At 47.1% G+C, this 60,948-nt stretch overlaps 2 protein-coding genes across 4 annotated transcripts in view; both read left to right on the top strand.

Moving 5' to 3' along the window:
* Positions 1-338: 338 nt before the first annotated feature.
* On the top strand, positions 339-35,045 carry LOC139060143 (pneumococcal serine-rich repeat protein-like). Its single transcript, XM_070539049.1, has 5 exons — positions 339-533; positions 22,387-22,555; positions 28,459-28,511; positions 29,733-32,612; positions 33,490-35,045. The coding sequence occupies exons 2-5, from the start codon at positions 22,528-22,530 to the stop codon at positions 33,724-33,726; spliced, it is 3,198 nt and encodes a 1,065-aa protein (XP_070395150.1). The 5' UTR covers positions 339-533; positions 22,387-22,527; the 3' UTR covers positions 33,727-35,045.
* Positions 35,046-47,473: 12,428 nt separating this feature from the next.
* Positions 47,474-60,948, top strand: part of LOC139060146 (c-Myc-binding protein) — a 15,510-nt gene continuing 2,035 nt past the window's right edge. The window contains exons 1-4 of one of the 3 annotated variants that reach the window (XM_070539054.1): positions 47,474-47,628; positions 48,676-48,757; positions 50,056-50,104; positions 54,832-54,958. In XM_070539054.1, the coding sequence (XP_070395155.1) occupies positions 47,611-47,628; positions 48,676-48,757; positions 50,056-50,104; positions 54,832-54,958 (276 nt within the window). In that variant the 5' untranslated portion in view covers positions 47,474-47,610. Of the gene's footprint in view, positions 47,629-48,154; positions 48,323-48,393; positions 48,577-48,675; positions 48,758-50,055; positions 50,105-54,831; positions 54,959-60,948 lie in introns of those variants that run through there. The other 2 variants (XM_070539056.1, XM_070539057.1) reach the window with 2 other exon arrangements.

Genomic DNA, 60,948 nt, shown 5'->3' with positions numbered 1-60,948 from the left:
GAGCCAAAGACGCAACTGTTTGAATGCGTTCCCGCGTGGAAAGCCGAAGGTGCCAACCAGACGGCATCCTGCAACGCCTCCGGCCAAGGACCCAGTGAGTGACCGTGCCGGACCCCGTGCCATGGGCCATGTGTACAGTGTGCGCGTATTGCGGGAGGGTGGATAGCGGGGATGTGCACGATTGTCGGGCGGCCGCTTCTTGGCGGATGGCGCGCGCGCCCACAAAGCGCAAGGGAAAGTACGCGCGCGAAACGCAGAAGAAGGGAAAGGGCTCGACAGTTCCTCCGGCGCGCGCCGTGCAAGAAAGGCGCGGGAAGAAGGTTCCCCCGGCGCGGCTGACGGCCGGCCCACCGACCTACATAGCGCGTCTTTCGCCGGCCTGCTCGTTATAAGAAACCAGTCTGCCGGTTGCGTCGGCGGACTCGAGCGAACGCGCACCACCGCTCCGCGGCCGACTCCTCTTCGTCATCTTCAGCGTCGCCCATCCCGGCTTTAAGCGAGTAACGGCGCGTCGCGGGCACTCCGAGCCACAGGTGAGTGTCGCGCGCGCTGCGCGACCGGGACGACGGGAACACGCCGATGGTGGACGCAGCAGTCGGAGGATATACGTAGAGGAGTGCGCGTTGGGCTATGCTATAGCGCGGCTCCATAGGATAAATGTCACCGGCTCACTCGTCGCTTCGAAAGATGCGGCTCCCAACCGTGTCCGGCGCAAAGAAGGACGCTTTGGACTCCGCCCTTATCATCCGAGGATACTGACACCACGTGGACAGCCGTTTTGAGTATACTTAGGTCAACGTGCAAGCGAGCCAGGCGCGAGAAAAGATGTTTAAAAAATATGTGAAGGGCGTCAGTGAAATTCGCGTTCAAACCAAGTGAAGACTGAAAGTGAAGGGAATGTTACTCGCCGCGATTTACCAAAAATATGAGTTTAAAAGCTTGAGGGTGGAGTTACACTATAGCTATATACGCGTTTACCATTAATCTTTCTTTGAGGTACACCTGAAACGTGGCGTCAGGTTCTAGCCTAAATGCCAGCCATCCGTCATAGCCTTTGCTGCAAATCTTGCTGCGACGACACTGGCGGTTTCAATTAATGGCCTGAACACGGAATTAAGGGGTTCGTGAACAAAGGTCCGCATCAAGCGTCGGAGCAAGGGTGTAGTTATCCTGGTGGAAGCCCAACGCAGAGCGGAGCACCAGCTTCCTTCCTCGGTCGTCGCCGGCTGCGGCTGTTCACCGTATTGTGTGTAAGTCCCGCTGCTGAGCACTATGACGCGGGTTCGACTCCTCGGCCGTGTTGGCCGCATTTCGATTAACGTTTTTATTGTGCAAATACCGCCATTTGTTGGTTGGTGATTGTGGTGTGCGTTTGATAAATCTAGATGTCTGTAGGGCCTTTCTCCCATATATACAAGACGTTTAGTAAAGCAATGAAGGGGGCTAGTTGGTGAACGTTCATGGTTATATTGCGCTCAGTTTTACAAAGACGATATTAAGAAAGGACAGGACGTGGACGGACGCTACGTCCGTCCACGTCCTGTCCTTTCTTAATATCGTCTTTGTAAAACTGAGCGCAATATAACCATGTACAAGACGTTACCAAGGGTTTCTTCGGAGCTATACTTGGTGCATGACTTAGATACAAAACAGAGCAGAGATGACGCAAAGAGACCTTCAGGACGTTAGGAGACAGCAGGACTTGCCCTTCCACTGCGTTCCGCCAGTGCTCCGAACGCTGCACGCTGCAGTGATCCAAGTGTCGCTTGGGAAGCCAACCGTATCGGTCTGCGGTGATCAGCGTCTCAACCGTAGCGTTCTAACTGCTCTGGCTTCTTTTTACATTACGGTAAGCGACACCACCCTATTCTACAGCACCGCATCCCAAAGAAAGCGAGGGAGAGATGAGTTAAGGATTTCGTGAACCCGGTTAGGCAGCCAACCTTACTCGTGTCCCGCCGGCGGCGGGCGCATCGCGTTGACGCGAAATGAGGGGGGGGGGGAGGGGGTGCTCTCTGCAGGATCCAATGCGAGCACCTGGGCGGCCTTGCCTTGCTTTCCGAAGCGCGACGGTATGCGATGCGCGACGGTCATCTTCCAATCGCCTAGCTGGACGCGACACGGCGCGGGCAATGAGCAGGCTTCCCACGCGTCGGACGTGCGTGGCGTGGAACCAATTGATCGCTCCGCGCACGCAGCGAGCGATAACCCTCGGGGTCACTGTTACGCAATCAGCACATTGATCGGCGACCTAAAGCGCGCGGTGAAGCCACTGAACGCGGAACTGAGGTTCGCGAACTGCTAACGGTGCCAAAGTGGTATAGCGCCATTAGGGCTGGTTTTACCGCTCTTCCGTCGATTATTTTTGCTTCTCCAACCTTCACTGGAGTCACGGCTGAAGTATGTGAAATAAACAAGCAACAGACACGTTTCTTGCCATGCTTGCGCGCTTGTAATATTGCCATGCGGCAATCTACGCAGCCGTCTCGTTTCGCTGCCTGTAATTACCGGTTACGCAAAGGTCCAAATATAGTTGGCTACGTGGTCTTGGCATTCGCGCTGTCTTTGCAGCATTGCCTCTATAGGCTTCTCACGGGAAATTTCCGGGTGAATCTCCATGCTGACCGGCTAGCCATTTTCACAGACGGAAGCGGGAGTACGGTTCATCGATAAGCGCCCCAAACTTGCGAAATCCGTATACGCACATGCGCTTGAACGGTGTTTCACTGTGAGTTAGGCTAAAAAGCTTCCAGCGGTCCATTTCACAATCATGTTCACTGCCGCAGATAGGAGCAGTGATGCAAGTGATGCTTTGCGTGGGTTTTGATATCTGAAATCAAGATCTGCGTTGATAGATGAAGAAAACCTTTTATCAAGGGCACTTCTATATATACGCCTAGAGAGGAGGCGCATTGTACGCGAAAATAGTTCCAAAGGTAACAAGCAATCCGCTGAGATTACATTGAGTTCAAGCAGACTAACACATTGACGACGACAACAACAAAAAAAGAAACAAGCGAATGAACAAAGGGACGACGCAGGTTCGGCGGTCGAGCAAAGAGGAAAGTGCACCGCCAACAAAAACGAGTTCGCTTGACCCTAGCGATCCGGCGAAAACAGCCTTGCAGTGCTACAACCGGTACTACGAGAGTCTGCGGCGTACAACCAAGGGAAGAGAATAGGAGCATCGGCTGCGCGAATTACCTTTCAGGGCGCGAAAATCCTTCGTGCCGTTATGCTGTTCCGCAGTATACGTACGTGCGGGAATGCATACGCGTTCACAGGCATTTCGCTACGCAGTTCAAGGAAGTTACATGCGAGCGTTCACGGAGAAAAGAGGCAGCGTGGAATAGCGCGCCATTTTTGATCCAAGCGCTAGCGAGAACTATACGTATTGGTACAGAGAGATGATAATTAATGAAAGAACTCGTACACATAACGGCACGCCACTTTTAAAGGTTAAAGCGACACTAAATATCAATAGAACGTAATATAATGTAATAGTAAGATAAAAACTATATAAGATAGTGTAGAGTAAAGCAGGAGAGAGATACAAAGAGAGAGGTTTAATCATAAGAAAGGCAGAGAGGTCGTCTTGAGGTACATTCCTTCAGCCAGGCATACTGAACGCTGGACTAAGGGAAATAGAGAACAGAAAGAGGAACAAGATGGGTGACGATCTTGTCATTCGTAAATTACGAGGGTGATACCAAAGCTATCGGTGTCGCAGTTAGTGGTAATTTGGTAAGCCGGAAAACATCAAAAAAAGAAAACGAAAAAGAAAACCGCCATGGCTTCTTCAACGCCACTTTGATGTTTTCATATGGGCTCTATATACGCATGACGTCGCCGGGGGAAATGTTGCACCGGAAACCGGACATAGTTGCGCGAGAAAATTTGCCGCCACACCTTTTCACCAAGAACAAAGCCGCTCTCACTCTGGCATAATTGTTACTACATGCCCAGCACTTCGCTCACTTATTTATCATTATTTGGTTTAATTAGGAATTTTGAATTCTCAGGACACAATTGCACTTGAGAAGACATCCGCCGCTCTCTTATCTATAGGATGTTGGCAATTTATCACGCTTTTCTCTTTTCTGGTATTGTGGGACTCCGAGGTTGAGCGTGTGAAAGTGCAAAACATTACTTTAGCGCCTGAGGAAGTGTTTAAAAAGAGAGAATCATTACGCTGAATTGCACTACCCCTATACCGGCGTTGTTCCTTACGTGTTAAGGAGAAAACCGAACACACATTTCTCGCTTTTTGGCATCCACGTATCAATAATTATGGATCGGCGCTCACAAAATTCAAGCTATACCACACTTATACTATAACTATAGAAAGACGGGTTTTGTTATTTCTGCTTTGTTTATAATTTACCACTGCCTCTTGCATTCAGGTTATTCAGCGATGGTGCATAAAGTAGAAGTTCTTAAGCGTGTGGGTTTCGCTTTATTCTCAAACAATGCGGTGACGTTATTGCTGACTAATATGTAAGAAAAAAAAGAAAAACGGTCAAGCTGGCTAAACAGGATCGGCGCAGGAGTTGAAGGTCGGTACCATGCAGAAAGCTTGCACTTTTCGCAACCTCGTGGACGTTCACGAACGACACGCCCCCAGCGTGTAACCGCTCGACCTGCGCGTAGTTTATCTCGAGTAAAAACAATCTCGGGTCGCATAAAAAAATCTCGCCATCTCAGATTTTTTTTTTCTTTCATGTTTTCCCCCCCTGTTCGCTCTGCAAACGCCGCAACTCCCTCACGTTTTTCCGCATGCCTGCGATGTGTCTCCTATCCCGCATATTATACGCAGTACAGTATACACGCATTCTCATCGTGCAGTGCTTTTGGAGCCGCGGACTCTTTTTTTTCTTTCTTCTTGTTTCTGTTCGTATAGCCGAGCTTGAAGATTCCACGAAGCGAGCGCAAGTCGCATGCGACACATCGTGCACGCGGTACATAGTGCAGCGCGCGCTCAAACCACACGACTTTCGTGTCTTACCTGAAAAAACGTGACCCGGGGGAGATCAGATAGACGGCGCACTGCGCGCGATTTCGATCGCGAGCACGGTGTACTACGGGAGGGGGGGTGGCCACCGGCAACGAAGCATAACAGCCGGCTCCCTATCTTGAAACCTGAACTCGCAGCGGTGCTCGAACAATGCTGCAGAACCCAAAGCTGCGCTGTGTTGGAGGCTTTCCCTGTGGACCCGCCGTGGTTGCTCAGTGGCTATGGTGTTGGGCTGCTAAGCACGAGGTCGTGGGATCGAACCCCGGCCACGGCGGCCGCATTTCGATGGGGGCGAAATGCGAAAACACCCGTTTGCTTAGATTTAGGTGCACGTTAAAGAACTCCAGGTGGTCGAAATTTCCGGAGTCCTCCACTACGGCGTGCCTCATAATCAGAAAGTGGTTTTGGCACGTAAAACCCCACAATTTAATTTTTTTCCCCTGTGGCTTACTATTCGCCTTACAAGTCGCCAGCGGCTGCAGTTTCGCGTAAGAAGTGCGAAGCATGACTGCGATCAAAATTTGACAAAACTGCGAAGACAGCGCAAACTTGACGTCTGACGAAGAGGTCCAATAAATCAAGCACACACTGCGGTATACCTCGGCGGCTATACAGAGTGCCCAACTATCGTGCACCGATTGATTTAAAGATGTGCAAATGGCATGTAGATGGACAGAACCGAGGTAATGTTGTTTGCCGTCGCTTGGAGGTAACCAGAGTATATTTTGCATTCCAGCTAATTAGATAATTAGTCTTAGCAAATTAACCAACTTCTCAATTATTATAATTAGATGAAAAGTGCAAATGAGAAAATCGTAGAGCAACACGACAAACTCCCGATACAGCTTTCTTTTGCTCAGTACGTGCTACATAGTAGTGTTTTTCCGAGCATAAAAGAAACCCGCAAATACACGCAGTGCCTCGAGCGGCCAGTTGCACGGCAATTTTGCTTGTATTGGCAGGCTTCTATCACGCTCGGGAAAAGCACCTTTATGTGGCACGTATTGAGCAACAGAAAGCTGTATCGTGAGTTTTTCATGTTGCCCTACGATTTTCTCATTGACACTTTTGGTCTAATCATAATAATTGAGAAGTTCATTAATTTAGTAAGACTAATGAGCTAATTAGCTAGAATGCAAAAAATTCTCTGAGTACCTTCAAGCGACGGCAAACAACATTACCTCGGTTCTGTCCGTCTACATGGCATGCGCATATTTTTAAATCTTGGTGCATGATAGTTGGGACACCCTGTATATACGCGCCTTGCCGTCTACTATACGAGGTAGCGAGTTTGACTTCCGACTGCTGTCATTGCAAACTTGTTGAAGGGGAATGCGAAAGTGCCTTTGTGCTAAGATTTCTGTACAGTTTAAAGACTTTATGTATAGTTAACATTAATTCCGGAGTATATGTTATGGTGTTACTTCTCTTCAGTTCCTGGTGTTTGTTCCTTAGGTTCCTGGTGTTCCCTAAATTCGGCGTACACGTTATTTCCCGCTTGGAAGATCCCGAAAATGGTGTCAAACTGCTCTAAGTATAGAAGACTATGTATGCGTCGGTCTTGAAAGCGTTACGTTGAGAGGGGCCGAGTCGCGAAGAAGACCACTCCCAGGTCTGAAAACGCTGCATTCAACGTCATATATACAGGAAGGAACAACCTTGTCACTGTTGATATAAACTTTAGTGAGATCTGTATATAACGTTCTGCGTTCTTGAACTTTGTCGGCAGTGACATTAGCCAGGTTGGTGAAACCGCGATATAGAAATTAGGGCGCAGGCATACTTCATTCTGCCAGCCGGCGTTGTCATAGCTGAATTAATTGGGCTCTTGGCCATCGCGATCCACGAGACCGACGTCATAGAGAGGCCAACACATTGTGCCGTCTCTGTACCATCTTCTGTGAACCTTCACTTTTGATTTGCTGTGAAACTCCTGACAAAGATACGGCATACAGCTGACGTGCCCTTGGGATCAGAAGTATGCGAACCAGGGGTTCTGCGGAAAAAAATAAAAATCCAATTTGCTCAATGCCTTGGCATGTACGTAACGTGAAATTGAAACCCACCGTGGTTGCTCAGTGGCTATGGTGTTAGGCTGCTGAGCACGAGGTCGCGTGATCGAATCCCGGCCACGGCGGCCGCATTTCGACGGGGATGAAATGCGAAAACACCCGCGTACTTAGATTTAGGTGCACGTTAAAGAATCCCAGATGGTCGAAATTTTCGGAGTACCCCACTACGGCGTGTCTCATTATCAGATCGTGGTGGAGGCACGTAAAACCCCATAGTTTAACTTAATTTTTGAATTTGAAGATTGCGGTTCGGATTCGGCATCACAAACACCGCGATCCCTTTCAGCTTGTCAGTCTAAATTGCCGAACAATTTGGTTCTTTCTTAACAAAAAGAAAGAAAACTTATTGCGATGAAACTGTTCGCAATAGCAGATGTCATATAATTGTGGCGTCGGACACGTCGTTAGCGAAGGCGGCCGGGCGATTACGAACAAAAAACTTCGTTACCTATTCGGTCCCTGGTCCGCAAACTTCTGATGACGGTTGCGTGTATAGAGCCTCGACTTTTCCGAAACAAGCAATTCGTAACGGAGGGGAGCTACATACACTCCCCGCACTGCAACGCCCGGCGTAAAATACGAAAGCGTTTGCAGGGAAACCATACAAGCAGGTCAGACAAGCAACACATCAACTCGACCATCACTCCTCCGTGAACGGCGCAATGTGCCTTTCAAACGCCAGGATCGCAGGCAGCTGGTTTCGAGAAAGGCTTGCGTGGATAAGCGCGTGTACGCGGTCGCGCATAATTTCTTCCACATCACGAAGGACCCTCGCGCGGACGCTGGAATTTATGGCAACCGCAGTGGGCACGCGTTCGCCCGACCCGAGTGACCACGCGTATATACGTTTCGGAGAAGCCGCACATACAGCACGCTCTTATAACGATTGTGTACAGTTTGCCCGGCGCCCGGGAGGTTAATGGATGGGGAAAAGCGAAAGCGTGCTTGTTTGTCTTCCGTCATGCGGTCGACTAACTCTACGCGTGCCTCTGTGCTGTTTGCTAAGTGGCGTGCGCGGTGCGTAACGGCGGGGATCCGGCGCACCAACGACGGACTCCTCGCGCGAATCGCAAGTGGCGCGGTCAAGGAGAAAGAACTTGCGCGTCTTTTATCACGTTCACGTCGCCTTCTCCGGTGGAGGAGAAGGGTGGGGGAGGGGGGACGTGGCGGGAGAGGGCAGCGCTTATCGTTACATAAGCCTATAGCTTTCGCTGGACGTTGACTCCCGAGATCTTTCGGCGGCACTTTAGGTTGCATTTAAATGCCACAAGCGATTTGTCCCCGTCTGAAGTGCGAGTCGCGTCTGCTATGTAAGTGATTAACGTAGCTAAATTACCGACTTGTGCAAGATAGAATTAAAATAAATGAAAGAAAAGCGTTAGACTTTGTTTCTAGCGCTTCTTTTCCTTTAAACGTTATGCCTCCGAGTTACGGAGAGATAAGCAGCGTTTACAGTAACGACGGGAAAGGTGTTTGTATTCTCATGGCGTCTCGATGCGACGCCGCATTCGATGCTAGAAATATATTTTGTCGCGAGCAGGGATTTCATTGCAGAAACACCTCTGCGAGTATGTCTTTTGTCGTTGTGCTTATATGTGCTTATGACGGGTCATCGAAACTGCGTGCCACATGGGGAGCAAAATAACCTCGGGGGATTCTTGGCACGTTTCTTGGAACGAAGAAAGCTACCAAGAAGCGTGAAGCCAGCTTTTTATATCCTAGGACTAGACCTGGAGAAAGCATTCGACAACGTCGCTCACGAGTCGATCCTTAAACAAGTGTCTAATCTGAACCTGGGGGAAAGGTCCTACAACTACGTGAGGGACTTTCTGAACGATCGCAAAGCCACCCTTACGGTTGGCGACCTCGAGTCCGAAGAACGAGCCCAGGGAAGTGCAGGTACCCCCCCAGGGCTCAGTTATATCTCCGCTCCTTTTCAACTTAGTCATGCTGGGTCTCCTCAGCAAACTACGCGAAATCGAAGGAATCCACCACGCTATATATGCAGACGATATAACGATATGGGCAGACCGCGGCAGTGATGGGCAAATTGAACACGCACTACAAACGGCCATTAACAAGGTGGAAGAGTACCTCCAAGGAACGGGCCTCAAATGCTCCCCGAGCAAGTCCGAACTACTCCTTTACCGGCCCACGCGCAGAGGCATGCCACCAAAGAGCTACACAGGACCCCGGGAGTACGAGGAAATCCGCCTGTACACCCAAGACGGAAACACAATCCCCAAAGTGAACAAGATCAAAATCCTCGGAATGATCATTGAGGCCAACGGAGCTAACGGTGAAACCGTGAGGAAGATCGAAGGCAAAGTCATCAGCGCCACGAGACTCATAAAGAGAATAACCAATAGACACGCGGGCATGAAGGAAGACAACGTCATTCGACTGATCCACTCATTCGTTGTCAGCCACATCGCCTATGTAGCCGCCTACCACAACTGGTACGTCGCGGAAAAGAACAAGATTAACACGCTCATAAGGAAAACGTACAAGATAGCCCTGGGCCTACCGGAATCGACGAGCACCGAGCTCCTGACTCAGCTGGGCATATACAACACCATAAAAGAAATAGCCGAAGCACAACGCATCTCGCAGCTCGAACGCCTGTCGACCACCACGACGGGAAGAGACATTATGAACACGCTCGGCATAACGTACCACAACCAGCACGGCCAGAAAATGCAAATCCCCAACAAAATCAGAGAGACCATTACGGTGGCAACCATCCCAAGAAACGTGCACCCCGATTACAACCGAGGTAGACGAAAGGCAAGAGCCGAGGCTCTGCTCCGTTCATTCGGCAGGGACAGAAACGCGCGCTTTGTCGACGCAGCCGAATATGCGAACGGCCAAACATACGCCGCCGTAGTCATAGACGCAGAATCAAAAATCAGAACCACATGTAGTGTATACACCAAACACTCAGAAATAGCGGAGGAAGTAGCGATTGCGCTAGCCCTCACAGAACAGGAATGCGAAGTCGTACTAAGTGACTCGCAAACGGCAGTAAAGAATTATGCCAAAGGTCGAATTTCCAAGGAAGCCATGTCCATTCTGGCCAATGCGGGCAGATCCAAAACCGCGAGCTCGAGGATCATATGGTTCCCCGCGCACGTCACCACGGAAGGCGACGCGCTCCCGAACCTAAACGAGACGGCGCACCGGACGGCGCGAGACATGACCCGCCGCGCCGAACAGGGAAACGCCTCTCGCACGATAGCGAACGCTTCTCGAGCAGAACGGGACAGGCTCACAAGATACAACGACATCACCAGTGCATATTTGAACGCCAGAAGGATATACCCCCCGCCGAGCCCCAAATTGAACAGGAGGCAGGCCGTCGCCTGGCGACAACTCCAGACAAACACGTTCCCTAATCCATTCCGTCTCAAACGCATCTTCCCAGATAAGCATCAGGACGACACGTGCAAATTGTGCCAGGAAGGACCAGCAACACTCCAACACATGCTGTGGGAGTGCAATGTAGTTATAGGAGGGATGGCAGTTACTCCGGAGACCCTGTCGTCGAGGTGGGCCGCCGCTCTGCGCAGCTCAGACCTCGGAATCCAGACGTGGGCAGTCCAGCAAGCCCGTGAGGCGGCGTTGAGGCAGGGCCTTGACGTTCCTCCATGGGAGACCTGAGCCCGGGTCGCGTTAAACCTTGCCGGACGTACAAGAAAGTTGTATCCATCCATCCATCCATCCATGCTATTACTGCGTTGTTCTTACTTTTGTGCTTTCAACATGTTGGGCAGGCAACTGCACAACAAGAACAGCGCAGAACCAGCACATTCATCGATGCTTAACGATGAAGAGCTATGGTGCTTTACAGAAAAGTAAACTTCACAAGATTAGAAAGAACGTATTGTGGTCAGTTGTGGCTAATGACCACTTGGGATTTCTATAGTGTTAGCTCTGCTCAGTTACCGCCAGTTGCTCTCTATTGTGCGACAAAAACTGCGCGTTGCCTCTCGCGCAGCTGGCAGCAGAACGCGCCTTGTTGTTCTCACGGCCACAGCAATCGAAAACACAGAGAAAAAATACCTCAGGGAACGTATAAGCTTGCGTGTGGTTTCGTTCCTGCAACGCACAGCGCATGCGCTGTCCTTGCCACTTTCCATCCCAAACGAGGCAGTCGGTGTTACTTCGCAGGAAAAAAAGTTGCTCGGCGCTTACTCCACTCACGCGCCTCGCACGGAGATCTTCATTCGTGCCTCACCGAGTCGGGCTCCTCGGCTTCGAATTAAGTACCGCTGGAGGACGGACACTCGGCGAAGTCGTTATATATATCCTTAATGAAGCAAGCACGCGCATCGCGTCGGCTATAGCTGAAGCAAGTGAGAGAGTTGGCCACCGGTTTCGAGTGAAAGGGTCGCTAGTTAACAAATGACCGGACAATGGTGCGGCGCCCATTAGAGCGCGGCGCGCCAGGATCGCGCGGGAATAAGCGCTCGGAGATGAGAGGACGGGTCCGGGAGCGCCCGCCGGCGCCGGACCTTGTCCCACATCGCTGTCCGAACGAGTGCAGCAGCAACAGAAGCAGCGAGCCACGACGATCGAGCGTGTGCTTGATCCCAAGACGAGAAGAGGCGGCGATGCTTCCACGTGGATGGCACGGCGTCGGGGAGGTCATGTCTGCGGAGGCGTCACGAGCCGGCCGGGGCGACGGCGACCTCAGAATGCCGCGCGGCCGGATCACATCCTTGACGCCCCCCCGCCCCCCCTGCCCGAGGGTCGACCAGATCACGTGCACGCACGAATATGCCGGTCTGGCGTAGCGCATAATGTGCTGCTATACGAGGCACCTTGCGACCGCAGCCGCCAGACGTACCTATGCACATATTGTCCACGGCCACGAACTCGAAGGACATCCAGCGGTCAGGACGTGCTGCGTGCGGGGTCTCTTAATGTTTCCCGCGGCTCTTCTTCTTTCTGGTCTTGACTGATGCGTGGCTATTGTTGGGTACGGCGTAGGCGAGGACGATGGGAGCTGAGTGCCTTGCCCCGAAGATGAGGTCGAGTTTAACGTACACCTATACGGTTGGATAGCCTGCATCGAATCATTTTTTAACATGTAGTAATGACTGTGTTACCATTTCAAACTGCGCGTAGTTGCGATGTGCACCTCCAGGCGAAGCAACACCCTCAGCGTTCTCTCTTTTCTTTCTTTTCATCTTCTACCTTTCCCCTGCGTAGGGTAGCAAACTGGGCGTGCGTCTGGTTGACCTCACTGCCCTGCTCTAAATTTCTATCTCTACTTCTATTTCTATCTCTAAACCACGCAATGTAGCCGGGAAGGAGGAGAATAATGGGAGAAAGGGTACCGCGCAAAGCCAGAAAAGCAGACACGTACGTATAAAACTTACTAGGCAGGCACAGTGAAACGCAGAAGTCACTTCGTCTAGCTGACGAGCCGTCCCTACACGAGCTGTCCTCGAACGCGGAAACGGCCAAGCTATTATGATATCCGAGCACCGCGACATAGCCGAAACACACAAAAGACTTTTGATCTAAGCTTTCCTAAATGCAATTTGCGTAAATAAAACTCTCACGCACTATAATTTGTAAAAGCTCATCGTGAAAGGTTATCTTGCCTGTCACCTTTCTTGTGTTATTAACGCAAGACGTTATTAGCCAATAACGCTACGATTATTGCTTTATGCATGAGCCGACCAGCTTAAGAACAAGGTCCGTCAACCGTTTTGCGTGCACTCAGTCACTTTCGCTCATGCATTTGCTGATTACATCGAAAGTTTTACGCCTGGAAGGATTGCCGAAACAAGACAAAGTAAAACCACTTTCACTTTTCATAAACTTAAGTCTCGTGTCTTACAGAGCGATGGGGGAAAAAACCGGTACAGGAACGGTGGCGCCGACGTGCATGCCTTTGCTTTTCACAAAGTTTTCACGTATACAGCTAGGTTCTCCATCTTGTTTAAAGTGGTAGAATGTAGTCACCCGTGTTTCCTCGGTGTTCTTGCTAATCCTCTTGCGTAACTTAATCCAGTCGCGAATGCGCGTCTTCCCATGCAGTCGACCAACGTGTCTGACCACATAATGTGACCTCGGTGGAACGTTCGGGTCTGCGGACACGTGCGTGGAGCTTTAAGCGCTAAAACTGGAACCGTTCGCGCATGAATCCAACCTTTAGTGGGTCGAGGGCTTCTACCCAGTCCGATAGACGCAGTCGACGTTGTGGTATACACGTCTCAACCTCTCTTCTCCATGAGACCTCAAAATTCACCCCGTTTGGAGAGCAGAAGCGTTACATGCAACGAAATTTGTACCGCGTTGGAAAATGAAACTCGACTGTCTAAAGCCATCGTTGATGATTCTGAGCCGCGCTAGTTAACTTTTAGTTCGTCCTTGGTTAACCTGCCTAACTTTATTTTCGTTTCTCTCTCTCTCTCTCTCTTTCTGCCGACTGAATCATGGATGAGCGATCGATTTATGCCAGAGTGATGGAAAATCTTTGCCAGTTTGATGCTACTGACCTCATCACAACGATAAATTGCTGAACGACTGTTTCCACGAAAATTACACGAAGCGAACGAAGCTGGCAGAGAAACATAACGGAGAAGCCGCGCCGATCGAATTGAATTCGACATAATAATTTATCTAGCACTGCAGAACAGCAGTGGTTTGAAATGAAATGTGAGTAACAAGTTGGTCGATGCACGGAAAACAACTTTTGTTTTGAAAGAGGACAGTCTGAAGGAAAAAAAGAAAAAAGAAATAACAGCGACTTTGATTTGAACTAATACGAAAATCCTCGTCCCAACTTTACAATATCTTGTGTTCGTTATACATCTTGCTACCTTTATATTCCGCCATAGTGTGTCTGTGCCGCGACCCGAAAGCCACTGAAATGGCCTTGGTCAAGCGCCACGGCTTCGGCTAAAAACAGAATCCAAGACGTTTGTCGGTGTTTCCATGGTACAGTATACCTGCGCAAAACTAAATAGCGCACAGCTTACGCGTTAAATGTGTAAATAGACAACATCTGTATACACCGTCACGCAGCGTTTGCTCATGGAAAGCTTTCGAAGCTCAAGAACTCTTCACCTATTCATTCCAGGACTTTACCTTGACAGGGGTGCTATCAAAACGCCATGGCAAACAGTTTCCTCATTTCACGGACACGCGCGGACTTTTTTTTTCTCCCGGAATTGACGCCGTTAATGCGATGCCACGAACAAGGCGCGCATACCCAGTATTGTCTTTTGTAGCGTGCAGTGCACGTGAGATCGTCAGCTGTATAAGTGAACGTCTGCCCTCAGCCCCTACTCATCCCAAGAAAACGCAACATTAGATGGAAAAGCTGTCGATTCGATGGATGTACATGAAGCTTCACGTGAGTTTGCTCCAAAAGAAAGAAAGGAAGGAGATAACTATAACACAAAGAAAAACATGCTCGTATACTTGTCCTGGATTAAAAATAAGTCCTCAAAGATGTAAATTTGAAGAAAGAAAACCATACTATAGCAAAAAAATTGACAAAGCAGTAATAACGTAACTATCGAGCTGGCTTTAAACGTATGACGTTAGGTCTGTTCCACGTTAAGTGGCGGTATATTCATGCGTGTCATTCGTTCCCTAACGGCATTTATTATATCCCATATATGCGCATCGAAGAGCGAAGGAAAGTGCACTCGGTTGTTTCCCAGCAAGAGCTTCCCATTCTAATGATATGCCGGAAAGAAAATGTAAATTATGGGCCAAATAAATGAAGTCTAGGTGGCTCACTGCAGAAATGCCGAAACGCTGGCGGTATAGGGACCGTACACGTGTAACAGGGAGACAGCGCATACACCCGGATCGTTGAATAATGCTTGGCAGTTTTCACCGCTTTATCCAAATAAAAGCTGCCTCAAGCGATATCTTACGATAAGTTAGGAATAGATGCATGTGGATCTTTTATCGCCCACTGACTGCGACTTTGTGATGTTTGGCATGTTAGTACGCGCATACGCGGCACTTAAGTTTACGCGCATATACCCTTTTTGTACCTCGCAGTTCGGAACGTTTGTTTCATATGCAAGCTATAGGATTGCAAGGAAACTTCTTCCCTTGAACCTGTGTCTTTTACACGGACATCTTGATATCCCGGGAACGCCAGTGGTGAGACTGCTTCTTCGGATTCGCTTTTGAAAGCACTCGGATTATTGTGCAACGCTAAGCACGGCGTAAGCAGATTGTTGCTGCCAGACGCAGTGACTGCATCTTGACGCCAGCGAGCCACAGCGTTTGGCTGTGGCGTGACAATCAATGCCTGCGTGGAAGCCTTTCGCCAAACGGCACGGTCGTCGATGATCGCCGCCCTAATCCTACACACTAATAACAGCCTGTTGCGAGCACGTCTTGTTCTCGAGGGAGCCATTTAGTGACGCCGAAGTGCCTTACGTTTCGGAGAAGGCATATATACCCGAATGTCTGGCGTCCGCTTCGCCTTCCTCGTTCCGCCGTCTCGACCGCGTCGAAACGCCCCGCGAGCGGTCGTCCTCTTCCTTCGGGTCCCTTCGCGCCACGCCCACGTCCGCCACGCCATAAACCCTCCATTATGACGTGACGACCGCATTGCTGCATCGCGGTGAAGCACGCCGTAGGGCTGCAACCGCGCAAAGGGAGTACGCGGGCTGGTCACCACCCCAGAACTTTTAATTTTTTTCCCCCCCTCCAACTCGAGCAGAAGAAGTTCCTTCACGACACGTCTGGTGCAACAGAGACAAGAACACAAAGGAGCCCGCGGGCGCACCCGCTATATATACGACCCCGTCGCACCTAGCTCACTTTTGGTATACCAAAACCCGAAGTTCGCGCCAGACAAAGGCTTCCATTTATAACCACGCCGGGAGCGCGCGCGCCGACCTCAAAATCGCGCTCCGTCCCACGTCGAGTGAGATCCTTGCCCTCAGCGCGGCAGCGAAAGCGCACTGATTGGCTGTCGTCACTGGGCGTTCGACCATCTCCTAAAGGTCACAAGCCGTTTGCATATGCATGACTGCTACTCGGACAGGCAAAACGCTCCTTCTGCCCATTCTTTCGCTCTTATGGCCCGAGATGGCACGCGGCGACGCGTCCCACTAACTTTAAGCGCCAAGCGTTGGCGTCCGCGCCTGCGGACGAGAATATTTCGGCCTCGACGTTCTCCTACCTTAATATTGGCCTCACTTGCAGTAGCCAGCCACTAACTAATTTCATGTAAATGAGAATTCCTTTCTTTCCCAGTTCGCCTTTGCATAATGCATGTAGCACTAACAATGACACAGACTTAAGAATGAAAGAAGTAACCAGACAACGGAATCTTGTCGGTTTGCGCTGTGCTACTTAAAGTTAGGCTACACCATTTAATCCAAATCGCAGTTTTGTTTGCAGAATACGTCGCGGGTTTTCAAATGCGCTCACTTTTCCCGAAGAACAGGAGAGTGGGATTCGTCTTCTCATGCCTCAGTCTTGCACTTTTCTTAGTACCGCCGTTTCATTACGTGGTGAAATACAAGAAGAAGGAAACAATACTCGGGGTTTCTTGACGATATTTCAACGCCTCCTAGACTAAGCGTAAACGTTATTACCAACTGGGAGTGCAGAAAAAAGAAAAAGACGCAAACTGTCTGCAATTACTCTTGAATTTTGTAACGGGTTTCTGTGCCATAGTCATTAGCAGTCGCAAGAGAGTTTAGCTCGGGAAGCCCAAGCAAAAATAAGGTTGCAAGAACTTGCTTCTCTCACGTGCGAGCCGAAACTAAAGAAAGACCGGCGAGGAAGTAGTAGTTGAGTGAATTGGCATTTCGGAATAATCCCCGTCAAGACAGTCTCGAATCTTGTGGTTCGAAAGTAATTCACACCGTCGAACTCGCTGAAACACAAAACTCGAATAAGACTGCGTATTGCACTATAAAATTTCTAAAGTCTATAATAACATTTTTGCATTAAGTTGGCGCAAGCTAAGGCCAATAATTTTTTAAATCTTTTACTTGCTGATTAAGATTGCTGTATTTTTATCGTGTAGGGGCTGACCGAGACTTCGCTATAACACGGCATGTAACACGGCTGGAAAGCAATTGTTAAAGCGTATACTGCTTTGCCTAATATCCCAAGATTTGCTACACATATACGTAGGCAAGTTACGTTTCTTGCCGAATACACGACTTACATAGCCCTGAACGTTGGTCCATGTTGTCACAGTTAATAAAAACAAAGAGATTGTTGATCGACAAAGTAGGGACAGTGTGCGTACTTCTCTTCAGTGTAATGAAATAACTCACCACCATAAAACACACACACACACACACACACACACACATGTGCACACACACACACACACACACACACACACACACACACACACACACACACACACACACACACACACACACACACACACATATATATATATATATATATATATATATATATATATATATATATATATATATATATATATATATATATATATATATATGAAACAGGTTATGTGCGGACGGATACTCCGGCTTTCTTTCTCTTTTTTTTTATTCGCCCCTGGGTTGCCACGCATCGTGATGTCGGAATGAAATTAGATATAAGCACGGAGGCTCGTTTCATTCATATACTGTAATAGATGCCTAACAACTGTATTTTCCATGAGCCGAAGTTCATAGTCTTGAGTAGTAATATTTTATCTAGAGTAATACGCCGCTGTGAGTTTCAGCCGACGCAATACTGACGGGAAAGGTAATACAGTACATGATCCTGGAGGAACAGCTATATCAAGTTTCTAAACAGAATGGGTTACAAAGAACAGTGGGAAGGTGAAGTGGTTAACCAGAAGTCGTGGTTAGAGACTCAACAGCACTGTGCGTTTCTAACCATCATTCCTAAGTGCCACTTGTAGCTATCGGTTTGCACACAAGGGTTACAATGAAACAACAAGCTCCTCGTTTTGCCTTCACTATATGACTATTTTCACTACTGGTATACGATACACGTTACATTTATTTGTATCTCTTGTATAGCGACCGTGGCCTCACGGAAACCATTTACACGAATCACTTTTTACCGTAGGTATAAGCTTGCCTTGAGTTAAAAAGCTTCGCACAAACGACGGGTATAGAACGGTAGGAAGGTGAGGCGTTTTTTTCCTTACTGAGTCGCTGCCTAACGATCCCGACAACTAGCTTTGCGCGACAGCTTACTATTACTCGCGACGAAGTGTTCGCAAGCACTGGCACATTTTAAACGTGGGCCAATTTGCCCGCGGCTAAAATGGTACCTCGCGCAAGGGGCTCTTGCCGTGTTGCTTTACTACCACCTGTGTCCTTTAAGCGCCGCACGAGCCAAGTTTCAGCAGAGCGCGCTGCTATCGCACACCCATACAGCTTCAGAGAAAATAAGAAGTATACCCGAATGCGCTAGAAAGAAACATACGTGGGGGTCGTATTTGTGTTTCTTCCTGACCTTACGGCACGCGCTGCTAGAAGCAAAAGAGAGAGAGAGAGAGAAACGTTGGCACTTTAGGTGCCACGAGTATCCTACGCGTTTTCAGCCGGACGCGAGAGACGAAGCAAACTATGCCCACAGAAGGCGGCGCTTACGCGCCTGCACGCAGTCAAATGCCCACACGCGACGCATCCATATGCAACAAGGACGGCACCGACGCGGCTCGGCGACCTTTTACGCGCACCTTCCGAGAGGCTTCGCTGGAGAAGCCAGAGCGGCGCGACGCATGCACTCGGGGCGCCCGCGGTGAAGCGGAGAATACTTCGGCTGCCGAAACGTCGTCTACAGCGCTGTGGCGCAGAATTTTTTTTAGCGGCCGCGAAGGCTCGCTGCAGAAATGGAGCCGAGGGTTGGTCCCATACTGTCATCGTACGTCGCTCCGGGTCTAAAGCGCGGTACCGATGGAAGTGCGAGGAAAGTGCGGTGCGTAATACACACGGTGCTAAATGTCGCGTGCGTGGCTTCCACTGCAGTTACGCGCCGCGTATACGCTCAACGGTCGCTTTCCACTGCTTCGCGACGCACTAGCTTTAGAGCGCTCCGCATGAGCTCCAGTTGATGCTTATCCGTAAGCAAAAGCATATGGGGCACAGCTGCCGAAAAAATAAAGAGCACGAATTCCTGCTTTTACTATTATTAGGTTGCCTGTCTACGAGAACGTAACCTGGAACAGACAAGTACACAACGAAGTCCTCACAGTCATGCCGATGCACGCTCTATACTGTGCTACAAGTTGCCTACCGAGGCAGCAAAACAATTAACTTGCGGAATTTACCCATGGTCCGCATACTGCTGCTGCTCACGTGTGCAGGGCTTGTGTGTAAACAGTACAGTTACACAAGTAACGACAACTGTGGTGGAAGAACGAACCAAACAACGCATCAAGCAAAGCAAGTCCCGCTTTTTTTTTCTTTTCAAATTATGGAATTTGACGTCAAAGAAGCAACTCGCTGTTGATGAGAGATGCCGTGGTGGGTGGGCTATGTATTATTTTATTTTTTTTGCCATCTGGGTTTCTTTAACGTGGACCCGAATAACGCTACCTGAGCGCACTCGCATTCCACCTCCATTGAAATGCGGCCGCCGTGCCTTGGAGTCGAACCTGCGACCTCATGCTCAGCAACAGAACGCCACAGCCACTAAGCCACCTTGTCGGTTGCAAGCCTGGCAGGGAGCATGTTTTACAGAAGGAGCGTTTCATTGGATTCGCCGCATAGCTCGGACGTCCAGACACGTAAATAAAACTTCATCATGACCGAAAGCGATACAAATAGGACGATCTATGTTTTGTAATATTCAGCCATCAACAGATTCTTAATGTGGCTTCACTGTACAGCTCTGCGTTTGATCAAAACATGGCGGCACAGCGATTCTTTGGAGCGACCGCGTGATAGTACGACGCGTAATTGAAGTGTTTGTGGAATAAATATGTTTAAGTGGCCTCTGGTAGAGGGTATGTGCATTTGCAAGACGCGAAAAGAAATTTTAATAAGATATAGCGAAGGTCTCCATGTTCTGCACGCGCCTAGAATGGGCTTCACCGCCATGTTTGAGAGGATCGCGCAGTGTGGAAAGGCCAGCGCAAAGGAGAATGTAGTTGATCTATTACACTCCGAGGATCGCGGATTTTGAGCGAATGAGGGCAAACATTGAAATGTGGGATCACTTCCCGTTTTTGCTACCTGTCTCCGAGCCTTACCTGCGCGCATTTTAGCAAAAGCTTTCTGCCGAGCTTTGCTTTCGGCTCCATATAACGGCACCGGTCCCGTTCTCGATCCAAACCGTTGTGTGGAAAGCGTAGCGTCTCTGAGCTGGACAGGGCTTTTGTACGGAAATTGACCGAACTCGTTAAAAGTGCACGATGTACGCAGGCATTGTGGAAAGGGTGAGACAGCAAAATGCGACTGAAATCCGCACTGCGCTGTCGGAATGACCGCGTGTGCCAGAGACGATCGCGAGCTTTCGAAATCTACGCGGCACCTTCCCAGGCTCGCCGGTCTTTGCTTCTTCTTGTCGCGGAAAAGGAGGAGCGTGTCACGCGCTCCTCTACCATCGCAACAATGCGGACACGCGCACAGAGTAGGCGCATGAAGAGAGAGATGTCAAACAAGAACGAAATAATAATGATAGTAATGATAACAATAATATAAAAGACGAAACGTCAGACTGAGTCGCGCGTCCGCTGCAATGCGCTGTCGTCACGCTTCGTCAAAAAGCGGCTCGCCGAGTCTCGAGAAAGCGGCAGCGACAGAGGCACCTGGCGCTCTCGACTGCAGCGCCCGGTTCCGTTCTCGTTTGACCCCGAAAACTCACGCGCTGTGGATTCGAATTCGCGCCGTAGCACGCCCACGTGCATCACACAGCTCCGGCGCCGCCGCCTATGTGGCGACGAGCCGCCGCCATCAAGCAAGGGAAACCACCGCTCGAGAGAGCCCTCGGAAGCCTCGTAAACGCGTACGACGCTGTCTACAACATCACGCGGCACGCCTTCTTCTTCATCTCGCAACGACATCGTTTTGGCGTGACGAGGCGAAGACGACGAGGCTCCTTGGGCCAGACCTGCCTTCTTCTTTACTTTTTCTTTTTCTTATGAATGAGAGACAAACAAAACAAGTTCAAATAGATGAAAACGTGTGCCTCAGTAGCCCGCCTATGTCGTGCTAGTCGTTGACGGCTCTTTCAGTCAGGAGTGTGTGCGTGTGTGTGTGTAACGGACTCCTACGCGCGGGTGTTATTTGGCTCGTGGTGGCATGGTTTCGGATGGTCGCCAGCCCTCTCAGCGGGTCATATTGCTCCAGTTACCGCGCATTACACGTCTCGCGAGCGTGCTCGGACGTTTCCGGGTTTCTGTGTCGAGGGGCGGCCGGCGAGTTCGTGCGAGAGATTAATCTTCCCACGGCTCAGGTCCTCGCGCGTATAGCGCTATCGAGACGAAGTGACGCGGCCCGCCCCTAGACTAAACTTTGATGAAACGGATGCGTCATGACTCACAAGGTAATAGTGCAACGTCTTGTCGAAGAGACCACTGCCCGCGCCCATACACTCACGGAAGCCGTACTGCTTGAAGTTGTATAAGGTGAATGAGCCTATATGAACAGATGAATAAGCTTATATGTTCCTGTTGTACCAAGTTATTGCCTAAGAGGGTGTGGCAAACTACACAGAGTTTCTTGCTCAAGTTCTGTTCACCACACATAGATGTTGTTTGTCACTTGTTAAATTGGGTATGTCCCTGCGTAGCTAAAAGGACAGATAGCTCTGTGTAAGATTGCTTCTCGCGTTGTCTTTGTATACGTTCTCTGTCCCGAGTACTTTGGTTTCCAGCATGTTATGCGGCCATATTCTTTTTTGTCCCCACCGCAAAGCGCCTCGGCTCCTTCACTAACCGCAGGCCCTTCAACGCTTTCTTATGGTGGTTTAGAGAACGCAAGCGAGTACATATGTAGCTGGACCTAGAGTCGTGCGCAGTCGGTATAGTATACTGAATCTCCCATCACTGACCACTATGCGGCATCGCTCTGCAGATGAACGTGTCCCTCGACGCGTGACGCAAAGACAGGACGTTACCTAACCAGCGCTCGATGAAAGACGCTGCTCCGTGCGAGAACGCGGGCGCGCCATACCGCGCACGACCGCGTGCTACAGCGTCGCGACCGCGCTCGCGTGTGGTCCCTGCGCCGCTTCCGTAAAAGCCGGCCGCAGCCGCGCACCAGAAAAGGCCGGCGAGAGGTCGTTATACATGTCGTCGCCCGCATCCCGATGACACAACGGCACGCCACTGTCCTTCCTGCCCCGCGCGCGCAGGTGCCGCAATCCGGTCAAGCGGGAGGCAAGGAGCAGCTTCCTCGGACACCGTCCCAAAGGAGCCGGAGGAGGTGCACGGAGAGGAGGAGAGCGACGCAGGAGAGTGTCGTCGGGCGGCCGGCTTTCCCAAGCCGAAGCGCCATGGGCCACCATGCCGCGGGGGTCACAGGTGAGTGAGACGGTTTTTGTCTCGTGCCGCTCGATTCTCCCCGGGGGACGGAAGGAAGGTGCCCGCGACGACCTTGTACAGGAAGGAAGAAGCGTCCGCTTCCTGGATCGCCGCGAACAGAGGAAGTATAGCAGCTCGCTGTTGTGCCAGTTAGGTCTGCTCGCCCGCTCGCGGGCACAGCGCTTTCTCCTTTGAAGAAGGTGTAGGAACAAAGGAGAACCCGCCCGCGGCGAGACGCTTTCGCACTACCTGTAGAGCAGGGACATCGCTTCCACCCTCCTAACCGACCCCCTCGCATTCGCGCCTGCCCGTGGACATTCTTGGGTGACCACAGAAGACGTGTGGGGGCACAGGCGACAGGACAGATACAAGTGTGGGTGACGCAGTGCGTGCCCGTGCGTTCCGTAGCAAATAGAAGAGCGGCGCTCTCCCATCCTATCTGAGCCTACGAAATGGCCGTGGCGGTGTTTATATTAAGGTCCCGGGCTTTTGTTGACGCTTACTTGACCTTTTCGGTCGGGGCCAGTGGCCAAATGGATACACACCGCGTTTCGTGTGTGTTTTGTTAATTTGCTCTTCTTATCTCTTACTGTAGACAGGAATCACTGAAGCTCGTCTTTGAAAAACGATCTGCTGCTTGCGAAAGCCGTTTGGAATTAGTGATCGTGTATGTATACACGCATGCTCAGAAACATTTACCTCAAAGGGAGACGCCAAAGAAAGAAACCCTAATAGCGGCAGTATATGCGATTTCAGTGATGGTCTCCCCCTCCACCCGCGGTCTTATATAAAGACGACAAATAAGTACTGTTGACTGCAAATATTTAGGTTAGGTACTGCATTTGGCTGAGAAATAATTTCGTCTTACTTACCTCTTGGCATTCGCAACCACTGAGAAAAGGCTATTAATGGGTGCGAACCACATCGAACCTTGCTTATATCAATAGTTAGAGTGCAATGCGTCTCCCACAATAATCGTCAGGATTGCAAGTTCTGTACCAGACACCCGCCTTCATCACCTAGGGCGCTTACCCTCCCGATCTAAGATACTCTCCCGACTGATAACATTGCTGGAATTGCAGCTTTCTTATGTGTTTTTCTTTTCGTCCTTCTCACCTTCTTCGAGGACGTTTCTTTGTCTTCATTCCCTTCACTGCAGAGTAGCTAACATGTCAGCGAATATGCTCCAGCTAAGCACACTGATAAAAAAAGAAAAAGAAAAAAAGAGCTCTCGTGTCTTCAGCTGCATTTTAGACACAACTCGGGACGAAGCGCGGGATTTTTCCGGCATAGACTGTAAACGCATCGTGGCGAGAGCAGTTCGAATTCATAAACGAACCTCTACGAAAACCTACTACGGGTTTCCAGGGGCAAGGCTGGCACCTGAGCGGTTCTCGAGTCAGTGGGATACTGCAGCAGCTATACACTGCGCTGCAACAACGCGACTCTGCCCGCTACGGCACGGCGCACTCTCGATCGTTATATGCTAGACATACGTCGGCATATTCATACGAAGCAACAACCAGGAAGGCACGCCGCGTGGTGCTGCCATAGAAAAAAAAAAGAACCGTCGCGCGGTCCACCCCGAATACTGCGAAACAGTGGCAGCAGCGTCCCTGTCAACCCGCCCCTCCGAAACGGTGACAGGTGTCAGCAGCCGCCGAAAGCGTACGAGAGAAAGCGGGCGGCGGCCCCGTTACGATCAGGTTCGACAGTTCCCCACAGAGGAAGCGCATGAGGCCTATAGACCACGTCTCGCCCCAGCGTCCTCGCATCGACACAGAGCTCCGCCGCTATGGCACGCCGTGTATAGTGTACGTCTTCGTCGAGACGAGTGCTAAAACCAAACAATAGCACTCTGTTCATATATAGAGAGGCTGCCGGTCTCGCCCCTCTTTGTGTCGCGCAGACTCATTTGGCGCCGAAAGCGGCAGCGGGCGCGCTAACGAATTGAGGAGACGGTTGTTTTAGGCTCGTTCTCCCGGGCGATGCGAGTTGCAGCGACCTCGTTCGCTGCAACGACGCTCAACCTGTACTCTTCGCGCACTGCTGTCGCGTCACAGACCTCCTTGACGAACGCTTGGCACGCTCGTTCGACACGGAGCTGTCTACTGAACGTTATACCCTCCTCTAACGAGTTTGCTTTGCAGAAGGCCGCGACTAACTAAGTTCAGGAGCGCTGGTATTGGTTAATTGCCGAAGTTTGATTAAATGCCCTTGCGCGAGCGATGCGTGTTGCTTTGTTTCAATATCGTGCACACCGACGGGTATACGTAGGATGCATAAGAGCCGGCTATCCCAATACACAGTTGATAAATACGCGCGCACATGTCACAAACACACAAACATACTAAGTAAAAATAAACAAAATAAAAACAAACGAAACTAGGAAAAGCGACCCATATGTACCCGCATTAAGTAGGAGTTCGTGTACAGCGTACAAAAAAAAAAGCGCTAGAAGACGCATAACAAACGAATGTCATTTTTTTTTTCATGTAGTCCAGGCGTCAAACAGTCAATTCACGTAGAGTTCCTGTATAGGCTGTCAAGGCACATTTCTATTTGGCAGGGCGTGACCATGGACCAAGTGCTTTCGTAATGGAAAGCTCACGTCTGTCCAAGTAGCTTAACTCATCGCGGAAATGGACTCGTTGTTGGTCATACTATGGACAATCTGTGAGCAAGTGTCCCCCAGAAGCGTCCGAGGTGACACAGTACAATATGTGCAGTTGGAGGCATGTGAGCCCACGTTCAGTCGTAAACGGTGCAGAAGGGTATCTAATGTACAGTCAATATTTATGTGCACAGGAAATTGTAGCGTAAGGTCGACTCGATAAAGCGATAATGATGACTCTGTTCGCTCGTTAAACCACATATCTTTAGACAGCGTGCCAATTTCTTTTCTTGAATTTCTCGCCAGACCTTCAACGCCAGAATATGTCAGCGTGGCGTCACATATTTCCATGCATTCTTCGATCTGGGCCGTTTTGGGGACAGAGGTTCTCCGAACTCAACTGCCAAGTTGAGACCTTGGGCCTTTTAGAATGCAGCGTAGACCTTGTTCGGGGATAAAGAATTAACTAACAGATGCGAGCAGACGCAGTCAATATCCGTGACGTCGAGGCGAGCTTTTGCGGGAACGTACAGGTGGTGTCGCCATTAGTCTTCCGTTTTCGCGTTATCTTCCGGCTCACCAAGCCTCCTCTCCCTCAATATATTAAACTTTTCTTTCGCTACTTCAGAAGCCTTATTTGCTGATACAGCCTAACCTAATAAACCGCTTAATGTCGCCTAAATATTAATGATTCGCGCTCAAACTGTAGTCAGTGTACAGTATCAGTTGCGCCAAGACCAACCACAGCGGCATGCGCGCGAGGCAAAAGGCAGCAGCTGATGCGCACGCAAACGTGTGCTGCCTGTGTCCAGCATGCAGCGCTCACAGCGACGACAGCACACGCAAGCCGACGACACGGCCGACGACTGCCTTCGAATCGCGCACGGACACCGTTGCTTCCTTTTGCTTTGATTTCCTCGTGTATACGCGGAGTGATCCGTGACACACCAGCACATATATAGCGTACACTTGCGACCTGAGCAGCGTGCGGCTCACAGCCAGCTCACGCGGTCGGCACGGAACGTTCTCGCGCGCGAGGCTTGGGACCTGTTGCGTTAATGAAGTCGGCGAAGGCGTGTAACGGCTTTGGGACGAGCCACGAGACCGAACACGATCCATCATGTCGCCCGCTGATGTCATTTTAGCGCGACGAATCCATGGCTGTATATATGTCGGTCGTCGCTCCGGGATGTAACAATGTGCCCGCTTTGTCCTGCGTATACACGCAGAAGGCAGGAGCCAGGGCTCGGCAACGTGCCGACGGAATTTAGCGCCGTTAAACGATGCGATAGAAAGGCTGTGAGATATACGACGGTGAGATAGTGAAATGTGACAGCGTATGTGAGGAACCGGAAAAAAATATGGGCCAGCCAGAATCAAAGAGTTCAGGTGCGAGCTCATTGCTGTCAAGTTGCGCTTGCGTTTACAGTCCATCCACTTGACGATGACTGCGATGATGATGGCCTCAAACCATGGCGCACACCCGAGAGTAGCCGACCACGAATTTAGTGGTGCACGCAAAAACGCATTAACTGAATAGATTTTTAAAGCTCAAGAAATTTAACGAAGATCTGAAAAATAAAGAATGCGATTGAATGCTCTTTCTGGACACTTCTGGACATCGTGTGCTTTTTTATTTTGTACTTTATTTTTATTTCTTGTGGAACGAAGAAGGGAGACGTTAGTGAGTTCAGCGCTACTTGATCAAAACGATGTAGTTGGTCGCGCGCTCTTGCTCGTCAACGGCTCTCGTGCTTGGAAGCTGTCACTGTCCTCACCGTTGCGCTGCTCCGAGCTCTGCCAAATAAACACCTTTGGAATTGGTGATTGGTTTTTATGTTTATTTATTTTATTCGCAGACTAAGGCAACGAATGCATTGCCGGTTACAGTGATAGCTCAGAGGCTCTAATGTTTCGCTGCTGAGTGCGAGGTCAAGGGTTCAGGCAGCGGCAACTACATTCCGATAACGTGCAATGAATATGAATGAATGAATGAACATGGAACTTTCGGCGCACGTTAAAAGAACCCCAAAGCGATCATTGTCTGTGCGGAGCCCTCCACTGCACATGACGCCTCTCGCATCTTATAAGTGTTGCATTAGATGTCAAACCCCAATATAATTGTACAGGAACTGTCGGCGATGATTGTAAATACAAGCGAACAGCCCATCGCTTTCAGAAAGCTATTTACTTTATTAAAGGAATGACGGGCTTGACGACGTATATTTGCTGCAGTGGTGATATTTAAGTAGCGTTAAGTAGCGTACTAATTAAATAAATAAATATATAAATAATGTAAAACTGATGGGTGAGCTAGAGGTACGATATGCTAGCTGGAATAAATAAGTACATATTCCCTGCTAAATAAAGAGAATGAAAGTTAGAGAGAGAGAGAGAGAACGGAGAGAAGAAGACAAAGCGAAGCACATTATACTGGCGCTTCGAGTATACCGCGATCTAGGTGGTATTCACGGAGGTACTATTCGGGCTTCCGCCTTGTATTCGTCTTTCCGCGGGCATAAATCCCGCATATAACACGAGCTTACTGGTTTTCTTGTTTCCTGATATTGCCACTAAAGCTTTGCTTCTCGCATTGTATTCAAGCGCCGAAGGCATTATAGGCGCTAAAATATTTTATGGTCGAATAGTACGCTCGTCAAATTATTTTCCTTTCTTTTTTTTTCTTCGTTTTTGCAGCGCCTAGATTGCTTACAGTGGCTAGTTTTTGCAGGTACATTTAGAAGCTGCCAGATTATTTAAGATTGACCAGAAATACAGAACGAGACAAAGATAACGTAAGCGGCAGTCGTTGCAAATCTAAGCCGAGCTCCACAAAACCTCACGGTACTAATTAGAAAATTACATGGTGTCATTATTCCATACTGACACTGCAGGCGACAGGCAGCACTGCGAGGATATATAGTAGCTTCGAAGAAACCAAACCGTGATAACCGACACCTGTGACGTTAGGGGCCAAAATGGGCAGAAAACATAACAATTATGAAGCAACAAAAGAAACTGGCATTGTGTTTGCGCTTAAAAAAGAAAGCGGAAACAGTTTCCCTTCTTTCATTCCTTATTTCTTTAAACTGGATAGCCTTGAACTGCGAAGATACATGCTTCCATCTAGAGGCAAACTTTTTGTGTATAGGGTTGAACTATAGGCACAAAGCGATTTTATACGAAGTGATTGTCGGGAAAAGATGACGCATGATTGCTATATTAGATCGCATGACTGCCTGATGAAACTTTATTCTTTTTTTTTTGCTTCTTTATTTTCTCCTCTTAGGCCTCGTGCTCCTGTTCTTGGTGTTAACCAACTGTCCTGCTGCCGAAGGGGAGGTATGTGACTACCGTTTTTTTTTCTTTCTTTTCTTTCTCTATACCGGGCATCCCAGATAACTTGAGCCACACTTTAAAGATATGCAGATGCCACTCAACTGGACTGAACCATGGTGATGTTGTCTGCCGTCGCATGCAGATACTCAGATTATTTTTTGCATTCCGCCAATTACATAATTAGCCTTAATTATTTAACCAACTTCTCAACTATTGCAACTAGATTAAAAGCGTCAAAGATAAAATTGCAGAGCATCATGAGAAAATCCCGATACAGCTTTCTGTTGCTCAATACGTGCTACGTTAAAGTGTTTTTCCAAGCATGAGGGAAGCCTGCGAATACACGCAAAGTGTCTCCAGCAGCCAGTCGCGTGGCAATATTTTGTGTATTCGCGGGCTTCTCTCAAGCTCGGAAAAACATTTTTATGTAGCACGTATTGAGCTACAAAAAGCTGTGTCGAGAGCTTTTAATGCTGCTCTACAATTTTCTCATTGACACTTTACATCTCGTTATATTATTTGAGATCAATTAAGAATAATTCTGTAATTATGCGGAATGCAAAAAAATAATCTGAGTGGCGGCGTTACGCGACGGCAAACAACACTACCTTGGTTCTGTCCAGCTACGCGTATTTGCACAATCTTAAGTCTTGGTGCATGATAGTTGGGACACCCTATATATTCCAGTTGTACTTGGAAAGGTGTAAATCGCTTACAAAGCATATGTTGCTCACGCTGTCATCACGCCATCCAAAAACCTCGAAAGAATGTTCGATTGCAGCAAAGATCCAGCTGTTCTGCATAGATAGATAGACAAACGAGATAGGGGGAAAACGAAGAAAAATTAACGACCGTTATCGTGCACCTTCAGAAAGTTATCCACGCAACAAAATATACGGGGTGAGCAGAGGTGCTTTTTATATATTTCTTTAAAGTAAACGAAGATACCGATAGGAGTCATTGCTGCTTTGTGATGAGCTTACTAATAGTTACTCAATTTGCATAAGCGGAGATAGGCGGACCTATCATAATCGAAACGTTGGCCAGCCTTTCTGAGGCGCTTCATCCCTATTTATGTAACTTCTATACCACAGCGTGCCACTTCATCTGTCAGTTCCTTTCTTGATTTTGGACTGTGTACTTAATATTTCATGATAATGCATTAAATGCCATTTTTATAACCTACCTGAACGCATATACTTTTCTTCTCTCTCTCTCTCTCAGCCGAAGACGGGCGCGCTTCGAGAAGATCGTGCCACGACTAGTCAGACGGCCACCGATGCCAACGCGACGCAGTCGTCCCTCGTGCCTCCCCGAGCGGGCAGGCGCGTCATCGTGTACATGGGAAACCGGCCGTGGTTCTCCAGCATGTACGGAGCGGCCGACGCCAGCCGGACCGAGTACCACGTGCCTTCCTCCGAGGCCAAGCCGTCGACGGAAATAGTCAGAAGGAGCGACGCTCGCTCACTTTCGTCCAAGGAAAGTGGCCAGACCGGCGTCGCCCCCGGCCCCGCCGCCAGCGACAAGGCGAACAAGCTCAGCCGTGCCACTCTCCTTGCCTCGGAGACCACGAGCAACGAGGCCAGCACAGAAGCCGAGAACGACAGGCCCGACCTCATTGGCGAGCTGGACGTGAACAAGCATCCGTCTCCGCCCCTGCCGCCGTTCAACGGCCCCAAGACCGAGTTCCGCACGACGACCGTGCATCACACGTCGCTGCCCAGAAACGACGACGTAAGCGGCGCCAGCGGCGCTTTCCAGCAGGACCGGAGAGACGGCGATGCCGACGTCACCGCGGCGGCGGTCGTCGGTGCTAACCGTCGCGCGGCCTTGCAGGAATCGACCGCCGGCAGGTCTTCTTCTGCGCAGCTGAGTGCAGCCAGACAGGAGGAACTAGCGGACCGCAACCTAAATTCGAGGTACTTCACGTTTGGTCCTGGCAGCGCTACGGCCGGCGGAGGCTCCGGAAGTAACAGTGCCTTCGGGACGACCGGAAGTGACGACGGCGAGTCGTCGCGCGACGACGATCCCGCACCGTTTAACGGAGGCGGTGACCGCTTCAACCAGCAACGCCCGTCGTTCGGCGGAGGTCAGGACAACCGGAGACCATCTTTGCCACCGCTTCCACCTCCGCCGCCGCCACGGCCTGCGCCTCCGGCACCTACTGCGTCTCCACCGACCGCGCCGACTTTCGGAACCACCCACTTCCACTTGTCGTTCCCATCGGCGCCCGCGATCTTCGGCAACAACAGCCTCGCCAACAGGGGCGACTTCCAGTTTGAGACGTCTCACGATCAGGACTCCTCGTCCGCTCAGAGAGACGGCGACGGCAGATCCGGTTTCACCAGCGCCGAACAGAGAACGACACCTCCGGTGAGAAGCCAAGCGTTGCGGCAGTTTCCGACGCTTCCTGCATCACGTGCTCCTACTTCAGTGACTCCCCCTCCACCACGGAGAACTTCTAGCGCAGAACGGACTTTCCAGACGTTCGCAAACCAAAGGCAAGCGCCTTCGGTGGCTGACGCTGGCGCCCCTAACTCGCCTTCTTCGGCAGGCCAAACGCTTCGCTTCAACTTCAGGGACTCCAGCGGTCAAGCGAGGACGAACCCACCACCGCCACCTCCCAGGCCGGTTCAGACGCCAGTGACGAACTCCTTTGTCACTTACTTTACTAATTCGGATTCGAGGCAGCCGCAGAAGTCTGCACCACTAACGGACACTCGGGACAGGCAACAAAGTGAACCGCGGCTGAACTTCCGCAGCGGTAGCTTCCAGACGGCGCCACCGCGTCCGCCGCCCCAAAGGCCAACATCGACATCATTTTTCCAGGGACCGCAGGCTTCGCAGACACCACGGTCATCCTTGAGGAACAACTTGAATGACAACAATGGCAGGTCGCGCGATTTCTCCGCACCTAACGCTAGAAGTCAGGTGACTTTCCGCCCGAACGTCTTTCCAGTAGACCCACCATCGAACACTTTCGCCTCAAACCAGGCGACGCAGAACGGATTCACTTCCAGTCCAAGGTCGCAAGAAGACTTTTCTTCCAGTCCGCGAACCCAGAATTCATTTGCGCCAGCGAACACCCTGCCGCGGGATTCTTCGACTCCGAGGAGCCAGAACTCTTTTTCGCCAGCAAACACATTGCCACGAGTAAACTTCCAAACTAGCCAGTCCCCTCGAAGTACTTTTCAAACACCCAGGCCCTCGAACAACTTCCAGGCAAACCAAAGGTCTCAAAACGATTTCTCCTCAAATTCGAGGCAACCGGACAGTTTCGATGGCAATGCCAGGGGCCAGAACAACGCTCAGGGAAACTCAAGAGTTCAGGATACCAGATTCCAGAGCTTCGGTAACAGCCAGAGCAACTTCCAGTCAAACGATAGACGACCGTCATCTTTTACAAGCAACCAGCCGAGTTCACAGACACCGGCACAGCGCTCCCAAGGCGGTTTCGCAGTTAACCAGAGGCCGTCCGACTCGTTCCAAGGCAACCAGAGAGACAGAAACGCGTTCCCAAGCAGCCCGCAAAGACCCCAGAACAACTTCGCGGGAGCAGACCAGTCGCCACGCGACAGAGTTCAGACAAGCCAGCGCCTACAGGAGGCTCCCCGTGGAAGACAGCAGAACAGCTTCCAGAATGCTCCTTCACCGCGACCGCAGCCACCAGTGTCTTCCCCTCCAGCCCTAAGGAACCCGACACCGCAGAACAATAACAACGCGAATCCTCAGGACAACTTGGAACCGTTTCGCAATGACTTTCAGATCGCGCTGAGACAACGAGCGTTTTCAGCAACGACGGCATCGCCCGTGGACGGCAACGACGGTGGCAACGACGGTGGACGAAGGCCGACGACCACGCAGAACTTCCAGTCGTCGTCACAGTCGGGCAACGCGGCCACAAGGCGAAAGACCAACAGGGTCGTCTTCATTCCCGGAAACTTTGGTGTGACTCCCACGCGGAGGCCCGACCCGTACCGGTCTAAACTTCCGGGACTCGCCGGTTCAGACTATCCGACGTACAGCGAGATTCCCTTCACGAACTTCAAGTGCTCCGAGCAGAGTACTTCAGGGATGTTCGCTGACGTCGAGGCTGGTTGCCAGGTGGGTATGCGCAGTGGGCTGCTGTGTTTTATAAATATATACGACAGAACAATTTCGCGCGTGCCAGGTTTTGTCAGACTCAGTGACTTCCTTACCAAGGCTGAGAAGAAATGTAACAGGATGTATCAGCGGTGTAGCGCGGAGCCCCCGACTCCACGATTACGTTGTGGCAAGCGCATCTTTCCACAAGAACTGTTGTGATTGTGCCTATATCCAACGTTCTGGTCAAAAATGCTGTCCCGTCGAGCACAGCGCAGGTATACTGTCAAGATCAGTATCCTAGGCAGTGCTTTTTTGCTCCTGTGTGGGTACTATTCGTACAAGTGAAGCATAGCCATCAGCCATATCACGTTGAACACACCGGTTCTCGGCTGATCACCGAAGCTAAGCAGCATTGGAACTGTGCTCAGTCAGTGCTTAGAAGACTGAACCGTCTGATAAAGCTAAGAGCCAACGAAAAAATAGAAATAAAAAAGCGACATGATCGAGTTATTGCAGGCTCCCCTCTCCAGAACTTACGCCCCGATGCTGCAGAGCCAAACAGAAAGGATGCTCTGTCCAGTAATGGCTGTGCATCTCTATTCTACGGTTTTGCCAACTGTCTTGGTTGTTAATTGTCTTAAAAGTCATAACAACTGTCTTGGTTGTCGTGAATCACCAGCTTGCCCAATTAGCCATCCTGCTAAGTCTTGTTTCGCCTTTCATGTTTCGAAAAAGTGAAACCACTGCCGAACATTTAGCGGAAGGCAAGCGGGGCTATTTTCTTGAAAGGTTGTTTACGCATACAAAGCCTTGAAAGCCACGCGATTCGCGGTGTAAGTGAGACAGACGTTTACGTTCTCGTCAATTTCTTCTTCCTTTGTTCTGCAACTTGCAGGTCTTCCACTCGTGTGACAACAACGACCGACAGAAGAGCTTCCTCTGCCCCAACGGCACCATCTTCAAGCAGGAGCTCTTCACCTGCGACTGGTGGTACAACGTGGATTGCGATTCGTCTTCCAAGTTCTTCCATCTCAACGCGAAAATGTACACCACCACTCCGAGGCCCCAGCAACGGAACAGTCAGGACGACGTCGGCAGCCGGTCCGACTCCGGTCGGAGCCGGTCCTTCTAGCTTTAACCATTGCCATTGTCATTTTGTATTCACCTTCATTTGCAAAACAGAGAGAGAGAAGAAAAAAAAAAAGGGGGGGGGGGTAGATCCGGAATACTTGTTGAGCAGGCTGATGCCTTCCCGAAGCCACGAAACATAGCCAAGGCGCGCGCAACTAAGCACACATAGTATACGTGTATGTGTAAAAGATCTACACACTTCATCGCTCCATGGACAGGTAATTGTCTCGCACTTGCCAGAGCGGACTTGGAAGAGTCTTCACGCGACCCAATCATAAACGTTTTGGCGACCGATGACTCAGAGTTTGCGATTAGTAGTTGTGCAATATCCGATTGAGTTCTTTCTGCACATTGTCTAAGCAGGCTATGCCAAGACACTTACTCGTCTTACGTATATATGTGCCGCGAAAAAAGTCGAGGCTATAGGGGGAGGAAATTAGAGACGCGAATAGAGAGATCTCGTTGGAATGAAGGGGGCTTGTGCCAGCGCAGTACCAATAGTTTCTACGGAACACTCGTGGTAACCAAGTCCGATTGCCAGTGCTTGCTTACAGGCTATATACAAAAGAGAAAAACGATATTGCTGACGATGTACAAATATGTACAAATAACTAAGCGGTAACCTTAAGTCATGGCGACTTCGTACGCATCGTTCGTAAATGCAAATTAGATCACAACGGTGTGCTTCGTTTACTGACCATGGCGGTTGTACATAAATCAAAAACGAACGTTCACAGTCTTGCACAAAAGTCTACGTGTCACAGAAGCTGCAAAGATCACAAAGCCTCAATTTCTTCTTGACCAAGGAGCGTGGTGTCAAAATGAGAATGTCGGCGCCTTTTTGCATGCGACAGCTGACCCTGGCGCGCACCAATGTGTTTCACTTTGCGTGTCCAAGCTTAGCAGAAAGTGTTTCATTTTTTGACGCTTCTATGTTCATACACTTTTGACCTAGCGAGTTACGATGGTGCCTTTCCCGGGGCAGCACAGGGTTCACATAGATTGAACAGCTTATGCACTTTAACAAGCACTAGCTCAGGTCGACCTCTCTGTCTTTCCTGTCAATAAATTATATTCTATTACATATGAAGGAAGTGCAGAAACATGCCACTTTTTTTTTGTTTTTCACTTCGATAATATTGCAGCGGATCGACGACTGTACACGCTGGTTCGAAATGTCATGCGAACGTCAGAACACGCACTTACAAAACAAAATAGATAAATAGTGAAACTCACGTCGGCATGTCGCGCACTTGATACGAAAATCTGTAAAGCGAGCAACTCCTTGGAACTTCAATAAATATTTGTCGTTTTGTTTGATCCTCGAAATTTGAATTTCTGATGGATGGAGATGCATGCGAAGATGTCTCCACGTGTAAACGGCAAAGAAATGAAAGAAGAAAAAGAAAAAAAAAAGAACCGTATTTTGAGGAAGCAACACTCGCCGGCACGGCCTGCTGTCACCCGGTTATTGGTTAAACCTTATTTTTTGCAGTGAACGGAATAAGTACACGTACCGAGAGGAAATGCGTCATCGAGGTACGTATACACTATGCCGTGACAGTGAATAAAAAGAGAACGACCGCCACTGCGAAGACGACGAAAAACGACTTGACCTGGCTCGAGCACTCTTTTATTAGTTCCCTCTTTCAGATAGTTGCCGCGTAGATAGTGCTTTATCGACGTAACAATACAAGCCCCATCAAACTCGTTTCCGGCGCATTTTCGGGACGGCGTACTACGATGTCGACGGGCGGAATCAGCCATCATCTTGGGTCCAAGCCAGCAGGCGACGTGGAAATGTCACGCTGACAACTGCGTAGAAGTGGACATCGCACGACAGGAGGCACCGTGTCTCTCAGCTAAATAGCTAAACAGCTAAAAAAAGAAGTCCTCTGCACGCATCGAGGCTCTTTACAGCTACACTGATTCAGTCTTTTCTCCAGCACACAAATTTAGAAGATTTCAAACCTCCCCGCCATCCCCCCCCTCTCTCTCTCTCGTTCTCAAAGATTTCAAAGATTTCATTTGGAAAAGATTGCATGAGACATTACAAACAGTTTACATATGCTGTAGGAGGTCCCATGGTTCAAAAACCGTAGGCACGCCTCGACTTGAAATGATCCTCTGCTAGAAACCTTCCAGGAACATACATAAACTCTTCCAGCTCTTTCTCGACTAGACGGATGGATGGATGATCGCGAGCAGTGCCTCTGAGAAGGGGTTCGTGGCTGATACATCAATATCGTTATTGTTACTTTTCTTCTGCGCTTATAATCGGCCCCAAAGGGGCAGTTTTCCCTTTTTTTTTTAGCTCGGGGTTGGCTCCGTGGCTCGGGGGCGGCTTCTATCTAAATACATAGGAACGAAGGAATCGTTTTTCTCAGCTACCACAGCACCGAATTTGATGAGGTTTGTTACATTTAAAGGTAAAAAAAGTTGAGATTAGTTAATTATATAAACCATATTGTTGAAAATTGTCAAATAGCAAGAAATAAAGAAACAACAATGACAACAAAACTATCAAGTTTGAAAATCTGGAACTCAAAAATGAAAAACGATATCACAATTCTGTAAACTTCACCTAATAATGCGCCTAACGTGGACAGAATTGACGCATGATACACCCCTCTAAATTATATACCAATAATTTGTGAGTAGAACTTTTGCAAAAATCTCGTAAACATCGTAACAAATTCACGTAAGCTGCACGTAAACAGTTGCAGTTTATAGAAGTGGGATATGTGTTTTTGATCCATAGTCACGAATTTGTAAACTTCGTGTTTCTGCTTTTATAAGCTTACCAAATTTTCGGCAATTCTTGTAGAAAAAATGTGATGTTCTAAATAAAGACTCTGCTTGGTATAGAGTTACTAGAATTTAACTTACACTCTCAAGTGCAACAAATCTCATTCACTTACTGTCCATCAGTTGTCTAACAAGAGCATTCCTGCGTGTTACATGTATTCGGATAGAGGAATTGGCGTTGGCCATGAGCTAACGTTTCGTCATTGGCTGCATCGCTACGCTGCTGAGAACGTGGTCGCGAGTTCGATTCCTACCATGGCAGTCGCACTCCGATAGGGGCGGAATGCAAAACGCTCTTGTATGTACCGTGCATTGGGAGCGCGTTAAGAAAGCTAGTGGCGTTCAACGTTAATTCGGAGTCCACCGTTACGGGCTGCCTCTTAATCCCATCGTGGTTTGGGCACGTATCACCCCAAAATTGAATGTACTTCACTGATTTTGCGTTATATCAGCTATTACGCGATCCTGCAGCCGTTTCATATCTATTCTACACCGCAGATTCGTCAGCTTTTCCCTTGTTATCGTTGAAGCACAAGGCATTTGGCAAGGCCACTGACAAGTCTCGAACTACGTCTTCGTTTACTTCTGGGTGTAGTACATGCAGCATGGTAACAAAGTGTGACCTTCGGTTTCTGCACCATTTCTACGCGCTACGCGTGCATGCATAGTTTCATCGGCAAATTTTCTCCTTTGGCAGCGTGTTCTCAGACAACCTGATCTTGCTTCGAATAGTAACTCACTTCCGCGACTGCCCTTTGAATGAACGCAAAAAAAAAAGATTTTTTTTTTCACTTTTGATACCACTCTTTGCGGTTTGATATAGTTAATCCCTGGCTTCTTACCCATCGAGCCTATTTATCAAGCTCCTCCCGTCTCTCTAACTTACGTTTATAATTATTCCCTTATCACTGGCCATGCTGTTAACGTAATACTTTCTATAGCCAGTTCACTAGTTCTTTTTCTCCGCTGTGAGTCATAATTTTTGTTCTATTTAAATATACACAAGAACCTCTCATCCATATACATTTGCTGTCTTGTTCCGCAGTCGTTTTTCGAAGCTCATTTGAAACACTTTGAAGGACGCCCAGCCCACGTGTCCCTGTTGTTTCTCTGTGCGCATAAGCTCCCATAAAGAGCCCTTTGGTTGACCTCTAGCCCACTTTGCACTTTTATGCATATAACACCGCGTTAACGCACGTATATCCAGGAACCATTAGATCCATTCAACGGGCCTCGCACTATACCTCCTCACATTTTTTGTGCACCCATATGGCGCTCCGTATTTCAATATGGCCGCGTTTACCCCCCCCCCCCCTTTCCTTTCTCCTTGAGTAAGTCTTCATGTTTTCTACGTAACTTTCATGGGTATACAATGTATTTGTATTCTTCAACCTTCAGTATTTCGTTTCTATTCATCGTGACCGTCTGGTCGAAGGCGTATATATGTTTAAGCACCATAAGTCCCGAATTTCATTTCACTGAACCCAAGTCCTAGAGTCTCGTCTTCCTCTTCGCAAATATCTGTAGGAAGCTGAATATCTTCCGTCTATATAGGCAAACAAAACAATGACGTCGTCTGTTATCAGGGAGCCTTGGTGCAAGTGCTTGCGCTTTGCATTTAGGCTTTCTGTTGTTAATTAGAGTTATTCTATACGCGACGCCTTCGGCGGCAGAAGACAAAGTGCTTCAATAAACACTTTTATATTGGATGAAAAAGGAAGAAATCCGTGAAACACAGCAGTGAAACGTGCGCTTTTCATGCCAGCCTCCCGTGCAATAACTCTCCTCGATTATTTTTCACCGAGGAGAGTTCACCACACCGATCGACGACACCCGAGTAAAAAAGATGCGCAATAAGTTTTCTTCGTATACGCCGTGTTTACTGCATGACGTGCTCTTACACATCATTTTCAGCGTGCTTAGGTATACGCGCCCAATTGTTTTGACAGCAGAGACGTTAAGAGGAGCTCCGAAACGGTTTATTTGTGTGTGCGCGCGCGCGCGTTTATGTGTGTGCGTGCGTGCGTGCGTGCGTGCATGCGTGCGTGCATGCGACGGTGGAGAACAGCGTGCGATGGCATGGTATATACCAAATGTAAATGCAACGCAACTTGTGCCGGAGCTTCCAAGTTACCTTGAAGCTTAATAATGAATGATTACAATAATATAAAAGTTACCTTGCATATATTTCATTCGAATAGACAACAACTTATATGCGCGACTGTTTTAACTAGTGATGCATTATTTTTTTTTTTTTTGCCTCACAACAAGTTTTTTTACATCGGCTCTATGCGTTGGAGGCCAGCTAGGAGTTCGTACGGCTGCGGCAGTGAAAGGTGACTGTGTGGTGCTGCAACGCAGCCTGCGGGGGGGGCCGTCACTAATAATTTGAATGTTACCTTGCGTGTGTACCTCAGCGGGATACAATACTGCAGTGCGCGTTTTACAGCGAAGCTGTGTATGGCTAGGGTTACGGGAATTTTTCATGTGTGCGAGCAAATACTATCATCATCAGCAATGGCTCATGGTCATTTAAGGCTGTATATGGCCAGGGTTCCGTGAAATGTCCATGTTCGCGAGCAGAAACTATCATCATCAATGATGGCGTAGACCAAGTAGGAGTTTTACGACCGCAGCCGTGCAAGCTGATGACATTTCAAATCAATCAAATCAAAATCGCTTTATTTCAGGGTATTTCCTGCGGAGACAGAGACTAAAGGCTGAAATAGCCTGACTGGGCCCCTGCCCCCGTTCAGTTCATACAGCGTTTACGCGTACAATAACATATACAGTAACGTGCACATTATATTAAAATTACAGTTGCACTCAATATACAGCCGATGAAGGAAAGAAAGTGACTTCTAATACATCAGATAAGAAGTATGAAATGCATACATGTGTACATAGATCACGCAGATAGATATACATATAGAAAAGGTCACACAGGATTCATGTGTTATATAGCTAGGAGACCCTTTATCCTGTTACAGATATGTAGATAACGACTATATACACCAGTACATTGTGCTGACAAAACAGAAAAAAAAAGAAAATCAGGAATGTCATGGTCATAGTAGAAAGTAATGTAAAACAGTCTACAATACACATCCTGTTCTGACAAGGAACGTTTTGTACATTCTTTTAAGTTTACCACCGCTGTCTGCCCAATTTATTATGTCTTTCTGTTTATTTAGAATCTGTATAGCTTGATACGTTACCGATTGTTTCCCGTAATTTGTCCTAATCTTCGGAAGCGTCCTCCTATGCTTTGACCCAGTGAAACAGCGATATCCTATCAACATCCAGATAGGCATGATTTATTTGTCCATATCTCGACATAACATCTAAAGGATGCTCTACTAGCATGTATTTTGCAAATATGAAGTAGCCGATGTATTATTGACGTTCATTCTACTTTAGACTCTTTATGGACATTACATATTGACGTCGTAGAGACGTAGGCAATACGCGATATCGGTTGGCCGTACTGTAAGTTTTTTTTTGAAGATTTAGTTAATATGCCGCATAAATTGGTCGGTGTAATCAAAGTTATGTAGTTAAATTTTTTTTTATGCAACATGAACTTTGAAAACATTGAATTCCCATAGCTTTATTGCGTATGAAATGTCGTTCACATTTAATTAGGTATACTTAAATATCGCAGAAGTAAAATATGGAACCTAGGCGCAGGTTAGGCATTGAATGGCTTGTCGAAAATTTTCAGAGAATTTTGTTCCGTAACGTGGTAGACCGTGGCTATGGCGTTGTGCTGCTGATCACACGGCGTGTAATGTATGCTGTAACAGCGTCAGAAAAATACTTCTTTCGCCCCACTAAGGACAGAAAAGTGATCTGGATGAGACTTTATCCACGGTATGTATATGTAGTGTCGTTTGGATAAATATAGATATGTATAGAATGTGTGCAATGCTTAAAACGTCATGTTCAGTGGACATATACGGAACATAAATGGTTATCTGGAGAGTACTTTGATATCCGGAAAGCGTTCTAGGTCATCTGGAAAGTTTGATAGAGTGCCTCACGATACATTGTTGGCTATATTACAACACGTGAATGCAGAATCCGTTTTAAGGGAGGGTGTAGCCATGGCATACAGAGGTTGCACAACGCGTTTGATAGTAAATAAAGTGGTTGTAGCGGGCATCCAATTGGAACGCTCGGTACGCCAGGGTTGCCCTCTGTCGCCATTGCCTTTTTCCATGTACATTGAATATTTTTGTCTGAGCATAATGAACAGCACCATCATACGAGGATTTCATCTCCATGCAGCGGAAGTATGTCTGTTTGCATGTGCAGACGACATAGCACTATTTTATGCTGATCATGAAAATATCATTAATACTGTAAACGCTGTCAAAGATTTCTCTGGGGTTAGTGACATCGCGATCAACTGGGGAAAGTGCTTGGGATTTCGGCATGAATACTGGCCAACGACACCAAGAATTTTCTGCAATATATGGTGGGATATGACTCCAGCGTCATATTTGGGAGTGCCATTGGAAAATTATAGAGATAGTGAGCCCTTGTGGCAGCGGAAAGTCGTCGAAGTGCGCGAAAAGGCTGACAATTTAAGCGCTTTTACTGGCCAATTTTTGCGAGAGCAACAATGTGTGATTTGTTTTCAATAGGAAAACTATGGTTTATAATGCAAGTAATTCGTTGTTCACGTGGGAATGTGCAAAAGTTGCGTAGAGTTTTCGCCATTTTCATTTGGGGATCTATGTGGGAGCGTACACGGCGAACCAACTTACTTCGTCGCGCGCGCTACGGTGGATTGAGTTTGTCGCACCTCTACAAACAACAGCTAGTTAACACATTCATGTTTTTTTAGTGATGTATCAGACCCGTTTCTGCGGAGTGTTTGCCAAGTCATACTGGGATGAGCATTGTCGAATTTAGTAGACGCGTCGGAAAGTATGCCAGGAGGCCTCGGTGGATACATAAAAAGAGGTCTACCCGTATTGTATTTTCCTGGAGGCTCGTGTTTCATTGGACTGCCTTTGGAATGTGTGGCAGAAAAAAAAATTATACAGAAATCCATGTGATACCGTCTTACCAGTTCCTAGGAGGAGAAGTAGATGTTAATGAAGAGAAAGGAGGAGAGGTCGGCCTGGAGAGCGTGTCCCTAGCCTGCTACTCCTCACTGGGGAAAGGGGAAGTGGGAAATACAGGGAAAGGTAGGTGGCGGGTGATTATGTTGTGGTACAATGAGACACACGTTGTCCAATATACGGATGCGCACTGTAGACGCAATACACGCAATCTTGTCCGTGCAAAAAGTAATCTTGTCACAAAAAGTTATTGCGCAAACACATTTCGCACTGACTGCACGTCTCACAGGTTCTAGAGGCGATCGTCTGAACCAGTCTCACTTGGAAAGTTCAAAAGTGATATTATGGCACGTTGGACGCAGTCAACACTCCTTCACGCGCCCAAAAGTACCAGTTCCTATGTAAAGATGACACTCCTGTGTCGGACTATGGGCAAAGGTTCTTAAAACGAGTTAAAGTATGAATGTGCCAGGAGGGGTTAAACCATTTTCCTTCAAATTGCATACAAGTACGTTTGATGTCAAGACTTATCCGGAGGAAAAGGGATTTGTTGTACCTTGGGGGACTCACTGTTTCATTTGTCGGAAGCCAGAAGCGATCAAGCATGTATTTCAAGATTCTTGTGAAACATTTTTCTTTTGGGATATCTTACAACGTACTCTGAAGAAACACCTACCAGTGGACACTTTCGGCATAAGATTTTTGCAAGTTGAAAATGAGGATGGTATTCCACTTGACCTCATTATGCCCTTGGGCCTCCACAGCATTTGGCGATCTAGGATGGCAGTTCGGAACGCTGACATAAACGTGAAGCCTGTAAGGCTATATTTCAAGGAAAACATCAGTGTAAGTATAGCAGTGTACCAGTGCCCTAGGGCGGCGACCAGTATAGCGCGCCCGCTCATTATCTATCTATCTATCTATCTATCTATCTATCTATCTATCTATCTATCTATCTATCTATCTATCTATCTATCTATCTATCTATCTATCTATCTATCTATCTATCTATCTATCTATCTATCTATCTATCTATCTATCTATCTATCTATCTATCTATCTATCTATCTATCTATCTATCTATCTATCTATCTATCTATCTATCTATCTATCTATCTATCTATCTATCTATCTATCTATCTATCTATCTATCTATCTATCTATCTATCTATCTATCTATCTATCTATCTATCTATCTATCTATCTATCTATCTATCTATCTATCTATCTATCTATCTATCTATCTATCTATCTATCTATCATGGTTCTGAAAAAGCAAACTTCAAGCAATGTAGTGAACTTTCTCGAGTAATCTTCGCGGGAGTTCTACAAATAAATATATTATTCGGAGTGAATGTTTCGGTCATTTATTAAATGTGCCTCTTCCAGGCACTTAGAACAAATTGACACTGGAAACGCTTTTCTTCTTCAAAAGAAGTCAGTGCCCTTCTACTCTGTAAAGAAGGATGACTAACGAAGCTGTGTATGTGGGCTCGTTAATGGCTAACTACACTTCCGCCGCGGGTCGGCCCGGCATTGCACTAACTTCGGGATCGGCACACGTATGTGGAGTGCTTAACGCCTGCGTCAGCTCCACCGCGGGTCGACTCAGTATTGCACTATCATCGGGATCGGCCCACGTACGGTGAGTGCTGAACGCCTGCGTCACCGCGCCACGGGTGGGCCCGGTATTGCACTTCTTCGGGATCGGCCCAAGTATGGGGAGTTTTGGGCTTACACACGGACACGATCCCGGCGGTACTAGCCTTAACAGCTTCGCTGTAATTCGCTGTGAAATCGGTTACGTCTCTGCGTTTCTTAATTCATTATTGACGACGACGAACGCGGCAGCAATGGCACGAGCGCGTTCGCGCCGTTTAATGAGCCATCTGTGGAAGAAGATGACGACGCTGGAGCCATAGAGTTTCATGTTAGTATAACTAGAGGGAAATCTGGCGCTGCGATCGCTCAACCATCATGGTAATGATGGGAAGTACAGGCTACGGATTGGCATTCTGTTGACTGTCAAACTAGTCTACAAGTATTTTTTTGGCACTGTTGGTTTCGCTCCAAGCGCAATTGCTATAATCTGCAGTGGGACAGTGCAACGCAAAGCTCTCTGCCTTTATTATATTGCCAGCGGCTGCGACGATGTTTGTGTCGTAGTGTGGTGTCGAAGCGCTGACGAGAAAGCGACGGCATCGTAAACATTGAAAGAACATGTTTTGACCCTTTGTACCTTGGTTTGTTAAGTGTGTTAGGTTGGCGCTGTAGCTTTACGTGCTTTATGAAACTTGAGAATAGAAAAAAGAAGGCACTACTATACAAGAAATAGACAGTTGTACTTCTAGTGGCTTGACAATCAAATTTTATTGAGGACTTCATTATGCATTGCTCGTTTATGTGCTCATTGAAATACGTGTTTTAGGACTTTGGGAACACAAACTTACTTGTGGTAGGAAAGGTTGCTGCTTCCTGGCTGTAGTCTGTTGTCACAAAATGGGTAAGTGCAAAGCCACGCCGTAACGCTTCGGAAGCGGTATACATAAAATAAGATGAAGCATATTCGTAGGGGGCAACAAGCGCCCTAGCTAGCAGTGCAGCAGATGTGCTTAAAAGTACTTGAAGACGTTCAGCAATCGTGACAGCCGACGCAGCCTTTCGAAAGAGCGAGAGAGTTCGCAAGTGCCTGTCGGCCGCGAGAAAAGTCTCGCGTTCGCAGCAAGCAGGCGTCGTAGCAGACGACCATTCCTCTCAAGGGCGCAACACTTTCTCACAATGCAAAATTTAAATTCTTGATGAATATCTTCATATAAGTACATGCACTGTTGTTATTGCTGTTGTAAAAATAAATAAATAATTATTCTCTGGTGCTAAATCGGGACCAGAATTGCACAAGAATGCATACTCTGGTGTGTCCTGCTAAAAAGCAGAATTGCACAAGAATGCATACACTGGTGTGTCCTGCTAAAAACCATAGTAAACCGTGCTTAAATCTCAAAGTCATACAAGGTTTATGGAACGTGTTGCGCATTATATAAAACACTGCAGAAATAAATTTAAATTTTACGCGATAATATTTGAGTATAGCTTCGTTTACTGCGCCGCAAGTAAACGCCGCTAGTCCAAAGATCGAAGTCAATCCGAAGCCTGTACCTCTCATCATTCCCATGTAGGTTGAGGCAACGCTCATGAGATCCCCCGTAGACACTAGCGCCATATTTCCCTCAAGGGTATTTATTTAGAAACTCTATGGCTGGAGCCAATCCTGATGATAATAGTATTGTCTAGACACACGAACACGATCCTGGGGGAACTAGCCCTTACAGCGCCCCTCACCAGGACCCATAGAAAATATTGGTTATACGCTGGAAGTTGTTACGTGTCCTCCAGGGAGCGTTCTGCCGCAAAAACATTTTCAAATCGGCTCATTAATAGCCACGATTGAAATATTTCAGTGCCGCGAACCCATGATTTCAGCAGGCGGGCTACCCTGCTAAGCAAGGCGCTCTCTCCACTCGCCCCGTCTAGCCTACGCAAGCGAAATTCCTTCCCTGAGTTCTCCCATACCGGACCTTGAAGATCGCGTGACACCTACATCATAGGCCCCGCCTTCACTTTTTTTCTTGCTCCTCGTTTTTTTTTTTTTCGGCCCTACGCACTTCCGCCAACAGCGTCACGCGCGAGCTGTTGTCTCGTTCGCGCAGCGCACGATATTGCGCGCTGTGCACAAGGAAACATGGCTAGCGGTATAATTCAGTGCTACACGAATACTGAGGCAGAATAAGCTGATCGCAGAGCGTGATCACGCCCTGGAACACGGTAGAAAATGGCATAGTACCTGCGCACGTGACCGCAGGACCGTGGGAACAAGCAGACGAAGCGGAAGGACATCTCTCTTGCTTCGGTGCGAAGCAAAACAAAGAACATGCAGACATTCCATTTGTGTGTTTTATTATTTCCCTAAATTTAAATTCGCCCATTCAAGCAACAGATCGCACAGATAACCGATGTTGTCTTGAATAAGCCTCGAAGTCACGTGTCACCACGAGGGACGTCACACTGCGGACACGATTACGTAGGAGCAAGGGCGCGATTACGTCACCGTCCGGTTTGGAGCGCGGCGGCCGCGAGTGAAGAGGGAAAGGCGTTCGGATTGAAATTTCAGATCTTTCCGTGGCGCGTAGCGATTTAATACTTTGCAGACACGATTGTTATTGCGCAATGTATATTATGCGCTTGTCAGCTCAAAATGGCCAGACCTGGTGAGGGGTCCTTTAACAGCTTCGCTGTAAGATAGCTCGGCAAATAAAGGGTTAAACATGTATGAACTCAAAGCAAATAACTCTAGCTGCAACGGAGAACGTTATTGGCCTTGTTTGACAAACTCAGACACTACAATATATTTCGTGCTTTCACACCTACTTCCCTACAAAAGTGGACAAAATACATGCGGCTGTGGTATAACACCCCCACTAATAATGCTCAACGAAACGAATTAAAATTAAGTAGTAACCTAAAGGAATTAAGCCAAGGTGAACCTTCACTTATTGAAGAGCAGGTAGCTTCACGCTCAGATGGCTCATGAAACAGTATGCTTTGCCAAGAATCGTAGTCGAGCAAGGGTGATGACCGTCACGTACAGTGCCTCAGGGAAATGCACGCAGCAGTAAGAGAATACCTGCTTTTCTGTTTTAGCTCATGCCACGTTAACTGAATAATCGCAATTAAATCCTTAATCGAAGAATTGGAAAGTTAGAATTGCCCAGCTCAAGGCGCTACTGGTAATAAAACCACCTTCAGCGCTTGTGGAATGGGTGCCGCAGTGCTGCAGTTGACCTACCAAGGAGGGACCAAGCCCTTCCTTAGAAACTGTAGAGGGGGGGCTGCCCCTGCCCCCGATTTTAATGGGACTGACAACAGGCGACAGTGTGCAGTTAGACGTTGATGGAAGTGAAATGGCCATAATTTATATTGATAGAACCCAGCACGCTATTCGCGATTTCAGTAGGAACGATGTCTTAAATTGGTAAAGAAAGTCTCAAAAACCAGTAATTGGCGAGACCTGGCAGTGAAATCTTGGTACTTTGGATGTATTCTATGAGATTACTGTACGTAAAACTATCTGCCTGATCGCTTTCAATTCGTGCATATTCATAACGAAGATGCCACTTTAGCACCTGCCGCATCGCAAGTCCCCCAGGGCAGCGAACTGCTCTTTTTGGAGTTATGTTTACTGCCCTTCGACTTATTTAGAACGTGACTTGGGGATGAAGTTAGAACTGGTGGTTCCGTATTCTTATTCCGGAATTATGCCTGTATAAATGATCAAGTAAACGCAAGTAGTTGTCACTTAGCTCTAGTACCAGCCGAGTGCGCCGTGTGAACAATGCTCGCTCTTTAGTCATTCGTAAATCTACCCCTGTGCCATATCTCAGCTTTGCAAGGGAATATCATATAGTATCACTTACGAAAAGTGTTTTTCTAGTAGTTTTTAGAGCCGTATATAAATGTGTTCACAAATGCCCTCACTCAAATTCATCATGGAACCGTAATAAACTATTTCCATCGCATGATTTCCTGAGCACTCAACGTTCTATGGAATGAGCCACAACTTGTTGAATCGGCGCTTGCAAGGTGGAGTTGCGTCCTCCTTCCCAACTACACATGGTGAGGATATGGCAGTAGCACGTCGTGTGTGGGCGTATCACAGCAAATTATACCATTTATCTGTAATATTTCGCCTGGCTTGTCTGTCGTCATTGAAAAATGTTGATTGTTGATTTTTGTAGCCAGAAAGCATCCATGTAGCCAACCTGAAAGCTCTCCCGACGCGACCCTTCAAAAGCGGCTAATTTGGCGCAAAGTAGCCAAACCTGGCAACCACGACTGGGTGATAATTTGAAAATGGTAGGCTTTTACGGCATTGTGATAATCAATCCAACAGCTCCAGCAAGATTTTAGCGGAATCAAGGGTTATTTCCGCTGGGAAGTCGTTGATAAGCATGACACCGAGCGTTGAGGTAAGCCAAATATCGTAGCACACTACTGTGATAGGAGCATTATATTAATAAAATTAAGCCTTCCGCCCGCAGTCTATTACTCGGGAGACAAGTGGTGAACGCACATGGGTGAACGCGTTCTTCTGTTCCACTTTTCACACTGACCCAGCCACTGCGATTCCTTCCAAATGTAAAGTAAGATTGTGTCTTAATTCCTGCTGATTTTCTTGCAGAAACATTCTGCAGTTTCATGAAGGTTACATTTGAGTAAACGGTGTTAGCCGTCTGTGAATTTTCACGAACGCAACGATATGATACTATATGAGATAATTATGAGAGGTGGCGTCGTCTTTGTAGCGCCTGCTAGCATCAAAAACAAGAAGGAGAATTACTACCTTGATTGTAGGTGTTCTGTTACTAAGTTACAATGCAGTCAATGGGTGTGTTCTTGGTGCACAGCACTTCGAATGACCAACTTTCCGACGTCACGCTTGCGCAGCTCTCACCGGTCGCCCTGAGCTCTTTTATGCCAAGAACGCCAATCGACATCGCTTAACGAGTCACGTGGTGCTGAGAGGTTGGCGTGGTTTGGTTTCTGTGTTGCTGTGTGGTCTGACAGCTTTCCCGGTTTTCGCTTAATCGCAACCAACTATTAAAGGTTTAGGTGAGCACTAGTGTCGCTCACCTTTCCTCCGCCTTCATGACGTCGTATCGCGTATGTATCATCATTTCTAATTATGCTTGCCATGCTTGCGCGCAAACGGGAACAGCTGTGACAGCGCATTACTTTGTGAACTTCAGGCTGCTTCATACGTAGGTGCATTAAAAAAATGAACAGCTATAGCTTCTTTGTAGTACTGCCGAAAATTTTGCTTGCGTCTTGTAGCCATCAGTTGCTTGCGAAACGAAGGAGAATTGGCAGCTCTTTCATACCGAAGTGGCTTGAGATACTGTGTTATGGCGTGTTGGGTATGGTTTCATTACGTTACATCTTTAAAAGAAAATACTCGCTAAATGTTTTGGTAAAACTATCTAATCAAATCTGAGACGCCTTATTTTCGTTTGCAGACGTTCACACCTGTAGACTCCAAGAAAGAGGAGTTCCGGAAGTACCTGGAAAAAAGTGGAGTGTTTGAAAGACTGACAATAGGTGAACAGCATTCAAATGATTTGAGCGTGGTAACATATGGTAACCGCGTACAGGTATGCCATGGACACTTGGTAGAGAATTAAGGTGCAGTTTGGAAGCTTCGGTCACGCCCAGTGGTTGCTTCACGTTGTCACACAAAAGGATATGTGATTTCAATTAAGGAGTTGATTTAAAGACATCGTCAGACGCGCCATAAAAGGGTGTGACGATCGCTAAACAGTGGACGAATAATATAATCCGAATTGTCTTTGTCAGGGCAACAGCAGCTTCGACTATAAAGCAGTTGCCCTGTCAACAGACAAGTGAGTGCTTGGCCTCATCATGTTTCTTGTGTGTGCATGCGTTTGTTTTGCATCCGAATTCTTTTCCTAACAAGGTAAGCCCTTCTTTCTTGTCAATATGTTGGCTCGGGCCTCAACAACTTGCTCACTCACTGTGGATCAATTCAAGTCTACATCATTCTGTGAGCCCTCTGTCTTGCGTGAAGGTTGATTGTTGTTGCATGTTGTTTATATAAGGTCGTTCGCACTCCAGTGCTCTCTCATAAGTTTTAATAAATTTCACTGGAAATGCATTCATTTGCGTGAAATTACTTATAGGTCAGCTTGCCTGGCCAAATTATTACTGGAAGGATCTCTTTTGGCTTTATTGTTCAAGCATTACAACATATAACACTTACAGACAAAAATGTGCAGAATTTTGTCTCTGTTTACTGAATATTACATGAACAGTTTATCACCACTACGTGCTATGAATGCCGCATATGATCTTAGAACTAATGTTCTGCACACCACTGGGAATCGACTCAGTGTATTCAAAACACTGGTGGTGCAAGTGCAGCATATTGCGAGCACCTTGAGCACTGCGGCACAGGCTTTGTTGTACACTTACAGCTAATCACTCAGCATCTGGTGCTTTGCACTGCATCCTTTTTAGTTCAGCTCAAGTTTCAAGGGAGTTAGTCAATTGCCAACATATTTACATGGTATTCTGCTATGAGTGATGCTCGTTCATCAGCTTGCACACGGAGACCTTTTTCACTTACTGAAAAAGGTTTCTGTGTGGAAGCCTAAATACCTAATCTCTTTGATGACTCCACTTTTGTTGGCATTCTGCTTCTTTCCTTAGTATGGAGTTTTAACCATTCATTTGCTTTTTAGCAGGCGAATAACTACTATAGTCTCAACCTTTCACGTGGAATTGATGGCACTGCTCTTAATATGTCAATATTGAATACAAGTTTGTTAATGCCTCAGTTATTGTCTCAAAGTCTCATGTTATTTTTTTTTTTCTTTCAGCACTTGTGAGTCTCTTTGAAGAGCAGGAAAAGCCTGAAAATGCAATTGCGTATCCTTTTGTCTGAATGCTTCCACTCACTAGATGACTCACTGGTGCATGCTATAGGTTTGGTTTTTTGTTTCTGTGTTCACATTATTATTAGTACTAAATAAGTTTGAATGCAAAAGCACCTCCCTTTTGCATTTTTAATTTGTATTAAAGTGACTCTGCAACATTCTGATGAAGCTTTGCATGATCTTCTCAGCCAAAGTGCTATCTGTATATTTACTATTGTACTTGCCGTTTATGTTAATTTCTTTTTAGTTTTCGCGTAGCAGAATTATGTTTCCGATGCAATCCGATGCTGTGGTTGTGTACATTAGTTTTTCTACGTATTCTACCTTGAAAAATTCAATTAGTTCAGTAATTTCCTTGCACCACATGGAGGTCCTGCGTGGTTGGGTATGCGGGGTTTGAAATTCTTTTTGCCAAAGCAACATCTAACACTAGACGCCGGACGCCAATGCCGGATATTCCGCGGCACGGGGCCCTTAACGCTATCGGGTTAATAAGTGAGATTATCAGCAAAACCTTGTCACGTTCTGCATTTTCAGGCGCCATAGCCTGGCCCACCTAAACTTAACATATGTTTCTCATAGAATTTTTTCTTTATGTCCACTTGTCCGGGTGTGGAGACGGGAAGCAAGGTGGAGGGGTGCTATGTAAGCTGCACACTAACAGATTTTTAAAAAAATTAATTTAACGGCAGGGGAGGTGGGGGCTTCACGTGCTCAGTTGCTACCGCCTGGAAAAATCATATGCTGTGTGACACCTGCGGTTTAACAGGTGTTGCACATTTTGCTGCCATAGCCACAAGTGGTGCTGGCGAACACTCCCACAGCTTGATTGTAAATATGTTTGAATAAATACCAGCATGAGATGCATGGTAGAACACTGTGCATTACATGCATAGGTTTTGGGTTTGACTCCCACCTCTGGCACCCTGCAGGGGTGTCTGCATCAGCAGGCGTTTGGTGTGTTGCGATACCAAGTACACAAGCATATGAGGGTTGGACCGTCCCGCATCTAACTGTGCGCGGCTTAGCTTTGTCCGGGTAAAAGAGAGTCCTAGGGGTTGAGCCAGTGCCAGGAGTTTGGACCTTTACGGTCCCTCAGTGGAGTCAACACGCCCATTTGGCCTCGGCTTTATGTAGACGGCACTACCAGACTGATCCATCCGGGCGAAATTAGTAGTCTCTTTTTCCTGTCTTTTTCCCTCACTTTCCACCTCTCCCGTCTTCTCCTCACTTCATTTACTTCCAATTTTCCAGGCAGCAAGGGTTAACCTGGTGTAGTTCATCCAACCTTGGATCTATTATATTAGGTTATAGTAGCTGTGTACAGCTGGCGTCTGCATTTCGTTCGGGTCTCGCAGCGTCCCCTTGTTGGGCTCTGGTGGTGGGTGACTGGCGTAGTTACTGAAATATAAGTTATTGATGGATTTAAGCACCTTTTCTCGACTTCCTGATCGCCCTCTTTCAGAATGAGGGTATACTGAAGAAACTTTTCAATTTTTTGCCCAACTCAAGGAATCCTTCCTGTGCTACCATGTGATACAAAGTCATTGCCCTGAAAAGACATACGAAAAGACCTTTCACCATTCACATTTGCGAAAGTTCTCACCGACGTGCTAGGTCCCAGATACAATATCACTAAACTGGCTAGTGGTGACCTACTGCTTAAGGTATGTGACGAGCTCCAGCTTGTTCCAAATATTGTGGCTTTTGGTGATGTCAAAATCACAGTAACCCTGCATCGCTCCATAAACACATCCAGAGGTGTGGTATCAGATGCTGATCTTTTGAACCTGAGTGAAGAAGAACTGCTCGCAGGAAGGCAGGAGCAGGATGTTGTCAAAGTACAAATAGTTAAGATCAAGCGTGACAGCAAAGACATTCCTACAAAACATCTTATTTGCACCTTTGCTACAAGTATACTGCTAGAATCTCTCGATATAGGATGTACAAAAACACAAGTAAAACCAGACATTACAAAGCCACGTAGATGTTTCAAATGTCAAAGATTTGGTCATGGCTCACAAAGCTGCAGAGGCTGTCTCACTTGCACAAAATGTGGTGAACAAGAGCACACTTCCAGCAACTGCACTGGCGCACTCCACTGTGTGAACTGCGACGGTGACCACAACCACATTCCTGATCATATCTGACGTGGAAAAAAAGAAAAGGATATTATCACACTGAAACTTAAAGAAACCATGTGATTTCAAGAAGCGCAGAAATGTGTTTCATTCATTCATACCGCAGGCTATGTTGGTGCAGCGTGTAGTGGGTCAATGCCGCAGCAGACTCCGGCATCTGCCCTACCCACAAAGAGTGCGGCCATGGCTGTGCCACCAGTCCCCTTGGCAATAACAGCCAGTGGTACTTTGCTGTCACTGAAAGAGGGCCAATCGACCTCAGGGTTGGTAAGCACCAAGGGTTGGTAGGCATCATCTATTCAGGTGAGGCCTTCAGGACAAACTCGCCGCTCACAAGAGTGGACGTCCAGTGCCTCTCAAGAGGCAATGGACGCTACTCCAAGCCGGACGGCCAGCCAAAGGACCGCCGCGAGTCTCAGGACTGCAGCAAGAAAAACGAAACTCCGCATTGCAGGGCCCGGGAAGGGCCTTGTAAGCTAAATCAACTTTCCTCTCTAAGCACACAGCATACACACTTTCGTTAATATGGAGACACAAATGTTACAATGGAATGTCAGGTGACTTCTACATAACCTCGATGATGTGAAGGAACTCTTGTGTAAATATAATTCAAAGATGATGTGTGTTCAAGAGACACATTTAAAACTTACACAGACGGGCTTTCTACCACAATTTAACATTTTCTGCAAAGACCGTGACGATGCTCTCGCCTCGTCTGGTGGTGTCGTAATTATAGTTGATAAGCATGTAGCATGTCAGGCCTTGGAAATTGGAAAGCCTCATGAGGCAGTTGCGGTTCGAGGCTTACTGTTAGGAAAACTCGTTACAATCTCTTCTGTGTACATGCCACCCTACTGTCGACTCCAAAGAACAGAATTTCGTAGTCTTATTGATGAGCTGCCTGAGTTTATGTACTCAGGGATTTCAGTGCACCATACCCTCTGGGGAGACTCTCGATGCAATTTCAAAGGCCGCTTACTAGAACATTTCCTTGTTTCTTCAGGTCCATGCTTATTAAATAAAAAGGAGCTGACATTCTATAGTATAGCGCATGACACATACTCTGCGATCGATTTAGCCGTCTGCTCTGCCACACTTTACCTTGCCTAGAATGGGACGTAGTTAAAAACCTATATGGAAGTGATCATTTTCCCATCTGCCTCAAAACTTTAGAACAAAAGGAATTCCTCCCACACCCTCCTCAGTGGAAAGTTGCATCCGCAGAATGGTAAAAATTTGAGGAAATCATCGAGGTGCAGCGAAGCACTTTTTTTAAACATTTTAGTGTGAACGATGCTATTGCTTATTTTACTGCTTTTATAACTGACGTTGCAATGAAGTGTGTTCCACAAAGGGGACTACAAAAAAGAGGCACATGCGGTAGTGGAATGACTAATGCAAGAATGTGTGTAAGGAGCAAAACGAAGCCTTGCGTTTATTACGTCATCCTCCAATGGCAGAAAACCTCATATGCTTTAAGCATGTGAAATCCCAAGGCGGACAAACGCAACATATTGGTAAAAGAGAAAGCTGGGAAAAATATGTTGCAAGCATAAATTCCTATATGCAAGAAGCAAATGCCTGGAACAGGCTAAGAAAATTAATTGGTTGACAAGCCTACCATATGCCCTTGGTCGGTGATCAAGGCTACAGCCTTCAAGACCAGGCAAATGCTCTGGGACAACGTTTCGAGCATGTGTCTAGCTCGGCAAACTACTTACAGTCATTCCAGAAACATAAACAGATTGCAGAAAGTAAGGCACTGAACCGTACATGTAGCGGAACTGAACTGTACAACCATCCTTTTAGCATTGCCGAGTTTCTTTGAATGGCTGTGCGAAATCGGCACCAGGAGCTGACAGAGTAATGTACATAATGGTAAAACATCTTCCCCCTGACACATAGATGGCTCTGTTGTCTGTTTTCAACATTATCTGGGAAACAGGAGACATTCCATTGATATGGAAAGCGGCATTTGTAGTCCCTGTATTGAAATTGGAAAGATTTGTCCTCTGTGGCAAGCTACCAGCCCATAGCACTCGCAAGTTGTTGTTTTTGTAAACTCTGTGAAAAAATGATCAATCGCAGGCTTTTACATTGTCATCATCATCATCATAATGATTATCATCATCCATCCTGTGGCAAGCTGTCTTTCTTTTATCATTTTAATTTTCTTTTTATGAGGAATATGAAGCAAGTTTCAAAATTTGTCCCTCATTCATATTTAATTCTGCTGTACAATAAAGGAATTCATAATTTACCCTATGTTTTCCTTAACTTTGCCTATTGGCATTGTGTGGTTGTTACTAAAATTGCGCCCCTTGGATTTTCTGGTTCTGACCAAACTGCGTCTGTCGCGTGCATACTTGACATACTGTGGCTACAGGCTGTGTTTACTCCTCATTAAAGGTGTGTTGCATGATCTCTTAGAGAAGCCCAGGTGCTTGAATTAATCCAGAAGCCTTTACTACTTTGTCCCTTTTAGTACTTGTGTGTGTTTGTTAGTAACATCAAAATCTGTCAGCCTGAATACTTGCAACACTCTTCTGCCACTATGGTCCTTGACTGTCTCTTACAGCTACGTCAAAGCTCATCTAGATCCTGATCATTCGGAAACCAGCACTGACACTTTGAAGCAAGAGCTTGAGCAAGTGCGAAGGCAACTTGAAGACCTACAAATAGAGCACAACCATCTGAAGATGCAGGTATAGCTTTTTTTGAACACTTCTGTACTAGGTACACGATTGAAACATCGTCTTAAGTTGAAGCATTCTCTGCTTCAATCCTGCGTGTTGCAGGAAGCTGTTTGTCTTGCCTTGATTTCCAGTGCACCACCTTTGGCATTGGCAGTTGCCATGCCACCATCATCACGCTTCAGTCTTGCTGTCGTTAACAGTGTACTGCTGTTGTCACCATGCTGCTGCCATCACCTATGTGTCAGTGTTGTCAAGCCATCATAATTGCTGCTGTTACTGTAGACACACACTTAGTTCATATGCAGAGTTGCTTGCCTTACATAGACACATTGTTCCATCTGATGATACTTTTTGCAATCCGAAATGAGGTGAGATAGACAGCTATCTGCCAGTGGCGTAGTATTGGGGAGGGCTTGGAGGCCGTGTGCCCCAGGCCCCAGGTGTCATTTGGGGGGAGGGAGTCAGATATCTCATGACCCCGCTCTTTCCACCAGCTTGACTGGGTATGTTGTAAAGAATGCTCTGGTAACCAGCAGTCTGAGCTTGTGTACCCAATGTACCACATGTGTAATATTGCATAATTGTCGGCTGCAGCTTTATCAATATCCTACGTAATAATTAATTTGAATGTGCAGGCTAAAAAATTTAATTCGCTAAGTGGTCGCTAAAGTGCTCGCCTTAGTGGAACGTTTCATGTGCGGTGCGCTCGTGCTAGTGCGTTGCTAAACATACACTCTAGCGATGTGACTCTTGGGTCCCTCTTCCGTTCAGTCTGCGCTATCCTAAAATAAGGTATATTAAATAGCTATTTAATTAGAAATTATAGAGGAAACATTGCAATATTGAGGACTCAAAGTCATATTAACTCAACAAAAACTTCTCTAAACGAAATCCTCTTGGGTGCTAGAGCTTGCAGTAGTTCGACACTGCGGGCGGCCCAGTATGGCAGTACCAAAAGAAATATGAAATAGTGCACCATTGATGTTGATCTCTCTATCTTCTCCATTGCGAGTGCAGACCAACAGTAGTGGAAGCTTTCGCTGGCATGGACTTCTTCGTGGCCTTCTCTTTTTTTGCGTGGTGACGTCAAGAATTGATGCGAAAAGTGCTCTATTTTGTTCTCGAACGTGTGGCAGTACCACAGCTCGGATAATCATGTTTGCCTATAGCAGCAAGTAAAAACTTTATGAATCAGAATGACGAGAACTCGTAATGTCATATCATTGTCGCCCGTGCAGCAAGGAATTTTCTATTAGGGTGGGGAGATCAGTGTCAGTGGCAGGCTATTTAATTTTAGTTTGGGATCAGGGCTGCCCACAGCCAAAATACTGCACACCATAATACCTACGACAATTTCTGTCATGTTGTTGAGCAACATATGACTGTCTGGCTTCAATTTTGCAAATGCAATATTGCCTCTAAAATTGCTAATTAAAACTTTATTGAATTATTTTTGTTACTTGTGAGCCATATTTTCCACTATGCTGCATCTGTATTGGCTGCCAGGCATTACAGTCTGTCAGATGTGCAAATGCACTTATCACAAGTTATTACTGCGGCACCCTGTGTTATTTAGTGCAGAAAATGAAACAGCGTGTATACCTGCTACATTCGCGATCTCTGGGAATGAAAGCGAACGATGGGGGGACATGCGCGGTATCCAAGGTGGCTGTGCTGGTGCTTGAACATAACTCCCCTTCCCCCAAAATTTTCGATATCCTCGCCTTCCTGTCTACCCACGGGGAGAGGGGGGGGGGGCGACAGAATAATACCTATGGGCCCTGGGTGTCAGATGATCTAGCTACACCACTGCTGCAACATGCCTTGCATAGCATTGATTCCCACAGTGCATGCGACCTGTAATATATTTCTGTATAATGTTAGTGAAAGGACAACCAGTAATCACCATTTCCACTGTCAGCAAATAGGTAGAAAACAAGCAAGTATATTTTATTTTGAATGTAGTCTGAAAGTTGTATGTTTGTAGATATGTTCTATACATATAGAGTCCAGGGTAGCTCACAAGAAGCGCATTAAATATATATCCTAAAGTTCTTGAGGATTGTTTTAAGCGTTTATTTATTTTAGGACCACACATAAAGCTTTGTTGAAGTGTGTGTGGAAGTGAGTGGGAAGAATTTTATTGTTCTCAGGCAATGTTCACTGCATAGTCAGCTAGGCACTCACAAATGAAAATATCTGTTGAAGCTGTCCCACTCAAGTGTTCGCTGTTTCTTCTGTAACTTGGTACTTGAAGACTAATTGATAGTGTTAATGCATTTTTGCGGGTCATCTCCACTGTGCATATTATTGCCTTCAGGAACATACATTAAGCAATAGAATTTAATTGAAGGCTTTATTCAAGTGTGCACCTTTACATTTGGGAAGGGAAAACAAAAGGCAACAATACCTGACGGAGCCATCCCACTTGGGTCAACAGTTGTGCACAAGCCTTGGCAGCAGAACAGAAATTTTAATCTACTACAGTTGAACCAAATATACAGAAATAGTTTGTGCTATCCCTCTACTTTCACAATGCAAAGTCATGCAATGGCTTTGCTCACTATCGTTGATTCCTCGACGCTCTCGTCACTGTCTGCATAATTCCAGCATGCTCTGCTTGCAACACTCTTGACATCATACACAGCGTGGCTTGTAACTGAGGAGGAGGCAAGGTAGGATGTTCAAGGCAATTAATTAAATTCATTTGTAAAAAATCTGTGCAACTCTCAAAGCTGCTTTTTGGGGTCATGACAGAAGTGTTTAGAGGAACGTAGCCCGCAAATTTCATCGACAGCCGTTGACATAGAAAAATCACCAGAGTCGCCCTTTAAAATAAAGACTGCTTAAATTTTCGAACATTGTTGTGCCCTAAGACGCAGTTTGGCATCAATCTGGAAATGTTTCTACAGTTTCACCTTTTACAGTAATAGCTCTTATCGGCTCACTCGTCTGTACTGTTTCGTACTTAATGCTGCAGAAGCTACTTAAGTAGTGCAGTAATAATAGTAAATATGACTTTGCACCTTTCACAGTGCAGTTTTTGATCTGCAAAGCATTCTAAGGGGATAACTGTTCCATATATTTCAACTACAATTTGCAGATGTAGAGTTACATTAAAACGCATTATATTTTAGTTGCAAGTACAAGTGTTCTGGTGTGGCTGCTAGTCGCAGAAACTTATCACTGTGTTTGTTTGGTGGTAAGTAGGCTCATATCTGTGATAGTTTCTACTGTCGCATCGAATTACATGACACCTAGCTATATCCTTTTTATGTGGTGCACTGTTCTTATGAGGCATTATTTTTCAGTTGTGAATGCGAGAAGTAGCGTTGCTTGCTATGTGTGAAACAGAGTATAGTTATTTTAATGTCTACTGTTGACTGTCACAGGAATCCCAAAGTACTGTCACAGGAATCCCAAAGTACCCGCCGCGGTTGCTCAGTGGCTATGGTGTTAGGCTGCTGAGCACGAGGTCACGGGATCGAATCCCGGCCACGGCGGCCGCATTTCGATGGGGGCGAAATGCGAAAACACCCGTGTACTTAGATTTAGGTGCACGTTAAAGAACCCCAGGTGGTCAAAATTTCCGGAGTCCCCCACTACGGCGTGCCTCATAATCAGAAAGTGGTTTTGGCACGTAAAACCCCATATATATTATAGGGATCCCAAAGTGCTTTGTGAAAAGTTTTTAAAGAAATAAAGAAAAAAAATTGCCCATTTCACCCATAATGTGAAGCAGCGACATGATAGCTACCAGGTTGCCTGTTGAAAGTATTGCCTTTCAGCCACTCCACTAATGCTGCTGAAAGGAAGAATGCTGTGCTTGGAGTCTTTGTTCATGCTACCACCTGATATGATTGGCTGGCACAATGCTCAGAAGCGTATCTATAAATATGACCGTTTCTCTCAAACACTCAGGGGAAACATAGAACACATGATCACAGGATTACGCAAGGACTTGGACAACTGAGTGGTGAAAAGACATCATATCGACATAAATGATTAAAAACTTCTTACATGTGGCTCTCTAACATTAACTCTTCTATAGCATGTCAGCAAGATATGCTTGGCACACGTGGTACATGCCTTAGTCCTGGTCGACACCTAAGGCCCACTGACGAGCTTTGTCCTGGTTGTGGGATGTCAGTAAATGGTCTGCACCATTCCCCTGTGTGGTCAGCAATGCAGCCTCCGCAGGGCTTCCAGCACAGCCTATCCAACCAATGCTGCATGAAATAGTACAAGGAGTACTGGACATAACACTGTGCAAGCTATCAGGTCACCGCTTCTCATTATGGATGAAACTAAAATTTTCTTTCATTACAGTGAAAGCTGGTATAAACTCACTCCCCTGGTTGTTTTGATGTCTGCTGCTGTTCGTTACTGCAATCCCCAAGCCCTTTGCGAGAAAATTGCAAAGAAAAGAAATAATTCTTGCTGTTCTGCGAGGATTCGAACTTACAGCCAACAGATTGGCAATCCAGAATTCTGCCTCTCAACCACTCTACCGATGCTAGAGCAGTGGAGAATGCTGAACCTGGAGAGCGTGATCGCACCTCGGCAGTTGCCATAATTGGCTAATGCCCGCTAAACATCTGTGTATTGGATAAAGCTGAAGTTCACGCCTTCTTTGTGTTCTCATGTCACCTTCGTAGTTGTGGAGGTGGACCTAAGTTATCTCTCTTGTACATGTAATGACAATGATCGAGTGTGTCTGCTTTGTCTTCATTAGTGTTCACCTAGCACTTGAATTCTTCTCATATTTACTGGATGGCACCTTGTTTTTTGAAGGATAGAGTGTGGCCTATGGGGTAGCCCAAATACTATAAATTTGAAAAAAAAAAGCTGAATGAACAGCAGTAAGAAGCTGAAGAGTTGCTTTAGTATAGACCAATGGCTAAGTCAGGATAGCTAAGAGGAGGAAGGAAAGTTGAGTCTTCCCGCTTTATCATTGGGAGGCGCAACTTCTACAAATGAATGTGACTCGCACTTTTACTTCACGAAAGGAACTTGCCTGCTTAGGCGCGCAAATGTTCACCCTAACAAGCACCATACAAAACAGTCTAAGGCTGACTGCAGACTATGTTTCGCTAGCTATAGTATCACTGCTTTGCATTATGGATGGAACTAATATTTCAAAACCCACAACTCACAATGTACAGACCCTAACCCTAACAACGGTTAATGCCAGCACATGTATGAATTGATAAAAGCATTGAGCACTATATGCTCCTTCCTTCTGTTCACTGCCATCGAGTTGTACTAGCTCAAAGGCCAGCGGCATTTCTTGGCACAGGCAGCAAAGTTCAGAAAACTGATGGTACATTCGAACGCGTCCTACCTTGCTCCGACTTGGTTTGCAGCGATGTGGCGGCCTCTTGACATAAGAGCCAGAAAAAGCATGCTCGACCAGTATGTTCAACTGCTCCCAGAGCAAACAGAGAATCCACATGAATGGAATTCTGTCAGCTCTCAATACTCTCTCAGGTTGAAGGTAAGCGCTCCTCTCCGAGCTGGAGCGTAATGCTCTAAATGAACCAGACAAATGTATTCCAAGCACTCCATTTCGACCAGTAAAATGTACCATCAGTTTGAATTCCACAACGGTTCATAATAATGCATTTGCATGTTCCTATGAGCAGTTCCAAGGTTTGTGCATGCTCTAGTAAAGAAAAAATGAGAATGATTCAAATTTTTACTATTTAAGGGGGCAGTGTATGTACCATCTCCTATACAGAGTAAGCCAGCACACCATTGTTAAATGGATAGTTCTTTATGAGCTACACTTTGCCACATTGTACTTAATTTTTTTTCTTGTAGCATGCTGACAGGGTAGTTCTCACGCTTCTCTGCAAACTTTCAGCACTCACAGCCACAGTCTGGCAAATAATGCACTGGCAGCGCCAAAATACAATGCCACATTTTCCTATGACACAATCATTTTTCGATAATGTTGATGTTATTGGTGATACAAGCATTCAGTTTGCTCTCTGAAT

The sequence above is a fragment of the Dermacentor albipictus genome, chromosome 5, assembly GCF_038994185.2.
Source record: "Dermacentor albipictus isolate Rhodes 1998 colony chromosome 5, USDA_Dalb.pri_finalv2, whole genome shotgun sequence".
NCBI classification, from domain to species: Eukaryota; Metazoa; Arthropoda; class Arachnida; order Ixodida; family Ixodidae; genus Dermacentor; species Dermacentor albipictus.
This window is presented reverse-complemented; position numbering and strand designations above follow the sequence as displayed.

Bases quoted from the DNA above. Each gene is read 5' to 3' on its own strand.
- LOC139060143 (XM_070539049.1), top strand. From the start codon at position 22,528: ATGGGCCACCATGCCGCGGGGGTCACAG. The intron at 22,556-28,458 runs GTGAGTGAGACG...TTCTCCTCTTAG, and splicing joins CCATGCCGCGGGGGTCACAG to GCCTCGTGCTCCTGTTCTTG. The intron at 28,512-29,732 runs GTATGTGACTAC...TCTCTCTCTCAG, and splicing joins GTCCTGCTGCCGAAGGGGAG to CCGAAGACGGGCGCGCTTCG.